The 68,450-nt window shown below is 56.0% G+C and overlaps 3 protein-coding genes across 8 annotated transcripts in view; all 3 read right to left on the bottom strand.

Moving 5' to 3' along the window:
* Nucleotides 1-18,868: 18,868 nt before the first annotated feature.
* Nucleotides 18,869-25,958, bottom strand: ARRDC2 (arrestin domain containing 2). Of its 3 annotated transcripts, none has more exons than XM_065874596.1 (8): nt 22,587-22,920; nt 22,429-22,495; nt 22,048-22,195; nt 21,416-21,518; nt 21,071-21,327; nt 20,760-20,922; nt 20,334-20,491; nt 18,869-20,047 (listed from the first exon to the last, which is right to left on the bottom strand). In XM_065874596.1, exons 1-8 carry the CDS (start codon nt 22,858-22,860, stop codon nt 19,994-19,996), a joined length of 1,224 nt encoding a protein of 407 aa, XP_065730668.1. In that variant the 5' UTR covers nt 22,861-22,920; the 3' UTR covers nt 18,869-19,993. The 3 variants fall into 3 exon arrangements, with proteins under 3 accessions (XP_065730668.1, XP_065730670.1, XP_065730669.1); XM_065874598.1 differs by lacking the exon at nt 22,587-22,920 and adding an exon at nt 25,700-25,958 and having other exon boundaries at nt 19,994-20,047; XM_065874597.1 differs by having other exon boundaries at nt 19,994-20,044; nt 22,587-22,860.
* Nucleotides 25,959-27,627: 1,669 nt separating this feature from the next.
* Nucleotides 27,628-51,876, bottom strand: KCNN1 (potassium calcium-activated channel subfamily N member 1). 4 transcript variants are annotated; one of them, XR_010655730.1, is made up of 11 exons: nt 51,690-51,876; nt 46,806-47,288; nt 46,019-46,114; nt 43,346-43,764; nt 42,854-42,862; nt 40,267-40,408; nt 36,234-36,344; nt 35,562-35,664; nt 31,259-31,267; nt 30,949-31,018; nt 27,628-28,233 (listed from the first exon to the last, which is right to left on the bottom strand). XR_010655730.1 is itself a non-coding variant. In XM_065873473.1 (10 exons), the coding sequence occupies exons 1-10, from the start codon at nt 47,205-47,207 to the stop codon at nt 27,979-27,981; spliced, it is 1,641 nt and encodes a 546-aa protein (XP_065729545.1). The 4 variants fall into 4 exon arrangements, 3 of the variants coding, with proteins under 3 accessions (XP_065729545.1, XP_065729548.1, XP_065729546.1); XM_065873473.1 differs by lacking the exon at nt 51,690-51,876 and having other exon boundaries at nt 27,979-28,233; nt 35,537-35,664; nt 46,806-47,207; XM_065873476.1 differs by lacking the exons at nt 42,854-42,862; nt 51,690-51,876 and having other exon boundaries at nt 27,979-28,233; nt 35,537-35,664; nt 46,806-47,249.
* Nucleotides 51,877-66,140: 14,264 nt separating this feature from the next.
* Nucleotides 66,141-68,450, bottom strand: part of CCDC124 (coiled-coil domain containing 124) — a 9,429-nt gene continuing 7,119 nt past the window's right edge. Inside the window, exons 3-5 of the mRNA XM_065874991.1 lie at nt 67,372-67,561; nt 66,710-66,824; nt 66,141-66,593 (exon numbers count right to left, since the gene is read on the bottom strand). Of these exons, the coding sequence (XP_065731063.1) occupies nt 66,386-66,593; nt 66,710-66,824; nt 67,372-67,561 (513 nt within the window). The 3' untranslated portion in view covers nt 66,141-66,385. The remainder of the gene's footprint in view (nt 66,594-66,709; nt 66,825-67,371; nt 67,562-68,450) is intronic.

Genomic DNA, 68,450 nt, shown 5'->3' with positions numbered 1-68,450 from the left:
GGTACCCCAGCCCTGAGAGGGCAGTGCCTACCCCCAGGGCACTCTGGCCAGGGGTAGGGAGGCATGTCTTTCTCTTTTGGGGATTTCAGGGGTTTGTGGGTTGTGGACTCTGATATGCTCAAAAACTCCAGATGCTTTTCTAAAGTGTTGGAAAGTCTGAGTTTCTCATGAATATGTGACTTGGGAAACACTGGTTTTGTTGGATTTTGTAGCTCTTGTCAATCAAATGGCATCTCACTTGTGTTTTGATTTACATCTTCCTTATCTCCAGTCGATTCTGAACATCTTGCCACATGGGTTTCCTCCTTGGTTCTTTATATATGTTCAATACTATTCCTCTGTCAGTCGAGTATACTGCAAATATCTTCCTCTTGTTTGTAATTTGTCTCTTTAATTTCTTCAAGGTACTTTGATTAACAAAGAGTTTTAATCTTAATATATACAAATTGGTCAATATTTTCTCATGTAGTATACAATGACTGTTGGCTCTTTTGGGGGAAGTCTTTCCTTAGTGAAGATCAACTATATCTTCTTTCTTTCTTCTTTTTTTTAAACATTTATTTGGTTTCTCCGGGTGTTAGTTGCAACTCATGGATTCCTTAGTTGCGGCACATTAATTCTTAGGTACGGCATGTGGGATCTGACCAGAGATTGAACCCAGGCCCCCTGCATTGGGAGCACAGAGTCTTATCTACTGCGCCACTAGGGAAGTCCTGCTCACCTATATTTTCTACCAAGACATTTAAGCTTTATTCAAGCTGTTTTTTGTTTGTTTTTTTGCACGTAACCCCTTCACCCACATGGAATTGAGTTTTGTGTGATGTAGGGGTTCAATGTAATGGTTTTTAGCATGGACTCTTACTTCCCAGATCCTTTTATGAGATAGTCTCCCCTCCTCACTGCTGGGACAGACCCTCTCTATTTTGGAGCAAAATTCCTGACCTGCATTGGGTGTCTGTAGGCATTTAAATCCAATCCATTGGTTAATGTGTCTCTCCCTGTGCCAACACCCCTCTGACTCAGTTACAGGTTTTGTAATGGATCCCAGTATCTGTTAGAACAGGTAACAGCGCCCTGTTCTTCTGCAGAAACATCCTGCTTATTCACAACCCTCGGCTTATCCAGATAAAAATTTGATTCATCTTAAAGTTCCCGGGGAAAAAATCCTGCTGTGACTTTGGTTGGGGTGTGTTAATACGTCAGATGAGGGGCTTCCCTGGTGGTGCAGTGGTTAAGAATCCACCTGCCAATGTAGGGGACACGGGTTCGAGCCCTGGTCCGGGAAGATCCCACGTGCCATGGAGCAACTAAGCCCGTGTGCCACAACTACTGATCCTGCGTTCTAGAGCCCACGAGCCACAACGACTGAAGCCCACGTGCCACAACTACTGAAGCCCGCGCACCTAGAGCCCGTGGAATCCGCAACAAGAGAAGACACCACGATGAGAAGCCCACACACCGCAATGAAGAGTAGCCCCCGCTCGCCGCAACTAGAGAAAGCCCGCATGCAGCAACGAAGACCCAATGCAGCTATAAATAAATAAATAAAACTTTAGATGGAAAGAATCAGTGTCTTTTGAGCCTCAGCCTCCCTGTCCGTGAATATGGTACATCCACTATCCCCATTGCTTCCTTAGTATTTCTTTCTTCCTTTTTTTTTTTCTTTTTCTTTGTGGTACACGGGCCTCTCATTGTTGTGGCCCCTCCCATTGCGGAGAACAGGCTCCAGAGGCTCAGGCTCAGCGCCACGGCTCACGGGCCCAGCCACTCCATGGCATGTGGGATCTTCCCGGACCGGGGCACGAACCCGTGTCCGCTGCATCGGCAGGCGGACTCTCAACCACTGTGCCACCAGGAAAGCCCACACCGCTGCATTCTTGATTACTATGAGGTGTTTTTCTTACCTGGTATTTCTGATTTCTGCCTGGTTCTTTTCTGCATTTTGTTTTGTTTTGTTTTGCTTTGTTCTGTTCAGATGGACCCACTTTCACGTGGCCGGCATATTCCCCTGCCTGCTTTGGGATGCACGTCAAGCTCATTTTACGCTCCTGGCCTCTCTGTCCTCCTGTTCTCACTCCTGGTGGAAGCCACGGTTCAGAGATTTTTCCTGGTGAAATAATGGGTTTCTCCAGATCTGGTCATTTTGATTCCAGCCCATTTCCTCAAGAACATCAAAGATAAGGCCAGCCCCAGTTCCCTAGTCTCAGGGAATGAGATGAGTCCCCAAGTCCCCTAAAACCTCAGGCCATTACTTCTCACTTCCCCTCCCTCCCCGAGTCCCGGCTTCCAGCAGCATCTCCCAGGGAGGCAGCTTGTGGCAGGAGTAGGTGGGTGTCACTCTATTCCAAGTGTCCTCCTAGGGGCGAGGAGGAGTAGTCCCTGCTTGGGTCTTTCTTCTGGCAGGTGCACCGAGTGCTCCTGCAGTGGCGGGGGCCAGGGGGAGGGGCGGAGGATGCCAGGAGCAGAATTCCCAGCCGCCCCCTCGAGGCTCTCTGGCGCCTCCATCTCAGGCCCAGGTCATTCTCAAAATTTTCTCGGCATCCCCACGCTGGCGCCTCTGGGCCAGTCTCCAGGAAGAGCTGAGGTTTTCCTCAGTCCTGCCCATCAGCCCTGGGATCGGCCTCAGAAGCCCAGAGGTCATTTCAAAATGCTCTGTGTCATGGAAACTTTCAAACACTCCCTGCAGTCGAGAACACACAGTGACCTGTGGGCCATCCCCAGATTCACAGTGACCCAGGCCACACTCACCACATGTCCACGGCCCCCCACCCTCCTCGACCTTTATTAGGTCCGTGCTAATCCCAAGGTCATGGTCCTCACCCAAGAGGTGGAATTCTTCTTACTGGACAAACCTGGCTCTGAAAGCAAAATCACCCCTGAAACCCACCAGGAACTAGGGCCCTTTCATTTCTTGCCCCCCAGCCTTTGGAGTCCTACCTGCACCTCTCCCTCCTGAGGGTCCTGGCCTATGTCACAGCCTTGGAGCTGCAGGTTGAGAGCTTGGGACCTTGGTTTCCCCATCTGTATGTCCAAGGGGTGCCAGTCTGGTTGGCGTTGGGGAGAGGTCCACGGGCCAGACCTGGGGGGTGGAATTAATGGCCCAAGAGCTCTCTCTGTCTCTCCCCAACCCCGTCTCTCCTACTGTCTCCCTGTCTCTCTATTTCTCTCTCCCTCTCTGTGTCTGTTTTCTCTGTCTCTCCACTGTCTTCCCCCACCCCCGCCATCTTCTTCTCTCTCTCTCTGTTTCTGTCTCTCTGTCTCTCCCTCTTTCTCTCTCCCTCCCTCCTTGTCTCTGTTTCCTCATCTCTCTGTCTCTCCTTGTCTCTCTCTGTCTCTCTTTCCCAGTCTCTCATCCATATCTCTCTTCCTGTGTCTCTCTCTCATCCTGTCTCTCCCTATCTCTCTCTCTGTGTGTCTCTCCCTGTCTCTCACTAACTCTGTCTCTCTATTTGTGTCTCTCTCTGTCTCTCTCTCTCCCTATCTCTCTGTATGTCTCTCCCTGTATCTCCAACTCTCTCCTGTCTCTGTGTCTCCCCCTCTCTCCCACCGTCTGTCTGTCTGTCTCACAGGTGTATTGGGTCCGCTGTCTGACTTCCCTGCAACCCTTGCATCTACTCTTGTTGAACCTCCAGTGAATGGCTGATGGGCTGGACTTTCCAATGAGGCCAGAATTGCACACCCTGGGCCCAACCCGGCTATGGCCACCTTGCCCTGACCCTGTACATCTCCCCACCCTGGAGGCCACATTGCTGGGTCCCCAAAGCAGCCTCCCCAGGTCCCCTTGCCAGCTCATGAGCTCCCTCACTGGTCACCCTGAGTCCAACTTCCTGGTTATCCCGGGACACCAGAGTCTCAGGATACCGGCCTGGGCTCCTCACCACCCCCAAGACTGTTCCAGAATAGAAGCTGCCCCAGGACTGGACCTTGTCAAGGGACAGCTGTGCAGTGGCGCGTGGCTGGGACTGTGCTGCTGCCTCAACGGGGTGGCCCTGGCCACGCAGGGAAGGCTCCTGCCTTGTAGGTTATCAACCCGAGAATTTGGACAATGGTGAGATGTGCCATCTAGCCTTTTGTTGACTTTCATTAGCATAAAACAAATAAATGCAGCAGAGAGAGCAGAAGATACTCAATCCAACCAAAGATTTATTTATCCTACCCTGACGGTACCTACAGCATCACCCCCAACCTACCCAGTCCCCAGTACAGACCCACACAGCGTGTGGGGGTATCATTACCCCCATAGTACAGATGAGGAAACTGAGACAGCATCTCTGTACAGCTGTGACAGCTGTAATATCTCCATTTCCAAACAACTGCTTTTTAACCTTTTTTCTGCGTTTATATAATGGTATGCTCACATATCTTTCACAAATACTTCATGTATAGCATGTTGATATTGATACAACTTAAAATACAGTTGTGTTTTGTTTTTTAATTTTTTTTTTTTTCGGTACGCGGGCCTCTCACTGTTGTGGCCTCTCCCGTTGCAGAACACAGGCTCTGGACACGCAGGCTCAGTGGCCATGGCTCACGGGCCCAGCCACTCCGCGGCATGTGGGATCTTCCCGGACCGGGGCACGAACCCGTGTCCCCTGCATTGGCAGGCGGACTCTCAACCACTGCGCCACCAGGGAAGCCCCAGATGTGTTTTATTTTGAAGGGAGAAAAAGAATATTCACTGGCACGCCTGGACAGCTAGAGTATATAGTAAGATATTGAGTACAAATGCAGGTTATTGGAAATGCCTTTGAAATTAAGAGACCAGCAACTTAAAACAATCATGTAGGGCTTCCCTGGTGGCGCAGTGGTTGAGGGTCCGCCTGCCGATGCAGGGGACACAGGTTCGTGCCCCGGTCCGGGAGGATCCCCCATGCCGCGGAGCGGCTGGGCCCGTGAGCCATGGCCACTGAGCCTGCGTGTCCAGAGCCTCTGCTCCGCAGCGGGAGAGAGGCCACAACGGTGAGAGGCCCACGTACTGAAAAAAAAAAAATCATGTATATATATATAGACTGCTGTATCAAAATCACATGGCAACTGCAAATGAAAAAATCTAGAATAGATTTGCACACAAAAAAGGAAAAAGAAGCCAAACACAACACGAAAGATAGTCATCAAATCACAAGAGAAAACAATGATGAAAGAGGAAAGGAAGAAAAAAGACCTACAAAAACAAATCCAAAACATTTAACAAAATGGCAATAAGAACATACATATCAATAATTACCTTAAATGTAAATGGATTAAATGCTCCAACCAAAAGACACAGACTGGCAAAATAGATACAAAAACAAGACCTGTATATATGCTGTCTACAAGAGACCCACTTCAGATCTAGAGACACATACAGACTGAAAGTGAGAGGATGGATAAAGGTATTCCGTGCAAATGGAAATCAAAAGAAAGCTGGAGTAGCAATACTCATATCAGACAAAATAGACTTTAACATAAAGACTGTTACAAAAGATATAATTAAGATTTCACTTTTCTTCCTTGCACGAGTTTCCAAAACAGGGGACTTTGTATAATGCATTTAGATTTTGTTCTTATTTGCCTTTTCCCTGCAATCTTGAAATAAAATATCATATACCTATTTTTAAGGTCAGCTTGGTTAGGTTATAATTCACATACAATAGATTACAGTTGGATGAGTTTTAACAAATGCATAGTCTTGGAACTGTCAATCTGGATATAATATTTCCATCACCCCAAAAATTCCATCAGGCCCCCTTTACAGCCATTCCCTCCCGACTGCAGGTATACAGTTAATGATAAGTACTGAGTGAGTACATTTGTTTTTTCCCACTGGGTACAGTAAGTTAGAGAGAGTTACAGATTCAACTGGAGGGGAGATGGGGGTTCCTCCTGCCACAATCCCAATCCCCTTGAGCTGAGCCCAGAGTGGGCCCAGGGCCTGGCGTGAAGGGTCTACCTGTGGACATCCACAGTTGGCCAAAGTCCCATTTTACAGCCAGTACTACTGAGGCTAGAGACAAATGGCCCAGTGGGTCCAGTGGCTTCAATTTTGGTCCTGGATGCTGGGCTTTCATCTCCTCACCTCAAAAGTGAGGATTAAAAGGGAAGCTGGGGGACTTCCCTGGTGGCACAGTGGTTGAGAGTCCACCTGCCGATGCAGGGACACGGGTTCGTGCCCTGGTCCGGGAAGATTCCACGTGCCGCGGAGCGGCTGGGCCCGTGAGCCATGGCCGCTGGGCCTGCGCGTCCGGAGCCTGTGCTCCGCAACGGGAGAGGCCACAACAGTGAGAGGACCGCGTACTGCAAAAAAAAAAAAAAAAAAAAAAAAAAAAAAAGAGAAGCTGAGTGTTGCTATAGACTGAATGTTTGTGTTCCCCCAAAATTCATAAACTGAAATCCCGATCCCCAGTGTGATGGTTTTAGAAGATGTAGTGTTTGGGAGGTGATCAGCTCATGAGGCTGGAGCCCCCATTGATGGGATTAGTGCCCTTATAAAAAGAGACATGAGAGAGCCTCTTTCATCTCTCTGTTCTCTGCCACATGAGGACATAGCAAGAAGGCAGCCAACCAGGAGGTGGGATCTCACCAGACTCCAAATCTGCTGGCACCTTGATCTTGGACTTCTCAGCCTCTCAAACTGTGAGAAACAAAGTTCTGCTGTTAAAGCTCCCCAGCCTTTAGTATTTCTGTCATAGCAACCGAAACTGAGACCTGCTGCATCCTGGGGTCTCTACAAGTCCTCAGCCAGCAGCTTCTTCCTCCGGACCTTGTTTTTCTGTGTGTAAAATGGGGATAGTTATGGAACCAGCCTGGAGGGACTTTTTTTTTTTTTTGAAGTATAGTTGCTTTACAATATTTTGTTAGTTTCAGGTGTACAGCAAAGTGATTCAGTTATATATATGTATTTTTTCAGATTATTTTCCATTATAAGTTATTGCAAGATATTGAGTATAGTTCCTTGTGCTATACGGTAAATCCTTGTTTCTTACCTATTTTACATAGAGTAGTTTGTATCATAAAATCCCATACTCCTAATTTACCCCTCCCACCTTCCCTTTCCCCTTTGGTAACCGTAAGTTTGTTTTCTATGTCTGTGAGTCTGATTTCATTTTTTAATAAATTAATTAATTAATTTGGCTGTACCGGGTCCTAGTTGTGGCATGTGGGCTCTTAGTTGTGGTATGCGTGATCTAGTTTCCTAGTTTTCCAGGGATCAAACCCAGGCCCCCTGCATTGGGAGCACAGAGTCTTAAACTGCTGGACCACCAGAGAGGTCCCTGATTTGTATACAGATTCATTTGTGTTAGTTTTTAGATTCCACATGTAAGTGATGTTATATGATGTTTGCCTTTCTCTGTCTGACTTTCTTCACTAAGTACAATATTCTCTAGGTCCATCCATGTTGCTGCAAATGGTAATATTTCATTCTTTTTTATGGCTGAGTAATAGTCCACTGTGTATATATATCTTAAACCAATCGTCTGTTGATGGTCATTTAGGATGTTTCCATGTCTTGGTTATTGTAAACAGTGCTGTTATGAACATTAGGGTGCATGTGTCTTTTCAAATTAGTTTTCATCTTTTCTGGATATATACCCAGGAGTGGGTTGCTGGATCACATGGTAGCTCTATGTTTTGCTTTGTTTTGTTTTGTTTTAAGGAACCTCCATACTGTTTTCCACAGTGGCTGCACCAATTTACATTCCTGGTGGGGTTTTTGTGGCTTTTAAATGAGGTCTGTCTCAGCAAGGCCTGGCTGGGCACTCATAGGTGTTAGCTGCTACTATTACTATTATCGTGGTTGCTATTGTTGCCACCCCAGCCCTGGTTCTTGACCTTGAGACTTCCCAGCTGGGCATACTGAAGCTCTTCTCTCTGCCTCCTGACCCCACCCAGCAGCCTGTGGCCCTGTCCCATTCCTCCCGAGCCTGTCTCCTGAGGTGGCCAGGGCATCATGGGAGAGGACTGTATACCTGGGGTACCTGGGAGGCAGGCGACTCTGGAAATCCCAGGGCAGAGACGTTGCTGGGTGCTGTTTGTCTCACCCCTGCCAGGGCTGAGGATGTGCTGGGGCTTTCATCCTTCTCTGTGTGGGCGATTCAGGACACAATGTCCTATCCTGTCCTGTCCTGTCCTGCCCTGCATCATAAACATAGCTTTACCAACTATCCAGTTTACAGTCGGAGGCTGTAAATTGTCAAGAGGAGCTGGGCCTGGCATGAAAACAGCTCTTGTTCCCTCCCACCCTGGGACCTTTGCACATGCTGTACCCTCTGCCTGGAACTTTCTGTCCTCTGTTTACACTTACAGATCTCCCCCTCCAGGTCTCCATCACATCTTCCAGTAAGCCCTCCTGGACTCCATGCTAGGGGTCCAAGCACTGGGGGGCGGGTCTTCCTTTGGCAGGTCCTGTCCAAGTTATAATTTTGCATTTATGGTGATGACTGGGTTAATATCCATCTCCTTCGCTGATGGGGAGTCCTGGGCAGGCAAGAATTGGGGTGCCTGGCATACAGTAAGTATTCAATAAAGAGTGATGGGATCAATCACTGAATTCAATAACTACTTATTGAATCTCATCTGCCATTCACTCAGTAACTCTTTACCGAGCCCTGCAGGGCACCGGGCCAGACTCTGGGTTCTGGGGACACACTGTGCGTGAAGAAACTCAGACCCCCTGCCCTCCTGTGGAACCCCTGTTGTCCCAGGCCTCTTGCTAATGGTTCTAGTGAAAACTCTTGAATAAGGGCACTATTCTTGTAACCCAGGCTCTGGTCCTCAGAGACAGATGATGTATTTATGAGCCAATTGTCAGAACTTACCCATCCCCATGAGCTCCTGGGAGAGACAAGGATGGGGAACCGTCAGTGGTACCACTTTCTCTGTGCCTGGGATCCCCTCAGGATCTTCACAATCTCCTGTGGTTGAGGCTTCATCAAAGTGGGGTCAGGGAATTCCCTGGCGGTCCAGTGGTTAGGACTCAGCGCTTTCGCTGCCAGGGCCCTGTGTTCAATCACTGGTTGGGGAACAAAGATCCCACAAGCCATGTGGCACAGTCAAAAAAAAAAAAAGGGTGTGCGTGTCAGATTTAGCAAGTAAACATCTAGGCACCCAGTTAACTTCAAATTTCAGATAAGCAACCAATACATTTTTTAGCATAAGTATATCCCCAAATGATACATGGTCTAAATTTATACCAAAAAAATTTTTTTTATTGTTTATCAGAAAGTCAAAGTTAACTGGACACACTGTATTTTGTCTGGCAACCCTGATCCATCATTGTGCCCATTTTACTGATAAGGAAGCGGAGGCCCAGAGAGGTTAATTGATGTCCCTGAAGTGGCACAGCCAGGGATGGGGCAGATGGAGAATCCAACTGATACCATGGGACCCACTGCCTTCAGTGCTCAATTCCTGCCTCCAAAGATCCCAGCCTGAATAAGCAAAAGCCCCACCTCGCCTGGGTCAGGGGCACTTTCCTCACTCTCACTCCTGGTGCTGGAAGCAGCTGAAGGAAAGGGGTCCCCAGAACCAGGGCCCTCTGCAAGCAGGAGGAACCCATCCCACCATCTGGATTCCGGCATCCGGAAGTAGGGTGGCTGGTCTCCTGTAAACAGCCAGTCTCATGTCACTGTAAACAGCTGGTGTCTAGAGTTGTCACAGTGCCCGAGTCTCAGTGTGACTGCCCTGTGACTCGATACCCTGCCGCCAGCCCCGTCACTGGATACTTGGTAAACAGGGTTCTGAGAATGGGTAGCAGCGCCCCATCTGGTCAGTACGGTGCTGGGGCCAGTGGCTGAGTCCGACTTAAACCCAGATCCTGACACCCATTAGCCATCCCCGCTGCTTTGTACTGACACTTTGTAAATATCCAGTCCTGATACCCGTTAACTTGTCAATGGTCAGACACTGTTAGTCATCAAGGTGCCCTAATATTTCTTAGCTGGAGATCTGGAAGCACTTTAAACAGAGTTCTGATACTTTGTAAACAATGAATCCTGATACTTTGTTAACCGTCTAGCGCCTCATCAAGATGCTGGCAAACGGCAGCTCTGGCCAGACCTAGAAATGGCTTCCACACTTTTCCATGATTGAAAACATATACCAAAAGAAGACCATGTTGTGACCCGTGAAAACTACATGAAATTCAAATTTTAGTGTCCACAAATAAAGTTTTATTGGGTTACAGTCATGCTCACTCATTTGAGCATTGTTTGTGGCTGCTTTCAAGTGAGCTGAATTGACTAGTTGCAACACACGCTGTATGGCCCGCAGAGCTGAGAATATTTATAATCCGGCCACTTATAGAAAAAGCTTGTTGACTCCTGATCTAAGCTCTCAGGCAGTGGCTGTTCCTTATGCTATGCTTAGTATCCTGTTAGTAGTCAGTGGTCCATGGTGTTCATGTACTGGGCCAACAACGAGTTCAATAGTTCCTGTTGTTCATATACTGTGCAAACAGCGAGTTCAACGGTCCGCGATGTTTGTATACCGTGCAAAGCATCCCTTTACTTTGTACGAGTCACATTAAGCGTGATGTGATGACACTCTGGGTGCGGTGACTATTTGGTCTCTGACAGCAGTTAATGTGTCCCGAGACTGTGTCAACAGTCAGTACTGGGAAATGCAACCAAGGTGAGACCAAAAGGGCGACTGAGAATCAGGCAAAGGAAAAAGGAAGGATCGTGGCACACTCGGGCAGGACCTTGAACCCTGCACCGAGGAGCTGGACTTCCTCTGGAAGGTGATGGTAAGGTATGGCCAGACTATGAGTAGAGGAGGGGCGCTCTCAGCCTGGACGTAGGGGCGGAACTTCTCCTGACCTTGGATTTCCCACTCGTGCTATGGGGCTGAGGAGGTCAAAATGAGGGCCTTTCTAGGCTTGGAGTCTGGAAGGAAAGGGGGCTCCAGATCACGGTGGGGAGGGTTTTATGAGAGGCCAGTGTGTGAATAACTGAGCAGGACCTTCTGCTCCACTCCCCCCCACCGCCGCAAACACCAAGCAGGCTCTGCGGGAGGGCAGCAACAAGGATCTGGAGGCCAGGGGTGAGGCTGGGGACTCTCCTTTAGGAGGACATGCTCTAGGTTCCTGCATTCTCCTTTGTTACTGCGTGTCCACTGGACACTCACTGCATGCTGCAGCCCTGCCCTCTCAGAGCTCCCATTACAGAGGGGAGGCGGAAGACGACCATGAACTCACCAATACGTCATAATTATGAATTGTCGAAGCACAAGGCAAGGGCTGAGAGAGGGAATGAGGCAGCGCAGCTTCGGTCAGGGAGGCCGAGGGACCTGCGAGAAAGGGGTGTTTGAACTTAGACCTGGAGGAGGTGAGCGTCTTGGGAGGAGTGAGGGAAGGGCTCTCTGTATAGAAGGAACAGCAAGTGCAAAGGCCTTGAGGTGGGACTGAATCTGTTGTGATGGAAGCTGTGGGGGCTGGGCCACATGGGACGTCACAGGCTTTGGGGAGGGTGTAGAAGGGACAGGATCTGAGCCTTGTTTCATAGCCCCCGTGGCTGCCCTGGGGCTGGGGCACTGAGACACCAGCAAGAAACCCCCACTGCACTAATGTCTCGGGTCCATTTCACAGATAAATCAGCCTGGCGTGGAGCTGATGTGAGCCAAGGCCAGGGGGGTTGAAGGCCTGGGCAAGGGAGTTTCCAGAACACAGGGGCCTCTGGGTGGAATGGAAAAATCTTGCCTGCCCTTCTAAACCAGAGTTTGGCAGGTCCTGAGAGTGATAAGCCAGCAGGAGGCCCCTCCTGGGAATCAGGCATGGCAGGGGGGGCCTGAGCCAGCTCCAGGAAGTTGGCATGTGAGAAACATGGTCCTGCATACCTGTCTGGGTGATGCTAGGCTCCTGAGAGTCCTCAGCCCTGACCTGTCTGGAGGAGATAGGCATGGCCAGATGTAAATGCCCTCAGCCTGTGAGGTCAGAACTGGGTTAGAGAAAAGGGGCATTGGAGATGGGGTTTTGAAGGATGAGTAGAAGTTTGAGAGCAAGAAAAAGGCATCCCAGGAACGTGACCTGCAGGAGGCCCCAGTTTGGCCCCATTTGGTCCCTGTGGCTGAGTAACCCTAGACTGTCCTGGACCCTCGGTTGTCTCTCACTTAATATGGGAAAGGACAAAGCCTCTTAGATCAGGCTAGCCCAGGTTTGAATCCAGGCTTTTCCACTTTCCCGGTGACTCTGGGTGAGTGAGGCCACACCAAGATTGGCCCCAGGTTACAGGAAAATAAACTGAGGCTTATAGAGTGAGGCCACTCATCCATCCTAAGATGCAGAGAGAAGTGGCCAAAGCTGGGGCCTGTGGTCAGGACTTAGGGGAGGAGAGGAAGACAGTTGCAACAGAATCAGGAGAGGGGTGTCTTGCCCCAGGCCAGTGTCCTGAGGCCTGAGAGATGGAGAGGAGGGGAAGGAAGAGCAGGTTGGCAGTTGGCATAGCAGGTGCAAAGGCCCTGAGGCAGGAACATATTTGACAGTCTCCAGGAACAGCAAGGAGGCAGGTGAGCCAGGAGCTGACGACGTGTGAGGGGCAGATGAAAGGAAAGGAGGGCGGAGCAGTCTCAGGGGCTCTGCAGGGCCTTGGGGACCAGGAGGAGCCATAGTGGGTTTGGAGCAGGGAAGAGATGGAACCCGGAGTGACCACTGGCAGCTGAATCAGGGCTTACCTGGGGATTCAGAGTCCTGGGGAGTGTCACATAGGCTCCTATCTGTCAGCCCGTATTGGCACAATCCAGTATATTCCAGTACAAGTTAGCACTTACCAGGGCACACCAGTACCCACTGCTGACAGACACCCAGCCTAACACCTGGACCCAGACTTGCAGAGGCACCAATCAGCCCGCATCTGCTTCCTGAATTGACTGAGATGCGTACCACATTCAAGTACATAACACTTGTGTGCATGGGCCTCTGGGCAACTCTGCAGACAAGGCAGACACACAAACACACGCACACACTGGTGGTTCCACCTATTTCCAGGCCGTCTGCAAACACACATGTGCGTGAGCACACCCCCCAGACTGAGTCACTAGGAGGTTCAGGAAGCACTGCTGGGGGCTCCCTTGAGAGCTGGCTTCCTGTTTTCAAAGAGGCTGGGAACTGCTGGTGGAATGTTCTGGACAGGCCCAGCCCTTCCCTTACTGCCTCAACACCCCTCCCCCCATCTAGCTCCACAGATCCTGCACCCCCTCTGTACCCCAGTACTGACCCTGTCCTACAGTGAGGTCAGACTCCAGATCAGGAAACTGAGGTTCAGAGAGGTACAGCCACTAGCCCAAGTTCACACAGGAAGGAAGAGGTGGTGCCTGGAGTCCAGACCCTGAGCTCTAGCCTGCCTCCCTCTGGAGCACCATTCCCGGGGTCCAGGATTCACAGATAGAGAATTGCCCCTTTCTGCCTGGACTGTGGCCCAGCTCCTCCTGGCTCCTGGGGCCATGCCCATGCAACCGCAGGCTCTCCTGCCCCCTGAATCCAATCCCCCCATTCACCACCCACTCTACCCATCCCATCCTCTGTGTCTCCAAAAGGAGGGCCACCTACGTCACAAACATTAATGAAGCTTCAGCAGCTAACGAAGCAGAACTGGTCTCACCCTCTAGGGGTTGGTGAAGGTGGGGGAGGACCCAGCCCAGGAGCAAATAAACAAACATCTGTAGCTGTCCCCTCTATGCTCCAGCCCCACAGAGCCACTGGGATGACTGAGGACATGCTTGGCTCTCTTTTGTCTGCTGCGTTGCACAGGCTGTTCCCTCTGCCTGGAATGCTCTTCTCTAGTTCCCCAGTGAACTCTTCTTCATCCATCAAAGCCCCAACTCCAGTGTCCTCTCCTCCTGCAAGCCCTCCCAGGACCCTCCAGCCCTCATCCTTCCCTCTGGCCCCACCCTGACTTCACAGGGTGTGGGGGGCGGTATTTGTGGACTCCACCATAATGCCTCCGGACTCTGTTCTGCTGTCCTCGTCATGGTGGCAAAGATGGTCACTAACATCACCTCCAGGGAGTCCCCAAACTCCCACAGTGATCGGCCCAGCCAGAGTCACATGCCCATCCCTGAACCAGTCCCTGGTTCTGTGGTAAGAAAAAGCTCTAATTGGCCAGACCTGGTCACATGTCCACATCTGGAAGCAGGAAGTGGACCTGGCTCCTTTTCTTTTCTTTTATGTATTTATTTATTTTTGGCTGTGTTGGGTCTTCGTTGCTGTGTGCAGGCTTTCTCTAGTTGCAGCGAGTGGGGGCTACTCTTCATTGTGGTGCACGGGCTTCTCACTGCGGTGGCTTCTCTTGTTGTGGAGCGCGGGCTCTAGGCACATGGGCTTCTGTAGTTGTGGCTCATGGGCTTAGTTGCTCCGCGGCATGTGGGATCCTCCCTGACCAGGGATCGAACCCGTGTCCCCTGCATTGGCAGGTGGATTCCTAACCACTGGCCACTGGGGAAGTCCAACCCGGTCCCTTTTGCCCACCAAAAGGTGTTCGGGGAGAGTAGGTGCCCTCAAGACCCTTTTACCAAGGACTTAGGGGTCCCCTGCCCGCTCAATCCTGGCTGGGGGGCCTTGGGCCAAATCACCTGCTCTCTTTGCCTCAGTTTCCCCACCTGTGAATCGGGCTCAGCATGGCTGAGGTGTTGGAGCACAGAGGGGCCACCCAGGCACTCCCCAACCCCCACCCCGCCACCATTCAGAGGTCCAGTTTACCATGCACCTCCTTCCCCATCTTTTCATGTTGCTCTCTGTGATTCCCCCCCGAGACGGGGCAGCACAACGTGGCAGGCACTGATGGCCACCAGTTGAGTCACCACTTCCTCCTGGCCCCTTGCCCAGCCTGATGCTTTCTGGGGGCTTTCCTGGCCTTACCCGAACATCAAAAACAAGGTTGGGGATGACTCCCGGGTTGGGGAAGCGAGGGCAGAAGCGCGTGTGGACAAGACTGCATACACCTTGGCATGGGTTCAAATCCCATGTTCTGTCCCCACCTGTAAAGAGGCCATAACCTCCTCAGAGTTGGGGGACTCCACACGTGAACACCCCACAGACCCTCAAGCCATGGGCGCCCAGCACTGGGACGAGCATGGTCATAGCTGTCGTACCTGTTTGGACAGGTGTTAGAGGGCATGTGGGTCTGTTAGCGGTTTCTGGGTTGCGTGTGCCCGAGTTTGCGGGCCCGTGTGTGTGCATCATGGCTGGCCCTGTGTGTACAGCCCCGCGGGCTTAAAAGACAGACCCAGCCCCTTGCTGAGAAAAAGGTGCATCTGGTGGTGCAGGGAACTCCCTGGGCAAAGGTGGGAGGGCTGGGAGATTCCTGGTACGGGGGAGAGGGCGTGGGAAACAGCAGTGGGGGCGGCAGGGTCAGAAGGAGGCAGAGGCTGGGGTAGATCAGGCAGGCTGAGGGGTTGGGGAGCCGTGTGTGTGAGCCTGGGAGGCTCTGGCAGTCTTCAATTCTAAAATAGTCACCAAGCACCTACTGCGTGTGCCCAGTGCTGCGGATATAGTGGGGCCCTGGGGTAACAGACACGTAAATCAAACATATAAATATGGGACTTCCCTGCTGGTTCAGTGGTTAAGACTCCACAAGCTTCCACTGCAGGGGGCACGGGTTTGATCCCTGGTCGGGGAACTAAGATCCAACTGAGGAGACTCTCTGATCTAGGGACAGGGAGGTCTACAAGGGAGATGTCCTGGGGAGAGGAGCTCCAGGTGGAAGCCTCAGCAGGTGCAAAGTTCCTGAGGTGGGGATGAGCTGGCAGAGGGTCCCATTCAGGAAGATCTAAGCCCAGAGAAAGGAGGGGAGGCGGCAGGCGGCAGCGCTGGTGGGGAGCAGGGTCACCGGGACGGGCTGTCCTGTAACTGGAGCTGGGCAGGAACACATCTGCCCGCCCGCCCGCCCGCCCGGCCCCAGCGCTCCCTGCTCAGGACAGAATGTGCTGGGAGGAGAGGCTGGTGGTGGCTGAGCCTGGTGGCTGAAGCAGGGCGGCTGGAGGATTCCTGAACAGCAGCCCGGCTGGGCTTGCTGCCAGTGAGGGTAGAAAACAAGCAGCAGGCGCCCTGCCTGCCTGTCACCCCATGCCCCAGGCTTGGCCCAGCCAGGGCAGGAGACAGAGACGGTGAAAGAGTCAGAGACTGAGAGAGATGGAGAGATGGTGACCAAGAGAGATGGTGAGCGAGGGACACAGAGATGCAGAGATGGTAGTCAGAGACAGGAGGAGACAGAGGATACGAGAGAGACAGTGACAGAGAAACAGCCAAAGAGACAGTGAGAGAGCAACATGAGGCGGAGATGGGGGAGGCAAAGATGGTGAGACAGAAAGACAGTAGTGAGAGACAGAGAACTGGCATTGACTCTGAACGGGTGACAGGTCTGATTCTAGGGGGTCCTGGGAAACAGCGTGAGGCAGTGACACTCCCACCCCCGTCAGAGTCTTTGTTCACACCAGAGTAGATGGGAAGTCCCCTCCAGTCACTCATACGTGCTGTGTGCTGGGTCCAGGGACACAGCCCTGACCCAGCCCCACCCTCAAGGTCTCAGACAAACAAGTGAATATCTAAATACGAATTTCAGAGACTGATGAAGGCTATGAAAACAATAGGACAGGGGGATGGGGGAGGGAGTGATGAGGGGTGGTGACTTTAGGTTGGGGTATCCCTGACAAGATAAGGCTGGTGGGAGAAGAGGAGCCAGCTACAGGGAAGAGCCTTTCAGCAGAGGGAACCGCATGTGCGAAGGCCCTGAGGTGGGAACCAGCTTGGGGTGTTTGAGTAGCAGCCAGGCATGGAGGGGGAGCTGGAGGGAGAGGTGGGTGGGTGGTCTTAGGGGACCAAGGAGGGGAGGGATTTTATCTTAGAAGAACATTTGGCCACCCTTCTTTACACTCTGTGGGCCCCTCTCTATGTTCAGGGAGTTCCCCAAATTCTGGGCTGCCTGGGCCAGCTCCATCCTGGTTGTCATTTATCTGAACCAGAAAATCTGCCTCCTTTAGGGATCAGGTTCCAGACAGTTGCAGACGCAGGAGTCCTGGGGTCATGAGGTGGCTTGTCCTCCCAAGCCCCCCAGGGGAACCCTTCATAGAACTGTACCCACACCCGCTAATGCAATAAACACCTAAGACTCTTCTTAGTTTGGGAACATGGATCTGGAAACTGGGATCTGCGTCTCCCACAATCCAGCTGAGGGGAAACTCAGCCCCTCCTGAGGCTGCCATCTTGGCTCTGGGTGACTGTGTTAAGGGAACATGCTGCCTCTCTGCTGCCAGGCCCCAAGGAACTCCAAGTCTGACAAGCTCCAAGCTTGATGGCAGACCAGCGGCCCAGGGTGGATGCTGCTGGACTAGGAGGGCTGGGTGAACCCCACGACTAGGAATCACTGGGAATCAGCACCCAAATTTAGACTGGTGGAGAGGAGGTGCTCCAGAGTCTCAGATGGAGAAACTGAGGCTCAGAAACAAGTGACCGGCCCATCATCACACAGAGAGCAAAGCCTGACCCCAGAGCTCCCAGTGTCCACCCCTTGTCCCTTCCCATCAGCCCTGCCCATGGCCACTCTGGGCTGCTAGCTAATTTTCACTACCTTGGGCAGGCTGGTGGGCACAGCCAGGGCTATCAGAGGGTGGTCTAATTGGGCCCCGCCCATATGGGGTGTGGCCTAGGGTCTGGGGTGGAGCCCAGGCTGTCAGGGAGTGTCACGTGGGTGTCACATGGCCTGTAGGGTTTGGATTCCAGAGTTCCAGGGGCAGTTTTTTGTTGTTGTTTTCTTGCGGTATGCGGGCGTCTCACTGTTGTGGCCTCTCCCGTTGCGGAGCACAGGCTCCGGACGCTCAGGCTCAGCGGCCATGGCTCACGGGCCCAGCCGCCCCGCGGCACGCGGGATCCTCCCAGACCGGGACACGAACCCGCGTCCCCTGCATCGGCAGGCGGACTCTCAACCACTGCGCCACCAGGGAAGCCCCAGGGGCAGTTTTGAGTGGCAGCTCCATCAGTCCTTACTGTGAGACCCTGGGCGAGTTACCTCATTCCGTTGGACTCACTTTCCCCACCTGCAACTCCAGAAAAATGACAACCTCCACACCGCTAGGGCCGCCTTAAAGTGCTGTGAGTATTCAAACCAACCCTCGTACAAGCACGACCACAGCAGCGTGAGCCACAACCGCTAGGAGGTGGGAACGACCCAAATGTCCATCAACAGGGTGTGAGTGGATAAACAAAATGTGGTTCATCTACACAATGGAATATTATTTGGCCATAAAAAGGATTGAAGCACTGCGTCACGCTGCAACAAAAGGGGCTGAACCTCTAAATATGCTAAGCGAAAGAAGCCAGACGCAAAAGGCCGCGTGCCCTATGATACCATCTACACGAAATGTCCAGAACAGGCAAATCCAGAGACAGAAAGCCGATTAGTGGCTGCCTGGCGCTAAGGGAGGGGGAATAGGGGCTGCTCATGGGGACAGGATCTCCTTAGCAGCTGAAGAAAATGTTCTAGAACTAGCTAGAGGTGATGGTGGCCCAACACTGGAAAGGGATGCTAAGGAATTGTACACTTTCCAATGGTATATGTTGAACCACAGTAAAAGCAAAACCAGCCCAGACTGCCTAGATAGGCAGGCTCCTCCTGCCTTTGGCACCCCTCTGCCCCCTCATCTCCATTCTGTGGGGACAGATGAGGCCTCTGCCTGCCCTCCACCGTCCACGGTCCCAGCCTCTGCTACTGCACGAGGTGAAAGCATCCGGCGCCAGCCCGAGCTGTCTCCCTATGTGTCCCCGGGTCTCACCTTCACCTTCTGGACAATGGGCCCCTCAACCCTCCTCAGCCTGGAATTCCATCTGAGATCCAGACTCAAGATGGTGGACAAGGCCACCCCAGGTTCCTTGGCACCTGAGGGCAATAAACCACTAAGCACAGTCTCTTCCTCCGTGCTTTTATTTTTAAAAAATAATTGTACAAAAGAGAACAAGTTAAGGCTTAACGGAAATGCAGAGTCCCAGGCGAGGGTCCTGCCTCAGCCTGGGCTGGGACTCTGCACTTGGGGGCTTGTCCAGCTGCCCCATTATGTTTTGTCCCTCCAGGACACAGGGGGTGCCCAGAAGAAGCACACTGGCCCTGCTGTGTCACCCCAGGCTGACCTCTGTCCCCGCAGCCTGGTTTAATGCTCTGCTGTCCCCTTCTTGAAATTCTGAATTCTAGAACAAGGGGCCCCACATCTTCATTTTGCAAGTGATGGAGCTGGTCTTGTCTGTCCCACTCTGAACCTGGGTTTCTCGGGCGATACAATACCCAGACAGCTGTCACGTCCTGGAGTGTGTGGAGGGGCCCCCAGGAAGCCTAGCCTGGGCCAGGAATCTCTGGCTTTCAAAGGTTTCAAAGGCTGGAGTCGCTGCCCTTGTTGCCCTGTTGCCCCACACAGCTCTGATAACCTGCTTCCCTGAATGCCTCATTCCTGGGCCCTCTCGCCTGCCGGACCTTGCAGTGTGGCCTCGACAGAGGCACTTGCTCTCTGAGCCCCAGTTCTAAGATGAAGGGGGCAGTCTCCACACATCACTCGGCTCTGACCTTCTTCGACTTTTCTTTCCCCTTGCTTGCCTGCCCTCTGAGCTCTTATTCATGCACCAAAGCCTCAGCTAAAATGCCCTTTCCTCCAGGAAGCCTTCCTGCTCCCCCTTGGGACTCTCCCAGCTCTTGGTCCCTTCCTCTGGTCCTGTGGGCCTGGAAGTATTTATGTCTGGCTCTGTCTCTCCCAGACTGGAGGCTTCTGGGGGACCACAGGCTGGCAAAGACAGGTTGAACAGTCTCTCAGATCTTATGGTGGGCATTTGATACCTTATGAGAACCAGTCCAGATATGTCAGACTCCAGACTGGCTCTTCCTCTGCTCTGTGTGATGCTGGAATGGCCCTGCCCCATTCTGAGACTCGGTTTCCTCAACTTCAGTGCAGTCGGGCTGGTCTGTTCTTGACCCAGCCACTCCTCACTCATGTCCACGCTGATGGAAGCATGTGTACAACCTCATCCCTTGAAGTTTCCACTTGCCACTCAGCAGGTCATGCAGCGGGGCCTCGTGGCCTCTGAGGGTGGGTTTGGATCCTCCTGCCGGGGGTGGGGGGGGGGGGAGGAAATGATCCCATCAAGTCTCAGGAGGCCCTGGAGGCTCAGAAACACCCCTCCCCACCCTCCTCATCTCCACTCCCACACTTGGCCCGGGGGGTGACACCCAGGAACAGACTAAGGTGCAAGGCGGGTTCAGGCCCTTGCACCTGTATGGGGATGTATAGGAGTTCCATCATTACTTAAAACTCATCTGTGGCTCTCTACCCTCATCTTGGCTCCCAGGGTCTGGAGAGCCACAGGGGCTTCTTGAACCCCCCAAGCTCACCTCAGAGTACAGGGGTGGCGGGCGGTAGCGGAACTCCTGGATGTAGGCAAAGAAGGGGCCTTCAGCACCCATGTCAGGGTCCTGCAGTAGTCGGAAGGGGCTCTGCTCCACGGCCGCCACCTCCTCATCGGCCACCACATCCGAATACTCGGGAGGTGCTGGAATCGAGAGACAGGGTGGGTGAGGCTGGTAGAGGAGGCGGGCAGCCCCAGAATTGGGGACAATGGCTGGGAGCTGGCTTGTGCCAGTTCTGGGGCTGCTGAGCTGTGTGCCCTTGGATTGGGATTCTGGGGGAATTCATACTCCCAACATGACTGTTACTGAGCACTTTTACAGATGGGGCCGTCGAGGCTGGGGGAGGGAGAGTCAGCCAGGCACCTGCCTCTCTACCCACCCATGCCCCTCACAGCAGGATGGAGAGCTCACCTTCAGGTCGCTCTGGCAGGACGCCCAGTCCCCAGTCCAGCAGGAAGCTGGCATGGCTGCCCACGCTGGACGAGCGGCTGCCGAAAGGATGCAGAGGAATGGTGCCGATGACCAGCGGCAGCTCCAGGAGCAGCTTGGATGAGCCCGGGATGTCCACGCAGACCTGGAGGAAGGAGCCATGATAGAGGGTGCCCAGGCAGCCTCGGTCACACCCTCCTTCTATAGCAGGAGACCTTGGTGGGGGGGCGGGGGGAACCCCAGCCTGGAGGACAGAGCAGACGCAGCCACCCCAGCCCCCGAGGATACTCTACCTTGAGGGTGTACTCCACGTGTAGCACACGGCAGTGCAGAATAGAAGGACCCACAGGAGGGATCCGCAGCGCCCGGCCCTGCCACAGTGCCCGCCGCCCAGGGCCCACAGGCTCCCCTGAGAGACTAGCCACCACTGCTCGTTTCTGTTTGCGGGCACCTCGCGCCATGAAGGTCTGTGTCTGGACCACGGCCGCCCGTGGCAGCACTGGGCGCGTGGAGCCGTTGTCGATCTCGGCAAAGACGGGGATCACCTCACCTGTAGGGTGGGACAGCAGGGCCTCAGTTTCCCCACCTGCAACCCTGACACGGACCTTCTTCCCAATCCAGCCCCTCCCACCTGCTACCTGGTGTATAGCCCTTGCGGTCGATCTTGGCTGAGAGGGAGACAAGGCCACGGTTACTGTACCAGGATCGGGCGATCTTCTCCCGAGCTCCCGCTTGAGGGGCCTGGTGGGGTGGAAGGAAAGGACATGAAATGCATCCCATTGTGCCAACCACAGACCCCCTGAAGCCTCTAAACCACCCTCAGCTGAAGGAGGATTTGGGGCAGGGCCTAGTATCCTGGTTTCCTTTTAACAATCTAGAAACTATTTGTAAAATGGATCCAGGAATATGACTCATCTCGTTAAACTGAAAACGAAGTGAACAAGCCAAGCACTTAGTGCGTAATGAGTGCTTAGTAAGCCATTATTATTGCAAGCTCTGACTGAGTCCCATTTCATGGAGGAGGCACAGGAGGCTCAGAGAAGGTGAGACACTCATCCAGAAACACACAGCCAACTGGTGCTCCTGGGACTTGCACCTGGCTCCACCGGACTCCACAGGCATTCCCATGCCTACCTCCCCCACTGCCTCCCTCCCTGCCAGGGCTCAGCTGTGACTCCCACTTTGAGAAGGGAGTGAGGAGCCAGTCACCAAATAGCCAGGACCCTGCCTGTGATGCTCCCATCCTACCTCCCCAAGGGCAGCAACTCACCAGCAGAGCTGGTGTGTTGATGTCCACAGGCTCGATAACAGTAAACACCTTCCTTGCCCGGCGGGCAGGGACCCAGGGCCGGTGCAGGGTGGCTTTGATGCAGTATCGGACACTGCCATGCTTGCCTTCAAATGAAGTCACTAGCGTCCTGGGGGTGGAGGGAAGGGGCTTCAGTGGGTGAGATCCACAGACTCCCGGGTGGGAGATTCCCAAAGACTTACGGGGATGAGAGACACGAGGCACTCCTGTGCTCCCCCCCGCCCCCCCGGGAGACAATCTTGCGGCTCGGGGGTCCCCAGATACTGAGCAGTGGAGTCCCAAACCTGGAAGGGGCTGCAGACTTAGGGACTCCCCTGCAATCCTCCACCCCATTTGACTTACGGTGGCAGCTGGAAGCTGAATGGGAACTCATGGCGTCCAGGAGGCAGCGTTGTGATCCCTCTGGTGTCTGCAGGTAGGAGCAAGAAGGGGAGGCTCAGTGGCTGTGAGGGGCTCCCGGAGCGCGCAGCACGCGCCGTGCAGGGGTCCCCAGGTGGTACCTGGCGCGAGTAGTGTGGCATGGTGGCTCACAACCTCCACGCGCTCGCTGTAGCTCTGCGTGTACGCGGTGCTCGAGCCCGCGCTGCGCGACTCGGTCCAGTGTACGTGGGCGCGACCCCGCGCGCGCAGCTTCAGGGCACCCACGCGCGCCGGGCCCGCCAGCTCCAGCAGCACCCGGCCGGCCACCGCCTGGCCGCCGCTGAACACGGGCTCGGCGCCTGCGTTCGCACCATCCAGTTGCACCATGAAGGCCTTCACCTTGTCGAACAGCATCGCGGCTGGGATACGAACTCGCGGCGCGCGGTCCCTGGCTTCGAACCCGCGACGCGGAGGCGCGAGATGCGGACGCTGCAGCCTGAGAACGCAAACCCACCAGGCGAGCGCAGGCGCACTCGCTGATCGGGCCAGAAACTCCTCACTGCCTGCGCCGGCGCCGCATTTATACGGCAGGGAGGGGCGGAGCGAGACGCAGGTCCCGCCCCCGGAGAGGAATACACCAATGGCGCGGCGAAAGGCGTGGCCCCGCCCACGCGTGGAGCAAAATAACAAAAGCCCCGGCTCGCGACCCGCTGCCCTCTACCCTAGTGGACCCTGGGGTGAGGCTGAAGCACTGCGGGACAGAGCAAGTATCTCTCAGACTCCGGGGGTCAAGAGGAAGAACTGAGGCCTGGAGGACTCGGGCCTGAGGTCACCCAGCAAGATCTAACTGTCGTCGGTTTAATCATCAACCGGCCGCCACTTGCAGACGTGACTCGATGCACGTCCAGCCCGATCTGGAGGGGTGTGTTAACAGCCAGGCCCCAATCGAGGCCCTGAAAGCCTAGGACTAACTACCTCGGGTCTCAGTCTCCCCCGCTCTGTGCAATGCGGGAGGGAGGAAGAAGTGGATGGGGCCTCCCTCCACTCGGGCGCCTACTGCCCCCTCCTCTGATTTGAAACCCGCTCAGCTGGCTGACCCGGGCTAGTGACAACCACTTGGAACCTGAGTTTCCACGTTTGTAGAGCCAGAAGAAAATCATTCCCGAGCTCAGAGGGTTGTGCATGAATCACGGTGTAGCCCCTACTCGACCCCTCCCAGAGCCTCTCTCCCGAGTCATTAGCCCGCTCCTGACACACTGCCTGCCACTCGGCTGCGCCTCAGCGCTTTTGCCCCGACGTTCCTTTCCAAACTTTCAGCACCTGCCCTCCCTCCTCCGCCTCCGCAAACTCCTACTTGTCCTCTAGGCCTAGCTCTTCCCCTCACAGACAGAGCCGAGTACCGGGGAAGCTCACGGAATCCCCTGATTCAAGGCTGCGGTGTGCCTTTGGGGCGGTAACCCGTCTCTGGACCTCAGTCTCCTCGGAGAAGAACCACATACACGGTTTCCTAGTTGGGAGCTGACTGATCGCGATTTGCGGAGCGCCTGCGCCCTCTGGTGACAGAGGGATGCACTGCTGCTTGAACCCACCCCCTAGTTTGGCCATCCCCTTTGAGTCCGGTTCAGGCCACACCGGGACCCCCTGAGGCCAAGGCACACCCAGCGGGCCGGCGGCCATAAACGGACACAACCAATCAGTGATAGGGGTAAGGGCAGGCCGGAAGAGACGGGTAGAGGCTGTCCACTCAGTGATCACCCTGGGGGGGGGGGGGTTACCCGGAGGAGGGGGCTCTGGGTCTGAAATAAGGGGCCGGGACCTTCTCCCAGGGCCAAATAGAGCCTAGAAAGAGGACAAGAGGCTATAAGCCCAGGAGGAGGTGGGGAATGGAGTGACCCTGAGGGGATGGGAAGGCTCTTTCTTTTGGGTTTTTTGTTTGGTTTGGTTTTTTTTTTTTTTTGGCCACACCGCACTCAGCTCGAGGGATCTTAGTTCCCCAACCAGGGGTGGAACCCGCGCCCCCTGCAGTGGAAGCCCAGAGTCTTAACCACTGGACGGCCAGGGTAGTCCCAGGAAGGCTCATTCTGAGCCAGTGCCCTCAGTCCGCTTCACAGATGGGTCCCCAGAGGCCCAGAGAGGGGCAGGGCCTCACTAGAGGTCACACAGCAACTCCACAAGCTTCACTCTTCCAGTATCTTAAGGAAGCTACCAGTGAGTGGGACCAGGAGGACTGTAGGGTGAGACCAGCCCCAATTTCCCTCGAGTCACAGGGAAAGGGAAGTGACTACAGGGCCCCTTCCTGCCTCACCCCTTGCCGGCTATGCCTCGGTTTCCACAGCTGCTCAGGCAAGAGTCCCCACACCTGGGGGCCGTTGGGACAAGTTTGCAAGCCTGTAGGCAAAGCATCTAGTGTGTGCACTGCTGGAAAAAAAGGGGGCTGCGGGTGGGGAGCCAGGTTCGAGCTGCTTCCTGCTTCCGCCCATCTTGCAGATGGGTATGGTGAGGTCTGCCTTCCCCAAGAGGAGGTGGCCAGGGCAGCCCAGAGAGGCCAACACCCTCCTCAGCCACATAGCACGGTGCTGGGGCACAGACTTACTCTTTCTGTTGGCCCTGTTCTGCTCCCGACTGGCTGTATGGCCTGAGGGTGGGGGACTGAGGTTCAGAGCAAGGTAGGGACATGCCCAACACCTAAGACTCCCAGCCTGATGTGACCCCACCCCAAGTCTTCTCCCTGCCTGGGATGCAGTCCCGCCCGCTCACCTGCAAACACCACCAGAACCCCCAACCCAGCGAACAACCCTTCCTGTAAAAACTGGTAAGGGGCATTGGCAGGGCGTGAGACAGGGGCCTTCTCTGGGAATCAGAGACACCAGGCCTGAGGCTAACGTGGCATCCTAGGGTCCAGAGAGGAGGAACTCCCAGTTCCACCAAGGGATTCTCCCAGACTCCATATGGGGGGGTCTCCCCACAGCATAGCCTCTAGGTCGACGGCGTCCCGGCTCTGGAGGTGGGGGGGGGGGCGCCCAGACCCTAGGAGGAGTTCCTGGAAAAGAGGGTTTTGGAGGGGGGTAGGTAGGTGGGTGTCCCACCCTGTAGGAGGGTCCACAACCTGAGGAGGAGGTCTCCACATCTTGAGGAGGGTCACCCGACCACACAGCCTCTAAGTCGAAAGGCTGGCTTTGGAGAGGGGCGCCCAGACCTGGGTAGAGGGTCCCGGGGGATCCTGGCTCGGGGTGGGGGGGGATGAGCGGCTCACCTAGGAGCAGCAGCTGCCGCCGCCGCAGGTATGTCTCGGCGGCCGCGTAGTCGCTGGACACCGCATTTACACCCACGCTTCGGCCCTCGAGCCAGTGGGTGACCGCCCCGCCGCGCGCCGCCACCTCGAGAGCTGTCACCCGCAGCGGTGACGCTGCCTCCAGCAGCACCCGGCCGCACAGGCGCTCCCCGCCGCGGTACGCGCCGCCCGGGTCCCGCGCCAGCTCCAGCGCGAAGCTGCGCACGCCCCCTGGGCGCATGGCTCGGGCCGGGACGCACGGCGGGGCTACCGCACCCGGCGCGGGCCCGCCGGGCACCCGGCGACCAGGCGCACAGCTGGGGCGCGTCTGCAGACCTCCCTGGTCTCAGCGTTGGTCTTCGCCGCACCGGGCGTCCCCCCGATCGTTCTCTTGCTTCTGCGAACTTTGTGCGGGCGCCGCCGTACCCTGCCGGCGCGTAGTTGGCGGACTTCCTGGTCCTCCGCCTCGGCCCCCGTGACGCGCTCGGGCCTCCGGGGACGTGCCGCCCGCGTGTCCGTGCGGCTGACTTTGCTACCCCCAGGGCGGGGCGGGCCCTGTTTTTTTGAGTCAGAGGCGGGCGGGGGCGGCTGTGGCTGGCGCGGAGCGGAGGCAGCCACCGGGCTCTGTGTTGTGGACTCATTCGTCCCCTACACGGCACCTTTGGACCGGGCGCCGCCCCAGCCTCCATCTGGTTGTTCCGCAAACACACCAAACTCGGGTCTTGCTTCTTAGCCTTTGCACTGGCTGTCGCTGCTAGGAACGCCCTTCCCCAGATCTGCTCTCCACCCACCCACGCCCAAATGTCACTAGAGTCATGCTCTGGACTTATTTCTTTACGGCTCTGGTCGCTGTGTTTGTGACCGCTGTGTGTTTACTGTGCCTCCTCTGTCAGACTGGGTGCTCCCAACGGTGAACACTGCCCTATTTTCGGCATCCAATCTTACAGAAGAGGAAACTGAGGCCCCCAGAGGGGCAGCCACTGCCTAGAGGCATCCACCGGTGTCAGAGTCAGGACTCGAACTCACATCTGACCACAGCCCACTGACACCTCCCCAGACCCTTCCTGCTCTTGTGCCCCACCTATCACTTCCAGCCAGGTGGCCCATGGCCTTATCGGAGGCTGCCAGAGCCTGGGCTCTCAGCTGGACCCAGATTAGCCTCCCTCTCCACCCAGGGCCCAGCATCTGCCTGCCTCCCCCACCTGACTCTAGCACTCCGAGCCCAAAGCCTGGAGGGACCCTTTGATTCTACTTATGTCTAGAACCTTCCCCTCCATCCTGCCCCAGAGGGGCCCCTCAAACCCCAGGATCACACCACTCCCCTCCCCATGGAGTGCCTTCCACCAAGTCCATTCTTCCCTTTGGCCTATGGACCCCTGAGTTTAAATCCTGGCTCACCCCTCCCTCCTCACTCTGTAGCCCCAGGCAGGTGGCTTGACTCCTCTGAGTCTCCCCATCCTACCCTGGTCAGGTTCTGGTGAAGAGTCAGTGTGATAATTTACATTACATTGCCTGCATACAGCAGGTGCTCAATCCATGTCCACCGAAGACTGAGTGGCCCTCCTCACCCATGTCACTTCCCCCACTGGACCATGACCCACAGCTCTGCTGGCCCCTAGTGGGTGCTCCAGCAAAACCAGCTGGAAGGAAGTCCTGACTTTCTGCTGCCTCCTGTAGGCCAGGGCTGGGCCATGCTCTCTGCAGGGTCCCTCAGTCGGTGTCAGGTGGGACCAGCGCAGATGTCCTCAGGGAGGTGTCTCTGAGCTCAGGCCCGGGAGACAACCTGCCTAGGATGGGGATGGGGATGGGCTCACCTTGACCCCACATCTGGTCTGGAACCCCAGGGCCGGGTATCTACTCCCCACGTTGTGATTATGAGTGTCCCCCAGCCACGCACAACAGGCAGCAAGTGGGTGGGTCCTGCTTTATTTGGAACTGGCAAGGACCCCTCTCCTGGCTGCTCCGCACCCACCGGGAGCCTGGGGAGAGCCGGGGGTTGGGGGTGGCAGAGGACCAGAGGAAGCTCCAGGCTCTCCCAGCTCCAATCAGGGAGGAAGCCAGTGGTGGCCCACCCCTGCCCTTGCCTGCCGTATGGCCCTGCCCTCTGCCCGGACAGTCTGGCGGGCCCCAGTCCAATCAGCCCAACTCGGTTTCAGCTCCTTGAACTCCAAGAGGCGCCACTGTACAGGGCTTCTTGGCTGGCGTGGAGGTGGCGGCCACACGATGGCCAAGATGGAGGAGTCTGGTGGCAGGCAGAGCCGTCACCCACAGTCTGAAGGGGCCGTGGGTGGCCGCCGGTGTGGGGGACTCCGAGCCACCTGGTCCAGTGGGCCGGAGCCAGGCCGGGGAGGCAGGGGTGGTGGAGGCGGGCGTATGGCTTGGGCGATGAGGCCCGGCAAGGCCTGCAGGGAGACACCCAATGCATCCAGGCGGCTTTCAAGGGCAGCCAGGCGGGCCTCAAGCTCCTCGTGCTGGGCGTGCAGCTCGGACGTGAGGTTGTACATGACATTCTGGGTCTGTCAGAGACAGGGAGGGTGGGAGAGAGAGAGGGAGGGGTGGTTGCAGAGAGATGGCAGACCAGCCCCGGTTGGGTGGCGGCCCAAGTGAGGAGCAACTGTGAGCACACCCCCAAACCAGCCAAAGGCATCTTGCTGGGCCCCAGGGAGCGGTGGGAGAATAGGCGAGGGGAGCGGAGACACAGGTCTTGAGTGCCAGGCTCGGAGCCAGCAGACCAGGGGAAGGTCAAGGGAGGTCTTGGGGCCCAGCGGATGTGACCAGAGTTGCCATGAGGGGATGAACTAGCTGCATGGCCCGTAAAGCCAGAGGGTGGTCTTGGGTGATTCTGGACTGGTGTTGCTCCAGGCTGGGGACACGGTCGAGGGGGAGGAGGCTCGGTTGTGAGCTATCCCCTGCTTCCCACATTCGACTGGGGAGGGGATAGAAGTCTGGCGGGGGAGAGGTGACCACCCCAAGAATCTGACCCTATCACAGACCGGGCAACACGACAGCCACAACAATTATATTACAGCAGGTGGTGGGGCATCCCTGCCACCTCGACTGCTCCCCACAACCCAGCAAGCAGGGGCTGGTTCTGCCACAGTCCAGATGGGCCCGGGAGTGTCAGTGGGTAGGCGGGACACGCAGAACAGCCCTAGTTGCAAATGCCGCTCTAACCACCAGGTGGCGCTAGACCACCGTTCCGAGTCTCAGCCCAGCTCCGCGCAGTCTAGACCCCCAGACGGACCGCAGCTCACCGCCCGTCCTGGGCCTCAGATGCGAGGGCTGAAGTGTCTGTGCCACACCCTACCCCACCCCAACCTCTCGATCTGTGGCAGGGAGGCATGTCATCCACCCCACAGCTCCTTCTTTCCGCACTGTACTTGCAGCCTCTCCCTTCCGGTCCGAAAGCCTTTACCTGAGCCCTGCCTTCCACCCTTTCCTGTTACTGGTAGGCCAACCCCATCCAAGGATGAACAAAATGCCTCTGCCCGCTTCCCCCCACCCCACCCCCGCAGGGCTGCAGACCCTCACCCCAGCCTGCCTCAAGGGGTCACACAGTCCCCCGGGGCCAGAGAGTAACATCTGGAGGCATCCAGCCCTTGGATGGTTCTTTTTTGGCTCTCTCTGAGGTTTAAACTTTTATTAGAATATACATTTTGTTTTTGTTGGAGAGATACAAATTAAATCAGCAACCTTGGAAAGCATTAAAATTTAATATTGGAAAACATTTTAACCTCGTTAAATTAAAAAAAATTAGAAACCCTATAATCCAATCCAGTGAAAGGCTTATTTCGAAGCCTTCATTAAATGTATTTTGAGAGGAGTATACTGCTGTAATTATAAGGTTTAAATAACTTTTATAAATTCACATTTTAATCATCTGTACTAATGAAGGAAGTGTGATATGGATAATCCAAACTATAATATCTAGTACCTGAATTTTTCAAAGGCATTCGATATGTATTTGGAGCTGTAATCTCATATGACATCAAATTAGTTGGCCAAGGATTTCTACATGCTCTTAGGATTATGTTCTTTCTACTACCGATTGAATTATTTCTTCAGGCTTCTAGAATATGTTTTTTCCTCTGTAATGTTCCCTTTCAAATTAAGTTTATGTGGGTTAGTATTAAATTATTATTATTTTTTTAATTTTTTGGCCACTCTGTGCAGCATGAGGGATCTCAGTTCCCCAACCAGGGACTGAACCCCTGCCCCCTGCAGTGGAAGCGCAGAGTCCTAACCACTGTACCTCCAGGGAAGTCCCCCGTTAGTATTTAATTAAATTGCATTGGAGCCAATTTGCAAAGTTCACACATGAACTATTTATGAAAGGGCAAAAGGGAGTTCAGAAGAGTGTGACAAATATTCTGAGAGCTTGCCCAACTGAAGTTGAGTCAGTTGACATATCTTCTAATGGATGAATAAAAAGCGGGAAACTGGATGGGACCTGACATTAGAACCAACAAATAGATCCATTTATAACACACACCGATCTTACAGAGCTCTTGCAATCAACTTTAATTTCCTGAAAGATGTTTAATTGCTATACAAATAAGCTTTCTCCTGATGCTATAATCTGAATTTATAACCCTAGCAAAAGAAATTTGTTTTTCTCTTAGATATTAGAGCTTGTATATAGATGACATTTCTAAATACGAAAGTACCGCTTCACCAATTTAGCCCACTAATTACATATTCTTATTAAAACTTTTTATTAGCTATTAATTAAAAATGTAAAATAGCTGCCAAAAAAAAAAAAAGGCTGACAAAAATTGGGACTTCCCTGGTGGTCCAGTGGTTAAGACTCCACACTTCCACTGCAGGGGACGTGTGTTCGAACCCTGGTCAGGGAACTAAGATCCCACGTGCCGCATGGTGTGGCCAAGAAATTAAAAAAAATAAAACGGCTGATAAAACAGCTGCCAATGTTAAAAAGTAAAGATTTTACACACAGATGTAGATTTCTGGCATCACTCTAACAACTGGAGCCTCTGGTCACAGTGGACCCCTGCAGACAGGGCTCTTATTCCCTGGTGGCTGGTCCCTGCCTGCCCTGCATCACTTGCCTGGGTCACCTGTCTATACCATGGGCACCAGCCCTGTCCCTCCCTCCCTGGCAGGAGCTGGGCCTTGTCCTTTACTGAACATCCCTCATCCTCCTCTGAGGGAGGGCCTGACCAACTCCTTCTGGACCAGGGGGCTGCCCCACCTCACCCTGCCCTGCTCACCTTGGCCAGGTCTGCGAGCGTGTTGGTCTGGTCATTCAGCTTCCCTTGCTCAATCTTCACACTCCGGAGCCTGTGGGACAGGTCGGAAGGTGGGGTTGTGCAGAGGCTGCAGTGCGGTCAGGGTTCCTCCATGCAACCACCCCACCCAGAGTCACCTTGTGGGATATGCAGTGGGGGGTGAGGGGCAAGTTGGAGGTTAGCCCCCTTGCAGCCCGTTCCCTCCTGGCATGCAGGGGGCAGCAGGGCCTGGAGGGCGGTTCAGCTACCACCCACAGTGCCCACATGCACTAGCCCCCAGGAAGAGACTTACTTCTGAGCTCTGGCAGGACCCGGCGGAGCAGGGAGAAACCACAAGGCAATTTTAATCTCAGCACACCTGGGCAGCCCATGGCCAACCCTCCCACGTGCGCCACCCCAGGGCCAGGCTGGGGGCCCTGGACGGCGGAGGGGCTGCTGCCCTTGCTCTGGGGAGAGGTCCAGCCTCTGAGGGGGTGGTACCAGCCCTCAGGGATGCATCCTCCCTCTGCCCCCTCCCTCCAGCAGTGCCTCACAGCAAATGCAGCTGCCTCCAGCCCTGCAGCCCCACTGTGTGCCTGCCTGTGCCAAGCTCCTGGCCCTGGAGGTGACATTTAGTCCAGAAAACTATGCCCATACCATTTCCCAAAGGGGAAGTCAAGGCTCAGAGGGGCAAAGCCAGTGCCCACTGGCATCCTAGCAGGATTTGCACCTGAGTCTGCCACTCAGCCTCTGAGACCTTGGCCCCCTGGACAAGCTGCCTATGGGGCTGGTGGAGGCGGGGGTTGTCCTCACCCCTTCTCTCCACCCCTTCTGTAGCTAAACCAGCCCAGGGAGACCTTTCCAGGTAGGACTCTCCTTTCCTCCTCACTAGTCCAAACTCAACCCTTGCACACCCACATGTGATAGATGCTCGGAGAGGCCCCTTGGGGCCCACCCATGCTGGGTGTTGCCAGGACCCCTGAGAGGACCCAGCCCTCGGTCTGGAGAAGTGGAGGTGGATACAGACACCCCTAGCCCTGGAAGTTGGCGGAGACTTGCTAAGGAGCCACTGACATGCCTGCCCTGGGCAAGTCATTCTTGGCATCTCTGGAACCTTCCTGTTACAGGTTGAATGGTGTCCCCCCAGAAGATATATTGAAGTCCTAACCCCCAGAACCTCAGAACGTGACCTTCTTTGGAAATAGGGTCTTTCCAAATTTAACTAGGTTAAGATAACTGGTGTCCTTATAAAAAGGGGGAAATTTGGACAGACACATACAGAGGGAGGACAATGTGAAGATACAGGGAGAACATCATATGAAGATGGGGGACTGGAGCAATGCTTCTATAAGCCAAGGAGCATCTGAGGCTACCAAAAGCTAGGAGAGAGGCCTGGAACAGATCTTCCCCTAATGCCTTCAGAGGGAGAACGGCCCTGCCGACACCTTGATTTTGGACTTCTGGCCTCCAGAGCAGTGAGATCATAAATTCTGTTTTAAACCACCCAGTCTGTGGTACTTTTGTTAAAGTAGCCCTAGGAAATGTGTACGCTTCCCAAACCTATGCTGTGTTCCTCAATTTGTCCTCTCCAAGACCACTGTTTCCTTTTCACTGGCTGCTTATACTGCATTCCCATCATGGGGACTCTCCAGCTCAAGAAGATGCCGTGGCTCCCTCATACCTGCAGGTGGTACCTCTGGTCTCCCTGGCACTGTGCTCATTCCCACCTCCCCACCTTTGCCCAAACTGTGCACACTCCCTGGTATGCCTGCCCACCTCTCGGTTTCCTACCCAAATCCCATCCACCCTTCAGGCCCTAGTTCAAACTTGCTTGATTTCATCAGCTGTCCTCATAAGGCCACTGTTTTTTTGGAGGTGTTCAGGGGGACCTAAGGGTGAGCGAGGTAGTCCTTCCCCAGAACAAAGGGACACAGGTCACTCACAGAGCAGGTGCCTTCTCCACAGACCTAACTCTCCTCAATTCCTACCCTCCAACTTCTCCCAAAGAACCTTCTGGGACATCCCTTGGGGCAAGGTCTAGAGCAGAACCATGTCTGTGTCCCCCATGCCTGGCACACCAGCTGGTGCAGGAAATGTTTGTGGAATGACCAAACGAACATATCGAGGGTGGTAATAACAACAACAACAACAGTTCCCGTTTTCAGAAAATACTGTGTGACAGGCAGGTGCAGACAAATCATCTGGTCACCCCAATTGTTTGATCCACACTCCATTCCTGGAGAAGAGGCATGTCACCATTGTCTCCACTTTACAGATAAGAAAACGAAGCTTGGACTACTGTAGTCACCTGCTTAGGCCCCACAGTTAGGTGGCAGAGACTAGATTGGGACCCAGTGGTCAGTAAACAACTGTTGAAGGGTCAACAAGGAGGGCCTTGGGGTCTTATGAGGAAATAGGACTAACACCTGGGCACAGTGAAGTCAAGCAGGTGGGGCACCAACTCCTCTCCCTGCTTCATAGGTGATAGGTGAAGCAGAGGTTGGGGGTACCATGTGTTACTGACTGCTTGCTCTATGCCAGGAACTATGCCAGGCATTTCTGCACATTACTCCATTTAGACCTCCCCACAGTCCCATGAAATAGGGACTGTTATCATGAGAAATTAATCCAATCATAACAGTAAACACAATAAATGTAAATGGACTAAACTCTCTAGCTAAAAGACACGGATGCTAGGGGCTCAAGGAGACTTTTAGAGTGATGAATCTGCTCATTATCTTGACTGTGGGGCTAGTTTCATGGATGTATACATATGTTAACACTGATCAGACTGTACACTCTAAATAGCTGCAGTTGACTGTATGTCGATTATACCTTAATAAAGCTGTTCTTTTAAAAGAGGCAAAATTATTAAATAGGATTAAAGTCAAGCTGACTGAGCTTCCTCTCCCATGGCCTGATCTCGCTATGGTCACACTCCATTACCCTCTTGTGCCCCAGGAGCTGACCGTCCCAGCCACACCCTGGGGTCTCCCCACAATAAGCTTCCTGGCTCTACCGCTCACACCAGGGTTCTCTGTGCTGCCTCTCATCTCTGTTCCCTATGGGTGACTTGGTTGCCTTCCTGTTGTACTAGTTCAGACCCTAACATTGTTTGCCTTGCTTTCTGGTTCATCAGCCCCTGAGTCTGGCCTGAGAGTTCTTGGGGCAGGGATCCATCTGATTTTCCTAGGGAAGCCCAATTGTGAATGAGGTTTTCCAGGATGTAAGAGCTGGGAATGCATGGGCCCATTCTGAAAAGTGCTTAAAAACACATTTTTTTTCTATTTTAAATCAGCTACTATGTGACTCAACTGTAATTTATATGTGAGTGCCCAATCCCACAAGATTTGGAACTGTTTAAATTCTAGACTGTGTACTGTCCCATACATCCTATATGTAGCTACTGAGCATTGAAATGTGGCTGGTCTGAATAAAAACAGGCTGTAAGTGTAAAATACATACCGGACTGCAAAGATTTAGTATAAAAAACTTTCTAAAATATCTAATTAATGATTTTTATATTAATCACATATTAAAATGATAACATTTTGGATATATTAGATTGAATAAATATATTAAAATTAATTTCAACTTTTAAATTATGTATGTGGTTCACATATTTCTCGTGGACAGTGATTGGCATACTATGGTCTATAGGCCAAATCTGGACAGCTGTTTGCTTTGGAAAATAAAGCTTTATCAGGGCATAATTACACCCATTCATCCTTGCTGTCTTCCTGCTACAACAGCAGAGTTGAGTAGCTGTGACAGAGACATTTTGGCCCACAAAGACTGAAATAATTAACATCTGGCCCTTTACAGAAAAAGTCTGCCAACTTTGGCTGCACATCGGACTCACCTGAGGAACTTAAACTCGAGCTCAGGCTGTATCCCAGACTCTACTGTAACCGGTGTTGGGTATGGCCTGTGGGATTTTATTTTTTAAAAATTTTCAGCCACGCTGTGAGGCTTCTGAGATCTTAGTTCCCCAACCAGGAATCAAACCAGCACCCTCAGCAGTGAAAGCGTGGAGTCCTAACCACTGGACCACCAGGGAATTCCCAGCCTGTGGGATTTTAAAAAGCACCCCCACGTGACTCCAATGAGCAGCCAAGATGAGAACCACTTGATTAAATAATTCTCAGGAAAAAGGGACAACAGAGAAAATTAAGTAATCTCTAATTATCCCACATGATCACATGAATCAGGCCACAGATTTAATTCTGAGCTTCCTGGAAGCCAAAGCAAAAAGGGGAAATTGCTTCAGTGTCCAAGGGGAGAGTCGTTTTGGCTATTCCAGAGAATAAAATATGCTACCTGCCACTATGTTGGGGGGTTTGCATGATTTATCAGAGGTGACTGTTCTGGACAAGTGCTGGGTCCATCACCTGCCTCCCTCCAACCAACCCACTATCCCACCCAGCACAGAAGCTGCAGGCCCCAACCAACTGACCACCTGGCATGGGAACGGCCATGATGTGGCCATGACAAGCTGTCTGGCCTAGTCTGCAGCCTCCTCCCCGGGGGCCAGGGCTGCCTCCGTGCCAGGTGGACACAGAAATGCAAGTGGGAAAGGTGTTGGACTTACTGATGGATGGCTTGGAGGAACTTACGCTGGTGTTTCCGAACCCGGGCGTGGTCTGGCTTTTTCACCAGCCTGGTGTGTTTGTAGATGAGCCACGTCTCCCTGAGAACGTTAGCAGCGGCGTTTTTTACCTGAGGCCAGAGAAAGAACAGTTCCTTAGAGTAGCACGAAACTATGGAAGGCTCTGGAAACCTCCAGAAACTCCTGGAAATGCCCCTCTGGGGTCCTGGGACTGTAGGTCAGGACCATGTTTACACATCCACATCTGTGCTGTGTGTGTGCACGCGTGTGTCTGCCTAACACACACCACTCACCATGGGCCAGACCCTTTCTACACAACTTGCAAATGTTAACTCAGTGGATCTACACACGCCAGTATCTCTCTCATTTTATATGTCAGGAAACAGAGGCACAGAGAAGCTGACCTGCTGAGTTCATCCGGCTTATAAATTGCATCTGGTTGCCTCACCACGAATCCCTGACTCTTGCTGAGGGGCCCGTGACTGGGCTGTGACTGGGCACAGAAGTGGGCACCTGTGCACAGCTTAAGGGTGTTCACATGGTGGTACAGCCCAGGGCAGTCTGGGCACACACAGGCAGCGCGGCATGACCCGTGGGCACGTGTGCAGAAGTAAGGTGAGGAGGGTCTGCCCTTGAGGACCAGAAGGCGAAGTGGCTGTGATGGGGCTGGCGTCCTTACCCGCTTGGTGAGCTGAGTGTCCATCATGAAGTTGTGCACGTGTTTCTCTGCCTTGGTGAGCTCCAGCTTCCGGGCCACCACGGCCACCACGAGCGCCGTGCAGCCAGCCCCCTGCATGAAGAAGGCGAGGGGGCATGTCAGGGTCCACCTCGCATGGGTTCCAAGTAGGATACCCTCCTTCCTCCAGGAAGCCCTCCTGGTTCCTCCCCCTCACATTTGCCCTCCAAACCTGCAGTGTTGGCAAATCCCATTTTCTGAGTTCACTGACTCCCAACCCCACTAGCTTAATATCCATCAAACGTCCAGGGAGCCTGTGCCATAAATTAGTTCATTTGACCCCCAACAACCGCGGGAGGTAGGACCGCTCTTATCCCCATTGGGCAGAGGGGGAAAGTGAGGCTCGGAGATAAGAAAAAGCACAAGAAACAGGCAGGATCTGCATGTACATTTGGGGCTGAGGCCCACGGAGGTGGGAGGATTTGGAAGCATTTCCATCCAGGCTTTGGGGTCTGGATGATGGGGACAGAGACCCGGCTGACATGTTGCTGACCAGTAATGGGGGTGGATTCTGCTGGTAGGGTCAGAAGGGTGGTGAGAAAGAAGGGTCAGGCCAGCTGCCTGCGGTGGGGGCATCTGCAGGAGGAAAGAGGCAAAGTATTGGTCCCAGGATGCGGGGAAGTAAAGGGAGGGGACATCTCCCCCGTCATGGGCTCCCTGCTCTAGCAACCACCCTCCCCAGTATGTTCTGAATGGCAGCCAGTCCCCCGGCTAGGGAAAGAGGCCAGAGAGGACTTGCTTGTCCACTTGGGGGCCACTTGAGAGACAGAAGGGCGGGAGTGAGGACCCGAGGGGGAGGGCAAGGCTGAGAGGTAGGGGTGGGAGGCAGTGAAAAGTGATGCAGAAGGAGGGCGGGAAGGGGGACCTTCTGCCACTGAGAATCAGGAGACGGGGAGCCCAGGACATCCAGGTGTCATCAGCCCCAGGAGTGGTGTGGAGCAGGTGGCAGGGGCCGATGAGGGGGGCCAGAAGGTGGCTCCCCACCTGCGCTGGAGGCTGTCTTTGGCACCGCATCCACCAGCTGCTTCCTCCTGCAGCTACTGCATACAGGATGGAAGGAAGGAAGAGACCTGGGCTTAGCCTCTGAGGGCCAGGGGAGTGGCTAGTTTTTCTTCCGGATGGAAGGAAACATTTATGGGGAAGGGTGGGCACAAAGTCGCCCCCTGAGGAGACCCCATCATGCATTCCTGGCCAGGACGAAGGTCTTGGTAAGACTCAGGAGTCTGTGTTCAAGAAAAGCCCTGTCAACTGGGGCAAAGAAACATACTGGAAACCTCCATGTGGAATGCTATGCCCCCAGGAAAAGGATCAGCCAATGACTCCGCACAACAGCATGGATGCCACGTCCGGCAAAAGACACTGAGTTCAGAGGAGGCCATGCTGGGATGCCTTTAAGTTCAAGAATGAGCAAATGTGTGCTTTATAAGCTATTGGAAGGGGGTGAGTCCGTGGGGCAGAGACTGGGAGGGGACACACTTGGGCAAGGGTAGAAGAGGAGAGGTCTAACAGAAGAATTTGAAGGTGGCTTAAAAGACCAATGTGTGGGGAATTCCCTGGTGGTCCAGTGGTTACCTCTGCGCTGTCACTGCCAAGGGCCCGGGTTCGACCCTTGGTCAGGGAACTAAGATGCCACAAGCCATGCGGTGTGGCCAAAAAGAGAGAGAGAGAGAGAGAGAGAGAGAGAAAGACCAATGTGTGGCTTCGTGTGATACCTGGGTGTGTGGTGACAGAGAAAAGCAAAAAACATCCCTGGGTGTAAACATTCCTGCACGTGCCGGGGGCGAGGGCCTGGAATGAGCCACAGGGTAAACACGGAACTAATTTTCTGGAAGGAGCCTCATCCCAGAGAAGAGAACATGGTTTTTCTGTTTCTCGCTGCGGGTTTTCTGGGTTTAAAGCCATCATCTTATCTGAGAGCTCTTTTTTTTTCGTTTGTAAAGTTCATTTGCCGGGGATGGGGGTAGGGGAGTGGATTGTGGCCGATCTTTAGTTTTTTTCCCTTCCAATCTCACAAAATAACGTAAGCAAACAGGCATAATGCCTTTTAACTGAGAGAGTGTCTAGGTCAGCTTGTCCAGGAGAAGCAAGGCCCCAGTGGGGGCCAGAGGAGGACGTGGACCCCCAGCTTGTGTCCAAAGAGGAGGGGACAAGAGGTGAAGAGGGGAGAGAGCCACGGGCCTCGGGAGATGGTGACAACAGGGTCAGTCTACATTCAGTGAAGGGGGCTGGGAGGAGCCAATGGAAAGACAGCGCTTCCCTCTGCAGGAGGAAAGGAAACCATGGTGGGGATGGCCTAGTACTTTTCTTTCTTTTTTTTTGCGGTACGTAGGCCTCTCACTGTTGCAGCCTCTACCGTTGCGGAGCACAGGCTCCGGACGCGCAGGCTCAGCGGCCATGGCTCGCGGGCCCAGCCGCTCCGCGGCATGTGGGATCCTCCCAGACCGGGGCACGAACCTATGTCCCCTGCGTGGGCAGGCGGACTCTCAACCACTGCGCCACCAGGGAAGCCCAGCATAGTACTTTTGCAAGGACAAAAGCATCTCTCTATGAAGAAAAGGAAGTGGCCTGGGACGGACGCTGGGGGGAATCGGGTTGGTTGACCTCCTTTGGCTTGTGGGTGTTCATTGATTTTTTTTCACAAATTGAAACCGAGCAGGGGCTCCTGGGCAACAGAAGCCTTTGGAACAGTTGCTAATCAGAGAAGGGAGGGGAAGGGATGCAGAGACAAGGAAGGAGCAGCCAAGAAACCATAGTGCAGCCTTGGGGCAGGTCCTGGCTCCACCTTAAAGGATGCATGTAAGAGTATCTTTGAGGTCTTCTGCAGAACTAAGGCCCCCAGCAAATGGAAGATGAACTATTTGATGAACCAGTCTTCATTCCAGAGAGAAGGTCATAAGTTTGATAACCTCAAGAACCACAGAAGCTCATCAGATCACCTGAGGCCAGATTAAAGGAATGCAGGCCCTGCACACGCTCTGAACCTTAGCAGCTCCGTCCATGAACCATCATATAAAACTCCTCACCAAATCCTCCCAGGTTGGGACACACAGTTTTGAGGGGCATGAGCCTGCTGTGTCCCCCTTTGCCTGGCAAAGCAATACAGCTCCTTTTTCCTACTTCACCCCAAACTCTGACTCCAAGATTTGATTCAGCACCAGTGCCCAGAGGCTGAGTTTTCGGCATCAAAATGAACATGCTAACTGGGGGCTGGGGAGAGGGGTTCCCTACTGCACGTCGAACAGTTCATAATTCAAAACATGGAAAAGCACTTGTGGAGATGCAAGAAACCTGGAGAGAAAGAAGGTTCCAGAAGGAGAGGATGGGCAGGGAACCTAATGATCAAATCAGGGTAAAGGGAAGGCACCAGACGCCAAAGTTTGCCCATACAAGCAGGCGGACTTGAGAAGTCTTTAGGGAAGAAGCGGTGCTGCCTGGGCCCACAGGAGTCACAAGAGATAAACCTTACACCCAGGGGCTCAGTGGGGTGCTCAGGACAACCCGGTAGTCAGGGAATGATGGAGAATTGGGCTGTGATGGCAGGGCTCAGAGGGTATTGACTGGGTATCCGAGGCATTCATGACTCTAGGCATTTCCTATAAATGAACGGACTCAGTCCTTGCAACAAGCAGAGGGAGTGGCGGAAACCGAGGCACAGAAGCATCAAGCCTGTTGCCCTGGATCCAAGGGCTGTGAATTAAGCGGGCTGCGGAGCATAAAGGGGCAAAAATGACTCTTGGTTCAGAGTGGACCACAGCATCTGGACTGGAGAATACAGTGGAAGCTACATATCTAGGGCTGGAAGAACCCAAGAGGAGATGTCCCCGGGGAAGCCTGAGGGTGTCTTCTGTGTCACATCAGAGGGAAGGAGCAGGGTGGCAGAGGGGTGGGCTGACACAGGGAGGATCTCTGAACAGGTCCACCTTGAGACGGCGTGGGCTCCCCATCAGTGGGGATGTGCAAGGGCCCTCGCCCTTACCATGATGCCAGTGAGCAGGCACACGCCCTTCCCGCAGTAAGTGTGGGGCACCATGTCGCCGTAGCCGATGGAGAGGAAGGTGATGGAGATGAGCCACATGGCCCCCAGGAAGTTGCTGGTCACTTCCTGCTTGTCGTGATACCTGGGGATTGGGGGGAGCCAGGGAGGGCCCAGTCAATCCACACTGGTCCCTCTGCTTTCATCACACCCCCAGGAAGGCAGGGCCCTGGGTCTACCTGGCTGCATGGGGGCCTTGACTGCAGGGAGCTGATCACTCTGGAGGCTCAAAGTGTCCAGGGCACCACAATAGGGCAGGGTGGGGGGATGGTTAGTGCCAGGGGCAGCCCTGTGGTCCTCCTGAGGGTACCACAGGGCAGAGGGCAACCACTCCTTCCCAGCATCCCTTCCAACCTTCTTTCACCTGACCCCCAAGCTGCTGGTTATTGGGCAGAGAGGGGTCCACATGTGGGTGACGTACATGAGCGTGCGCACATGAGGGGGCATGCACATGTGTTCACGCATGTGCACACAATCCCCCTCCCAAAGACAGACACACAGAGGCGAACACGGGTGGCCACGGGCACCAGAAGCGGCAGGAAGTAGAGGCGAGGATTCAGGTCAGACACTAGGAAGAACTTCCCCAGCCAGCAAGGTCCCAAGGAGGGAGGAGGACCCTACGGGGAGACAGGACCACACCCTGGGGCTTGGGAGTATTAGGAAAGTCAGTCTGCGGAGGGCAGTTGCCCCAACCTCGGGCCTGGGGTTCTCCTGGCAGTCAGGAGGGAAGGGTCAGCTTGCATGGCACTGGGGAGAGGCCCGGGACTCAACTTTTGTTATTCAGGGGGACAGACCCCAAGGCTTTGCAAGGACATGGTTTTGTCCCAATCCCAGGCTGTGTGGCCTGGGACCCTGGCCACACAGGCTATGAACTGGTTCTACCTATGGTTAGCCCAGGCTAGGGGACTAAGGGATTGGTTCTCTGGGTCTGGGGATGGCTCAAGGTTCTGCTCCAGCTCAGCCCCCTACCTGCAAAGCCCCTCCAGCTCTGGGAGGTCAGGAAGCCCTTTCCAGCTGACCCCCTCCTTCCTAGGCCACAGGGGCAGGGCAGGGGGAGCTGGCGGGTAGAGCTGTTCCAGGCAGATGGGGCTGGGGTCAGGGGCTCAAGATAAGGAGATGGAAGCCCAAAAGGTGGGAAGGAGGGTTGGAGGCCTTCCCAGCAGGTCTGGGCTTTGAGAGTCCCTGCCCCACTGGAGGGTCGGGTGCCATTCCAGGCCCCTTCAGCCTGGACTTCCAGGCTGCTTGCTGGACAAGGGGGACCAGGGACTGAACCCCATCTTTCACTGAGGTATGTGAGCCCCAAGCTGCACCAGCTTCCACCTCTCAGGAGACCAGGGCTCCACGCCCAGGAGGCAGGAGGAGTGGGGAACCCATCAGCCATCGGGGGAGGCTCCAGGCCCAGCTGGAGCTATGGTGGGTGCTACAGGACCACCCAGGACCAGGGAGTGGGGGTCATGCAGGAGGTGGGGTGGGACAGAGCCACAGGGGTGGAGCGAGGCAGGCGAGAGGGCGTCAAGCGGTGTCAGAGGGCTCAGAATTTAGGATTGGCTGCCCCCCCGGGCCCTGCCCTATTCCCCACCCGTACCAGGCACCCCTGCAGTGACCCAGCCTGGACCCCAGGAATGCCTGATGCAAGGCACCCTCTCCCACTCCCCAGATCTCAGTCCTGAGGTCTGTGGGAACTGGCACGGGGGCACATTAGGGGTCCAAGGAGCCCCTGTGTGATCCTCAGACAGTAAACCTTGATGACAGAAAGAGCTAGGCCCTCACCCCCATCAGCCCGACATCAGGCTGAGGCAGGGGTCATGGAGGGGGCGCTTGAAGGGGTGAGGACTGGGGATCTGGGGGCAGGTCCAGCCCAGGAACCTCCCAGGAAGCCCAGTCCCAGCCCCAGCTAGGCACAAGGCAGGAGAGACCCCTTCCCAGACAAGGCACCCCCATGCCCTGAGAGGTCCAGTGGGGCCCCTCCTTCTCCTGGAACCACTGGGGGTTTCTGGAGACAATCAGGAACTAGGCCCTCAGGGATGTCCCTTTGCCCCTCAGAGCCTCAGTGTCCTCATATATAAGTCGGGTAGATGGCCCTGCACCTTCCAAGGCTGTTCAGAACAGACCCCTTACGGGGCTCTTAAAAGCTTAGATGGGTTTCTCGTTCACCCCAGACCCACTTAACTCTCCGAAGGAGCTGTCTGAACCCCTGGGGCCAGCTGCCCCGACAAGGCACCAGAGCTAAGTAAGCTCTTCTCCCCTCTTCTCCCCACCACTGCCCCGCCTTGGTGACAAAGACCCGAGGGATGCCATGTGCACATAGCCCAAGAGTGGCTTGCCTCCCGCTATCCTGGGCTTGACCCCAGACCCACCTGCCTGGCGGCACTGGGACAGTCTCTCCGCAGGGCCCTGTGGGCTCGGGGCAGGTCCCAGCCACTTGCCTCACCTCCCCACTCCCTCCCCTGGTGGCAGCTGATCTTAAATTCCTGGTGGGCAGGGCAGCTGGCAGCTCTGCACACATAGCTCGGCTGAGGGTAGGACTCACATGTTTTCCCTACAGTCCGGTGGGGCGGGCAGAGGGGAGAAGGAGAGCAGGTTAAATTGTGGGGGGGATAGGTGGATGGGGGGAGGTCCCTGTTCCTGCTGCCTCCGCCACCCTGGGCCAGAGGTTGGGCCAGTGGAGGGGCCCCTGGGGGAGGGGGAGGAGGAAGAGGGATGGGGTCCTAGAGGGGTGCGGGGTAGGGGCTGGAGGGGAGTGGGGATACAGGGCTGGAGTCCCAGGGATGAGGGAGCTGCACTTGAGGGACTGACACTGAGGCCAGGAACTGGGTATGGCGGGGGGGTCGGTCACCAGGGTCAGAATCATGGGGATGGAGTGACGGCTGCGGGGAGGCCTTGGATGTCTGAAGTCGTGGGTAGGCATGGGGTTCACCAGGGTCAGAAGTCATGGGGACAGAGTGATGGCTGGGAGAGCCCTGGGGTCACTAAAGTCGTGGGTGGGCATGAGGGTCAGTGGGATCAGGGGTCTGGGGCGCACCTCTCACAGACCCGCACGGTCCAGGCGGCGATGATCCAGGAGGAGATGCTGAAGACGAGGAGCACGGTGCCCGGGCAGATGGTCATGAGTGTCTTCATGACGAAGCGCGTGTTGAAGGTGATCTTGTTGAGGGCGCCGATGCTGCGGCTGGAGGCGTCCGTGAAGATCCTGCTGTGCAGCAACATGACACGGCCCAGCAGGTAGAGACGCAGGAACATGGGCACAGACAGCAGCACGTCCACGTCGGCCTCGGCTGCTGCCGGCGCGTACGTGAAGGCTAGCCGCGCTGTCCACGTGAAGCGGTAGTGGCCGGGCACCGGGTGGATGGCGCACACGGCCAGCTCCAGGGAGATGAGGAAGACGCGCTCGCACGTCATGGCGATGCGCCAGTCGTCTGCCCCGTTGTCCACCATGAACAGCTGCGGAGGTCAGGCGGGCGGGATGAGGTGGGCCTCGGACACGAGGCCAGGCCCCGGAGCAAGATCCCAGCGGAAAACCCCGTCGGCTTTTACAAGAAACACGGCCTCAAAAGCAAAACTCCCTAGTTCTCAGGGTCGGCCACAATTCAAGCTAAATGTGGCACAGATGTTTCCCCAAAAGTCAAACACAGAGTTACCAATGACCCAGCCATCTCATATAGGCGAGAGAGATGAAAATGGTCGTTCAAACACGTCCTTGTGTGCACGCAATCATAGCAGCACTATTCACAGGCACCCAAAGTGGAAACAACCCAAGTGTCCATCAATGGATGAATGGATAAACAAAATGTGGTCCTTCCACACAATGCAACATTACTCAGCCATAAAGAGGAATGAAGCATTGACACATGCTACAATGTGGATGAACCTTGAAAACATTAAGCTGAGTGAAAGAAGGCAGTCACAAAAGGCCACCACTCGGGAACAACGAGGCAATGTTGCCACCACAGTGGGCCTTGAAGGTGGGGCATTGAGCCAAGGAAGACCATACTCCAGCCTTCAAATCTAACGGAATTTGCGTGGCTAGGTCTGAGAGAAGTGTAGGACCTGCCACCCCTTTCTTCTTTCATATTTCTCCCTTCTGGAACGGGAATGTCTATCCTATGCTTATTCCACCATTGTATTTTGGAAGCACACAACTTGTCTAGTCACAGTTGGAGGAAAATTTTGTCTCAGGAAGAACAGTACCTCGAATCTCACCCATGTCTGATTTAGATGATATTTAAATGAGCCTCTGGACTTAGAGTTGACGCTGGAATGAGTTAAGACTTTGGGGGCTGTTGGGATGGGATGAGTGCATTTTGCATGGGAGAAGGACAAAGATTTGCAAGGTGGGCCAGAGGGTGGAGTGTTATGGACTGAACTTTGTCCCCTCAAAATTCATCCGTTGAAGCCCTAGCCCCCAGTATGACTGTATTTGGAAACAGGGCCTTTAAAGACATGATTAAGATTAAATGAGGTCATAGGAGTGGGGTCCCAATCCTACAGGACTGGTGTCATTTTATAAGAAGAGGAAGAGATACCAGGGATGTGTGAGCACAGAGCAAAGGCCGTGTGAGGACACAATGAGAAGGTGGCCGTCTGCAAGCCAAGGAGAGAGCCTCAGGAGAAACCAACCCTGCCAGCACCTGATCTTGGACTTCCAGCCTCCAGAACTGTGAGAGAATACATTTCTGTTGTTTAAGCCACTCAGTGGCGGTGCTACAAACACACAGTGCTTCATTCTTTTTTCATTTGGCTGAATAGTATTCCATTGTACGGATGGACCACATTCTGTTTATCCATACATCAGTCAGTGGACATTTGGGTTGTTTCCACTTTTTGGCGATTGTGAATAACGCTGCTATGAACATATGTGTACAAGTTTTTGTGTGGATGTAGGTTGTTGTGTCTCTTGGGTGTGTAACTAGGAGGGGAATTGCTGGGCCATAGGGTAACTCCATGTTTGTCTGTTTAAGGAACTGCCAGACTGTTGTCCACAGCTGTATCTTCAGAACTGCTTCCTTTAGTTCAGGGGTCACTGTCCCCCTCCCCCCAACCCCCAGCCAGATCAGGGACCCCTCCTGTGTGCCAGACCCTGGGTGCCCCCCGACAGGTCTACATACAGTGCAATGCAGGTAGGATTTTCCTACACCCATCTCCTGCCATACTGTGGCTCCTTGAGGTCAGGGGTCAAAGGCCAGACTCAAGAGCCACATCTGACACCTTTTGGTGTCCCCAGGCCTTGGTGCCAGCCTGCTGTGGTAACGCCTGCCTGACAAGCCCTGAACTGGGCTCTCCAGGAGCCTGACCAGGTTTTGATCAACCCCCTGAAACAGGAGAATAAACTCTCTGGCACAAGATAAATCTTTCAAAAACAGGGTCCGATGGACTAGGAAAAGGAGCCTGGTGCTACAAACACTGGACCCCCATGGCTGCAAAACCTCAGAAGACCCAGGGCTGTGAAAACAACCCACGTGCAGAACCCCAGCCCACCTCCTGCTCCCCCACTGTTGGTGTTCTTTACCAAAGAGTCAATGAAAATTAAAATGAAGATATGCATTCCAAGGAAATTTAGTGATCTAAACAGTGTGTCTCCACAGAAGTCCTTTTTTTTTTTACTATAAAGAGGCTACTGATACTTTTATGTCTTAGAGGGCTGGGGTCCCAGGTGGCTGGGGGAAGGGGAGCTGCCCCAACCCCACTGGGCACTGACCTGGATCTCCCGGGCGTGGTAGAGGACGACCAGGCCCAGCAGGATGACGGTGGAGAGGCTGATGAGACATTTGAGTGCAAATGAGTACAGGGACTCCTGGACAAAGAGAGAGGGCGGGACAGACACTGTCAGGGCAGGCAGCCCTCCTGACCCCCCACCTGGTCGCTTCACTCAGAAAGTGAAGCTCCGGTCCTTACTCCTCAGGCCTGGGCTGAGAGCAAGGTGGGCCCAGCACTTCGGCTTATAAGGCCTGGCTTCACATGGGTACAGCACTCTACAGTTTACAAAAACTGACCTCCTGCAGACGTAGCGCTTCCCAGTTTACAGGCTGACATGGCTCTCACCTCCCTCTGTCCTCACATCCACTTGGGGACCCATGCATGTAACCTGGTCCTGACCGCTCTTGAAAAAGGGAAAGCTCTTTCCCTGCTCCTCGTGCAGCCCTTCTCTGGGGCTCCCCCATCCCCCCGCCCCCCCCCTCCCCAGCTTGACCTTGGGAGGCAGCCCCATCCCCACCTTCAGCCAAGGTGCAGCCCCTTGTTGCAGGGCAGAGGGAAGGGGCTGGAGGCTTCTGGGCCCACCTGCAGCCTTCCTGCTGCCCCCACGGGGTGGACACAACAGGAGGCCCAGAGGCCCCCACCTTCCCACCTCCAGGGACCCCTCAGCATCCCCCACCCCCCTCTCCTAGGGCTGATGTGGCCCCCCACCCCGTGCCCAAGGGGTCTCAGGGAGCCCAGTGGGACCAGCAGGGCCTCCCTGGGGTGCCAGGGGGAAGGGCCACACCTACCTTGCTGTAGACCCCCCAGGACAGCTCCGTCTCCGTCACCATGACAACAATGCCGAACATGCCAAAGATGAGAGCGTAGTCACTGAGACGCTTCCGCTTCTCAAAGAGCGCCCGCCGGTGGCCCAGACGGTGGCCAACGCTGGGGGGCTTTCCTGAGCCCCTCTGCCTACCCGCCTCATCCTCCTCATCATCTTCCTCTTCTTCCTGGTCCTGGGGCTGCCCCCGGGGGCTGCCGGGCGAGGGCTGGGCCGGCTCACTCTTGGCTACCACCACCTGGATGCCTGGGCCATTTGGAGGCTGAGGCGGGTGGCCGGCCTCGGGGTCCGGAGGGTCTCGGCCCAGGGCACCCAGCCCGCCACCCAGTGGCCGTCCCCCAAAGCCATTGTGTCTGTGGCTGTTCATGACTATGTGGGTGCTGGGGTTGGGCTTGCTGCCGGCCACCCGGGGCCCGGCATGGCTCAGCAACTGGGCTCCCGCGCTGACCTGCAGGGCATGAGGGACACGGTCGTGTCAGGGCCTCAGCAACGGACCAGAGGGCTACGGACCCCACCCCAGCACATTCTGAGGCTGGAGAGGCCAGGAACCGACTGCGGCTGACACGTGGATTGGCCACTCCAGAAACCTGCCTATGTCCCTCGTCTGCTCCAAACCTCCCCATGGCTCTCCAGTGCCATTGTAGAAAAACTCAACTTCTCACTGTGTCCAGGAGGCCTCTGTGGTCTGGCTCCCACCCACTTTATCCTTCTCACTTTCCCCAGAGTCACTCCCTTCCAGCCACAGTGGCCTACCCATTACCCGGCAAGCTTGGTCCTGCCTCAGGGCCTTTGCACCTGCTGTGCCCTCTGCCTGGAACACCCTCCTACCAGACCTTTGCCCACTGACTTTTCTGTGTCTCCGGGTACCTAGAACAATGCCTAGCACACAGATGGCATTCAATAAACACTTCTGAATGCCTCAAGGTGGAATCTGCTGGCTGGTTTGCCTGGGAGGACTAGAGGCCGTGTAAATGAGCAGCTGGGAGGTGGTTCCAATCCAGGCTTGTCTCCTTCTGACCTTCAGGCTCTTGGACAAGTTAATCTCACTCTACTCCAGTTCCTCCCGTAGAGCCGTCCAAAGGCCTGAACACACTTACATAGTCACGGGATACGGTCAGGGGAAAACTGGGGACCACGGCCATGGCTATGAGACCCTCAGCTCCCTCCTGTTTAGATGGAGGGAGGTCTGTGATCTCCAAACACATTCCAGGACCAAAACAGCAATCCAGGATTTAACTCTAAGATCCCAGAATTGATGCTACAGGGTCTTGGGAGACGTGCTTGGCCCGGTCCTGTGACCTCGGGCCAGACTCAGTTTCCCCACCAAGGAAACTGGCTACCAAGGAGGAGACTGTCTGATCTGCCCCCTGCTCCTGCACAGGGCAGTGTCCCCTGGCGTCACATGTAAGAGCAAGGACCTTGAAGACGATGACACGCACATGATGAGGCCGCCTGGAGTCCAATCTCCTGGGTCCCAACTTGCCAGATCCTCCCCTGCCACCCCCACCCCCAGCCCACTCTCTCACTCCCCACCCCTGCAGGCACCCCCTGCTGCCACCACAGCCTGCGTTTACTGAACACCTACTACACGCCAGGCTCTGTCCTTTGCACAGATTTTTCTCCTTAATCCTCACAACACCCCCAAGAAGAGGGTCCTGGGATTTGGCCAGTTGTACAGATGAGGAAACTGAGGTACCATGTGGTGAAGGGACCACCTTCTTACAAGGCAGATTCTGAACCAGGCTGCCTTGTGGGATTCTCCCAAGAAGCCACGCAGTGGTGGGCTGTGGGCCAAGTGTTGTCCCCTTGGAAAAGGCCAAGCTGGCATGTGCTGGGGGCCCAGGAAAGGGGGCTGCGTGCACAGAGAGGACACCTCCCTGGCCCTGAAGCCATGTTCCTGGGGGTGACAGGCTCAGAAAGTGTCACATCAGGACCTGCCAAGATGAGCCATGTTGCCAGGCGGGACAGGGGTGACCTTGGCCAGGGCACTACCGCATGCATTGCAGAACCACCTGTGCCTGTGTCCGTGCCCCGCCCCAGGCAGTATCTGTCCCACTCACTACATGTCCCCAGACGAGGGTGCCAGCACACAGTAGGAACACAAGAAACATGAGTCTTAGAATGTGTCCCACTTCCATCCATGTCACCTGTGACTTGACGCGTCACAGTTTATAAGAGCTGGCCCCATGTGGTCCCAGGACGTCACAGATTATATGGGCTGATCTCCTGCAGGGCCAGCACTTCACAGTTTATAAGGCTGACCTTGGCCCTGATCTCTCTCTTCGTTCTCACAAGCACTCAGGTGCCGCTCTCCTCTGGGCTAGAGCCCCTGCTTGCCACCTGAAGGGCTGTCAGCTGCTAGGCAGGGCTAAGAGCTTGCCACCAGGACACACACAGCGGCCCCAGACCCTGCCCTCGCCCAAGACACAAGGAAACCTCAGGCACCCCTCCCATCTTCCCTCCTGAAAGTGCAGAAGGCTCCTGCCCAGGGCTTGGGGAGCAAAGGCAGGAGAGGTGGTGGCCTGGCAGTCAGGACCGGAAGCGGGTGGGAGCGGTGCAAACGACCTTCCAAAATGCACCGATGAAGATGCAATTTGGGGATGTGACTCAGCCGCCCAACACACAGGCCAAATTCGGCCGTGTTTCCGCCATGCTCCTCCTTGCCTGGCAGCCGTGTCCTAACGTGTCCTGGGCAGGGAGGGGGTGGGGTAGGGCATGTGAACAGGCGGCAGGTGCCTTCTGGGAGGGCCTTCTTAGTGCCCATGTTGTTAGTGCGGACCTATTGCTTATTGCGGGCCAAGACCTTGATGAGAATTACCACGTTTAATCCCTATTGCCACTCAGCAAGGCAGGTGGCATTCTTACTCCCATTCTACAGAGGGGAGACAAGGCTCAGAGAGGTTCAGCACTTTGCCCAAGGTCACACAGCCAGGAAAGGCAGGGACTAAGTTAGTGCAGTCTGGGGGCAGTGGATGGCAGGATCTGCCTGGGTCCCTCTTGATGAGCGGCTGTTTGGAAAGGGAGCCAGCCTGGCCCTGTCCTTGAGGGGCCACAGAGCTCAGAACACAGGCATGGTGACTGTTCCACCCCTCCCACGACCTCATAGGAAATGGAAGGACAGAGTGGCCTGCCTGCGATCCCACAGGAGAAGGGGGCAGCCCGTTTCTAAAGACTGGGTGGGACCCTAGGGCCCTGGGGACAAGAGACCCCACCCCTCCCCAGATTCACCTTCCCCTCCCTCAATGCAATCTGGGCCTAAAGCTAGGGTCCCCGGGACCCTCAGAGATTTCCCAAAGAACCAGAAATCCCTGTGAAACCCCAGCCAAGGTTTGGATGTCCATGAAAGGGTGTGTTTTTCTGGGTGAAGGCCCTGGGTTCTCCAAGGAGTTCCTCTAAAAAGCAACAAACATCCTATGGGCTGCATTTGGTTTTGAGGGTTCCTGGAATTCCCCAAATTGTCTAACATGTCTGGGGCACAAGACCTCTGTTCCTTGAATGCTGGGGTGAGGGGATGAGCAAAACCCCGCCTTCGTGTCCCATCCCACGAGATGCTGTGGGAAACCTGTAGGCCGAGCAGGGCCGGGGGGACCCAGGAGGGCTCTTGAGGAGCGGGCGAAGGTGTGCAGAGAGCAGGGAGCAAGGAGGCCGACTCCTCTGAACTGTCCCACCCAACAGGAAGAGAAAGAAAATGGCCAGACCCGAAAGGCCCTCGAGTGAACTCTTTTACAAATGATGGGTTGATTGCAGAGGGACCTTTGGGTGTCCCGGCCAGGACGAAGTCACTGCCACTTCCTCATTTACCTCTTTAGTAAAGGGGCGTCTCGGTGCCATCCCAGCAGGGTCAGTGGCCACAATGGAGTGAGATCTCATGTGGAAAATGCTTAGCATTCAGCCATGGGTACGCCTGTTGTGGTGACACTACCGAACACTGTGATCTGTCCTTCAGAGCTGGACCAGGAGAACGTGACCCCTGCCCATCAGTCTCCAAGGCAGAGCCTCCTTGGGGCAAATGCCCACCCCATTGCTCCCAGGAATCATGGCCAGAGCAGCACGTGGTAGAACCTTCCAGGATATGTGGGTGAATTGTGGGCTGTGTGTCCCTGCGGAGGGTGGGGTAGGACCCCAGGACACACCTCCACCAGCACTCTTGGGGCCATAGCTCTGCAGGGTGGACAGGATCTGTTCGTCCTTCCAACCCCATGGGCTGCCCGACAGTGGGTGCAGCAAGTCGTTGGCTGACTGCCCCATCCCTTAGGCATTCCCCCCATCACCACCCGTCAGGAACCTGCCAGCAGCCAACAGGGTGCAATTAGCCTGCCCTAGCCTGCTGTCCCCAGTGCCCTCCACTCTGATGCATCTCCATTAGCATCTCTGGCTCACCCCCAGCCTTCAGCACTCACATTTGTGGCCCCACCCTCCAGGACAGCCCAAGCAGTGCACTGTGCTGGGTACCCAACCTCTGTCCAGGGAGAGCTGGGGGACCCGGCTTTCCGACCCCTGCCGTGCTGCCCCTAATGGCTGGATACAGGGGCCAGTGGTCAGGGTCTCCTTCCTCCCATTACCATCTCAGTCCTGGGTCACTGCCTCCACCCCGAGAGCTCCCCCACCGTATCTATGGAGTCTAGAGACTCACTGCTCTGCCCCCGCCAAAGTGAACCCAGTACCCTCCCCCTCCAGGATGGGGGTCCGTGAATCTTTACTCACTCGGGCAGTGCACATACACACATTCCCCCCGTCGCCGTATCCCCTGGGTTGCGGACCCCACGGAAACCCTCCTAGTCCCTGCCCAAAACCGCATCTCACTCCGGGACATGCCGCCCTGGGTGCCCCTGCCCATCCCACTCAGTACCTGCGGGACTCGTCTTGGGCAGGCGGACGAGGCTGGAGGGGAGAGGGTCCCGCGCGGCCGCGGACCCCCAGGCAGGGGCCGGGGACGGGGTCGCGGGCGGGGCGGGCAGCAGCGGGCGGGCGGGAGGCCCCGGGGCGGTGGGGCCGGGGGCGGTGGCAGCGTGCGCATCCCCCGCCGCCCTGCCCACGGGCCCGGCCGGGGGTCGAGCGCCCGCCCGGGCAGGGAGAGGAGGGGGCGGTGCGACGCCGGCGGCGCAGCCGATTGGCCGAGCCCGGGTTGGCACCGCCCCCGGCGACCCCGCAAGCCCCGCCTCTATTTAAAGATCCCTCATTTCCCCACTTCCCCCTTCGCTCCCCAGCGAGCTGCTGCTCCTCAAACTCACCCTTGCCCCGCGCCGTGGAGAGGACCTTAGCGAAGCGAAAACTCCCGACCTCGACAGCCTTTGAGAACTAACCACTCCTTTTCCAGAATCAGGTCCCCAAACTCCAGCCACCTCTCAACATTTGCGCGCCTGGGGGCTGATCACACCACGCACTTGCTGAGGGGACAACTTTGCAAAGTGACTGGACATCTCCCTCCTGAAATGACCTCATCAAAGTCCTCTCCGTGTGGGGGAGTCTTGGGGTGGGAAGCAGGATGTTGGCAAGTAGAAGATGCCTCGGAGTTGGGTATGGGGGCTTCCAGGGGTGGAGGGGGGTGTCTGCTGGGGCAAAGGTAATCTTCTTTGGAAGGAGAGAGCCCACTCAGACTTAGCCCCCTCCCCCAGTCCTAACTCCCCAAACCAATGCCAGGATGGCAGAACAGCAGGAGACTATTTTGGGGGTCCCGCAAATGGTGTCCCTTTCCCCTGGCACTGAGGATGGCCTTGGGCAACATTCATTCAATGTCAATGGCAGCTCAGAGGAGCCGTGGGGACTGGAAGGTGGGGAGCCCTCACCTCCTCCTTTTCCAGGCAGCCTCACTACCTCAGCCTCACCCTGTCCCCACCCTGTCACCTGGGTGACTGAGTCTGGCTCTGTCCTCCCCGGCCCAGGGGCTCCTGGGGGCAGCAGCTTCCCCCCATCTCTCTCCCAGCCCCCCATCTGTTTTATTCCTGGCCCTGAGCTTTGGACCAGGTCAGGAACATCTGATTGCTCATCACTGCCTGAGGGCAGCTGATCTGTTTTGTTTCTTCTGCCGTACCCAGAAAATAGCTGAGCTGAATGAATAAATGAGCGGACAGCTGCTTGGGCAGGGGGTAGTGTCCTGGGGCACTGAGCACAGCCAGGTGATGGCCAGGGGTCAGCAGATGGGACTCCTGTTCCCTCCTCTCGAAAGCCTGTTCTTTAGCCCAGGCTGTCGGGGACACCCTGAAGAAGGCCTAGCCATGGTGACAGTGCACAGGTCTGTAATAGGTGGGAAGTAGAGGCCTGGGGACCACCCATACCCTGCTGTATCCACAGGGGCTCCAGGAGTGGGGTTGTGGGAACCCTAAAGGGATGCATTCTCAACCATGCTCCATCCTGCATCCCACTCATCCACTCACCAGCCCCCCATCCCAGGCCTCCTCCGACTCCCCTCAGCTCATTCCAGGCCTTTGCACTTGCTGTTCCCTTGCCTGAGCCACTGGGGGCTCTTTCTAAAGCACAACAGTGATGGAGCCACCCACATCTCTCTCAGGGTCTGGCACACATCCTTGTGCCGCATTCAATGCCCTGTCCCCCGACAGCCTGAGCCTGCCCCCGTAGGGGTTCCTGCCCCACGAGAAGCATTCTCACCGTGCCTACGGGTGTCCCTGCAGCATCTGATGCTTTCTGAATTCAAGTCCAACAGGTAAACATCCAGGAATTCACAAAAGCATCGGCCACAGCCCCCAGAGGCTTCTCCAGCCCTCCCACCCTGCCCAGGCCCTGTAGGCTCTGCATCTACCTTCTCTCTCTGGAAACATCCCTATTTCCCTTTTGGGCTCACCTGCCCTGAGGAATCAGGGACCTTCTTCAAGGAGCTGACGGTCACTCTGGTGACCGTCACCTCCTGCCCAAGTTGGCCATGCTATCTGCTTGAATCTCACCCCTCTGAGACAAGGCTGGCATTGGTGGACAAAGGTAGGGGGTGGATGAAAGTGAAGCTCTGGGTGGGATGTACCTGAGTCTCCATTCCAGACAGCCTCTCAACAGCCCACAGTCGGCTGGAAGGGACCTGAGGAACATGCAAATGAACTTCAGCTGGGAGGCCCTCAGGACTCAGCCCCAGAAAATGACCTACAGACTGGTGAGGGGGTGGAGGCTAAACACAGAGCCCCTCCTCCAGGGGCCCAAGGGCTGGGCCACAAGTTCAGGGCAGTTGCCATGGGTCTGGGTGCAGGAGACCTGGGAGAACCTCCCAGGAACTGAAGGACCCAGAGGCAGTGGCCTGAGGAGGGGCAGACTGGCCACCTCCCCCCTCACCCCCAAGCTGCGCATTCACAGAAATCTCAGACCCATCCTGGGTCTAACCAATGACTGCCTGGAAGGAGGCAGGACCCTGAGTCCCCTGTGAGTGTGGGGATAGCAGAGTGGGGAAGGTATTCACTCACTCTCTCATTCATTCATTCATTCATTCATCCACCCATTCATTCACATACCCACTGAGCTCCTTCTCTAAGTCTGGTGCTGGGGATGCAGAGTCTGAGACAGATACAAACCTGCTCCTCTTTGAGCTGATCTTCTAGAGGAAGGGAACAAACCTCTCCATGTAAAGGACTACTAAGGCTTCCACACAAAAGCATTGGAAAAGGATCCCATGAAGTTGAGAAAAATAGGAATGGGGATGGGGAGCCTTTAACTACAATGGTCAGGGAAGGCCTCTCGGAAAAGAGAACATTTGAAAGGGGCCAAGGGGCCACCCCGGAAGAGCTGGAAAAGGGTACACCTGGCAGAGGGCACTGCAAGGGCAAAGGTACTGAGGTGAGACAGAGGAGGGTGTGCTGGAGGAAGAGAAGGGAGACCAGTGGGGCTGGAGAGAAGGAGTAAACAGGGTGGGGCGAGTCCCAGAGGCGGGCAGGGGTCCCACTCACAGGGCTGTGTGTGGGAGGGCTCTGAGCAGAGTGGAACTCCTGGAGGGTTAAGCCCCCTAGTGTCCTGTGAACTATGAGGGCAGGAAGGAGACAGGAAGGTCGGGGGGTGGGGCGGGGGCAGCTGGGGCAGGCATCACAGAGGGCTTGTTCCTGGGTTCTCCAGTACAGGGACCTGGAGAAGCTTCATTTATTCTATCAGCATTTATTGAGCACCTCCTGTAGGCAGGGTTTGCACCCCAAGCGGGGGATACTTGTGGACAAAGTCACACAAAATCCCCCAAACTCACGGTTTCGGGCCAGTGGGCAAGATAAGACCTTGAATCAATAAATATATACAACTGGCCCTTGCAGATGGTTCACAGCAGAAATGAGGCCAGGGAGGGGTGGAAAGGGACTGTGCCTGGCATCCCCTGGTCCTCGCCGCGGGCAGCCCAGTGAGGAGCCCTCAGTCCCTACTCTGAAGGAGGAGGTGGGAGCCTGGGGGTGACACGCAGGCAGGGAATCGGCTTTGTCATTAGCACGGAGTTCCCACAAGCAGCCGAGGTCTGGAAGACCCCGCCACATCCACCAGGGGACCTGCCCTGGGGCTGTCTCGTTCATTCAGCTGGCAGCGGCATCGCTGCTCCAGACACTTAACTTCTCCTCCCTCCCTCCTCACTCTTGATCTGGAAGGCTCCAGACTAACTCTTCCCCACCAGAGTCCCCCACATCCAATGGGACCCCAGGCCTGTCCACCTAAATTCGCTCCAGGCCATCCCTCTGTCCCCATCCCTACAGCCCCTGCCTCGGCATAAGCCCTGGGGCAAAGGCTCGATCGTCAAGCACAGCGCCCTGCTGCATGGCTGTTCTGGTTTGAACAGTATCTCTCCCAGATTCCAGTTCATCCAGGACCTCAAAATGTGACCTTATTTCGCCACGTTATTGGTCTTTGAAAGATGTAGTTAAATTAAGGCGAGGTCATACTGGATTAGGGTGGGTGCTAATCCGATGACTGGTGTTCTTATAAGAAGACCACATGAGAAGACACAGACACACACACAGGGCCGAAGACCACATGAAGACAGAGGCAGAGACTGGAGTGATGCAGCCACAATCCAAGGAACTTCTGGTGCCACCAGAGGCTGGAAGAGGCTTCTCCCAGAGCCTTCAGAGGGGGTGTGGCCCCACCAACACCTGGATTTCAAACTGCTGGCCTCCGAAATGTGAGAGAATATATTCCTGCTGTCTTAAGCCACCCAGGTTGTAGTCATTTATTACAGCAGCCCCTGGAAACTCATACAGTGGTCATGGACAACAGACTGTCCCTCTCTGAGACTCAGTTTCCTCAGCAGGGCAAGGAGGACCCTCCAAGGGCAGGGGGAGGGGCTAGGGAGCTAATCCCCATTAAACGTGCCAGGCATACTGTGATGGCTGACTGGATGCTCCCAGTTGCTACTGGCCTGATCATGACCTGGACCATTTCAAAAGCTCCTTCCTGACCGCTCGGGCTCCAGTCCAGTCTCTGCTAGGCCCCCACAGGGATCTTTCCTTGCTAAAACATGATCATGTTGCTGCTAATTCCTAGTGCTCAGTGGCTCCCCGTGGCCTGCACGGCATCTGTATGGATAGATCCCGGGCATGGCTCCAATTGGCCACTGGCAAACTCCTATTCACCCTTCAAGACCCAGCTCAAAGAGCAAGAACACCTCCTCCAGTATGCCTTCCTAGATTTCCCCAGGCACAGTGAATCCCTCCTTCCCTCCCCATGGTCCCTCAGCATGAGGCAGAAACCTGGCCACAAACAGTTCATCCTCCATGGCCAGCTCAGTCCCAGAATCTGCCCACTCTTCTCTATCCCTGAGACCCCACCCTGGTCCTGGCCCAGCTGACTACTCAGATGCCCTTTTGGCCTCCCCTCTGGCCTTCTGTCACTTCCACTCCTGCCCCCAATAGTCCCTGTTCTCCACGGAAGCCACAGGGGCTTTTGAGAATCATAAATCAGACTATGTCTCTCCCCTGCTCACACACCCTCCATGGCTCCCCAGTGTTTTGCATTCCACTCCTTCACCTCAGCCCCTGCCTGCAGACACCCCTGCCCTCACTTTCCTCCTTGCTCATTCTGTTCCAGCCACACCAGCCTCCTCACTGTTCCTCAGACATGCCAAGCTTCTTTCCACCTCAGGACCTTTGCACATGCTGTTCCCTCTGCCTGGTATGCCACTCTCCCAGCTCTTGCCTGGCTGGCTACTCCTCCTCTTTCAGGTCTTAGCTCATGGTCAGCTCCCTGGAGAGGTCCCTCTGCCCAACTACAGGAGCCTCCCCTATGCCCCAGTCATTCTCTAATACACCTCCATGTTTTATTTTCCTCCCAGCACATATCACAAGGGCATATTTGGCCCTGCTTTAGTCCTTGCTGTGCTCCCAGTGCCCAGTCCCGGGCCCGGCATACCATAACTGCTTAGTCTTTGTTGCTTGACTAAATGATCCCACACATCTGGGACTGGCACTTCTGTCCTCTTCACATAGGCAGCTCATTGCCGACGCCAGAATGTCCATCAACATTTGCAGGAGAAAGAAGCAGCAAAGGAGCTGCTCCCCAAGGGTTGTCCCCAGGGAGTGAGGCCACGGGATCTGGGGGGTGGGGACCGTGGGGGTTAGGGTCCCTCCAACCCAGTTCAACTCCCTCCTTCTGGCTGTGTGACTCTGGGTGGATCACTGAGACTCTCTGAGCAGGTTCCCCACCACCAGTGATCAAAGAAAGTGGACAGTGATTCTCCAGGGGGCTCTAGAATGCATAGTCATAATAATAATTATTAAATTACTAGTATTGTTTCAAAGGTTGGCACTTTCTTCTTACGTCACCAGTTTTTCTATCCAACTCCTGACCCCCTGCCCCCGACCCCGAAATGTGACCTGAGTTTGCGATTCACTCACCCTCCCTCGGGTGCAGGGGTCTTCCTGATGAGGCACCACCAAACGGCCTGTCCCCTTCAGTCCCGCTGGGCTACCACTTGGTGGTAGGGGGTTGTGGCCGCTTTTCTTTCCCCCTTGACCTGTAAGGACCAGACATGGGTTGTGGGGTGGAGCAGGGCCCCAGGAGGGCAGGGGACGGACACCTCCCAGATGGCCATGGTCTTTAGAACAGATCTACACTCTGACAAGCTGGGTTACCTTGTAAGTTTTAGGGAAACTCAGGATCAGTGGCGTTGTCTGTCCAGTGGAGCCCTGTTTCCTCCCGCATGCCCCTTGGTGAACCCCGGCTGATACATTCCCCCCAGGCCCCCTCCCTGGAGGGGCCCCCCTCCTTCCCCTGACACTGAACGCTCTATCTGCCTTTCCTCATGCAGCTCCCCGTCTTCTTCCTCTCCCCCCCCTCGCCCCCACCAATTCCTTCACCACAGGGAGAGCTGGGTGGGTGAGGCTAGGATGGGCTGGTGTGAGGATAAAGGAGTCAGGAACCTCTGGCTTGCCTGGCTCTATTCTTGGCCGCCCCTAAGTCCTCCCCTTTCTGCAGCTGCCCTGGGAACTGTAGCTCCCTCACAGTATTCGCTGTCTATACAGGGCTGTCTCCAGAATCCCCATATGACCACAGTGCCCGTCTCGCCCTGGAGGAGAGGGCAGAAGGGGACACAGGGCAGCCCCATGGTGCAGAGGGGTGGGGGAGACCCCTGAATGGGACTGAAGGCAAAACTCAGCTGGCTGTGAACATCACAGCTGTCCTTTCTTTTGCCAGTGTCTGGGGTGGGAGCCAATGGCCGCCTGCATGGCTCAGGGGCTGCCTGTTCTAGCCAGGGGGACTTTGGAGTTGACTCTGGCCCTGGTAGGGCAGGGGGATGGTAGAAGGTCAACCAGCAGATGGGTGAATCAGACTGGACATTATTCTCCGGGCTCACAATGCTCGGCCTGCCCATCTGGAATCCCCCCCACGTCCCAGGGATTTCCTTCGAGGTCTTGGGCAGGCTTGGGGAGAGGGGTTAGGGGGCACGAGGGACCTCGGAGCCAAAAGGAGGGAGCCAGGTGGTGGTGGTGGGGCTTCTCCATTCACTCCTGTCTGGGCCTCTAGCAGGGCGGAGAGACTTGGGGAGAGTGAGAGAAACCCTCCTCCAGTTCCAGGGTCCCCAGACAGGGCCCTCACACCTGTGGTTAAATGCAGGGAGCGGAGGACCCTAGAGCTGACACCATCCGCTGGGTTCTGAGGTTAGTGAGCCACAAACCCGGCTCTGCTCCTGCCCAGCTGCATGACCTTGGCTAAGTGCTAACCCTCCCTGGGCCTCTCTCCCTGTCAATGGGGGTGAGGGTAGGAGAAGCAGCTTAGGGAAGAGAGAAGAGCGTGAGCTCCAAAGGGCAGGCGCTCAAACGCACAGTAGGCTGGCAGGAGGGGGTTCCCTTCCACTCTGCAGCAAGGCCGGCCGGGGGAATCCCTGCCACACACTGGGAGAGAAAGGCCTGGGGGGGAGGGGGAGGTAATGGGGAGGGGCAGTGGGACCAGTTCCTCCCCCCTCCCCACACACACACACTGAGGGCGGTGCGGGAGGGTGCCCATGTCTCCACCCTCTCCTCCGTGGGAGGATGTCTCCGCATCCCAAATTCCGGGAGCGGGAGCCCCCTTCTCCAGGGGTTGAGGGCCCTGGAGCTGACGCGGGGCTTGGTGTTGGGGGAGAATGGAAGGGGTTTCCTTCCCTCCCGCAGCTCCCCCTTTGAATTCCCCGAGTCGGGCAAACCCAGACCTATACTCCCACCGAGAAGAAGGGGAGCGCCGCTGAGACCTCCACCCTGTAAACCCACCCCCCTACTGCCTACTCACCGGCCGGAGTCGGCCGCAGCAGCTGGAGCCCCCGCGCCTGGCCCGAGCGCGAAGACAAGTGCACCGCCGGGCAAGGGCGTGTGAGCCGGGAGGGTGTGCTCGCGCCGCCGCAGAGCTGACCCCCTCCCCGCCGTTCTGGGCCCCGCCCTGCCGCCCGGGGAGGGGGCGCCGACCGCGCAGAGGGAGAGGCAGCCGGAGGCTGCCACCGCGCGACCCCCTCCCCCGCCACGCTGCTCTAGAAGTGGGGGGCGGGAATCCCCGTTCTGGTCTCGCGCAAGCCCCCTCCTCGCAGGGGCGTGCCAGCAAATCTCCTAGGATGCTCAAAGAGCTGGGAGGACCCTCTGCCGCCGCTACCCCGCGGCGCTCATTTCATAGATGGGGAAACTGAGACCCAGACCGGCCAAGGCCCAGAGACCCAGCAGCACAGAATACGGCTGCCCCCCTCACTCTGGGGGCCTCTCCCAGGGTCCGGGGAAGGAGCAGAGGCCAGGGAGACAGAAGAAGGCAATTAACCTCCCCCTACACACATACCCTGAGTGGGCCTGGAGTTACAGGGGGAACCCGGGGGTTTCGAGCAGCTGGTGATATTGCCCGGACTGAAAGGTCCCAGTGAGGGAGGAGGGACCCGGGGTGGTCAGAAAGCAAAACCACAGAAAACTTCTCCGTGTTATTGTTGCATAGTGATATCCTGATATCCGCCCTCTTCCCGCACGATTCCGGGACCCCGCCGAACATGAACCGCAGAGGCCTGGATGGCAGGGTTTGTGAAGGTCACTCTGCCAAATTAGAACAATGCGGCTCCCGAGGTCTGGGTCACTAGGGGATGGGAGACTGAGTCTAGGGCTCAGCCCTCCAGTGACCTTGGCTCTGCCCAGGCCCCTCTCCGAGTCTGTTTCTCGGAGTGTCTGGATTAGACAGCGCCCACCTCTGGGGTCCCTACAGCTCTCGGGAGTCTGTAGGGCTGCCGGCTACGTCTTCCTGGTCTCCTCCAGCTCTCCCCCTTACCTCCAAGAAGCGCGGCGCCCTCTCAGACCACTGTCTTCTCCCTCTTCGCCTTCTGCCCCCGTTGCTCCGCCCGCCCCGTCTCTGAAACAGCCCCCACCCCCTTCTGCCTTGGCCTGGGGTGAGGGGGCTTTCATCTTGGGAGCCAGAAGGCTTCTACAAGCCTCCATCCTTTTTTTGTTGTTGTTGTTGTTTTCCCCTCTTTTCTTCCATTCATTCTAAAAATAGCCCTCCCCCTTCCCCACCCCTAGCATCTCGTGAAAGGTAATGCTCTCCCGGGCGGGGTCCTGAGGCGGGGATTCCGCGATGCGGGCTGGGCTGGGGGAGGCGGACCGCGGGGCGGATGCGGGGGCGACTGGGAACGCTTTCTCCCCCCCTCCCATTATGTGTGTAAGCCGCGCTCAGAGGGAGCCGCCAGCGTGACCGTGACCATGTGTGGAGGGAAGGAGAACAAAGCGGCAGGGGCCCTCTGGGGTCTGCATTGTGGCGGCAGAGAGGGGGAGGGCTGCGGGAACAGCGGGGACTCGACAGAGGAGGGGCCTCACCCAACACCTCCCTGGGGGTGGCTTCCAGCCCTTGGTGGGAGGCTGAGGCCCGTGTGAGGGAGAGTCGCGAGCCAGTGGTGGCAGGGCACGCATCATTTAGGGTGTCCCCCGCCCTCGAACACCCACAATTGCCCCGTGGGTCCCCCAGAACGTCCCCTCCCAGTCCCGCAGCTCATGTGTCCCCAGTGTCTCCCCACAGTCCCTTCTCTGTGATGCAGCCACAGAATTCCATCCTCACCCATGTGACTGACTGGTCATGTCCTGCCCCACATTACAGGCAATCTCCTGCTTGAACCAAGAGGAGGATCCTGACTCACCCCGCTCCTGAAAAGGCCACGTGGTCCGGCCCCCAGGTGGGGGCCCTTTACCCCAGCCTTTCAGCTGTCACCCTGTCCAGCCTCGGGGGCGTTTGCATCTGCTGTTCCTTCTTCCAGGATCACCCTTTCCTGGCTCTCCTCACCTCTTATTGTCTTTCAGAAGCCCGGTCCAATGTCACCTCCTGCCTAGAGTCGTTCCTTATCTGGCAGTATCATCCTAGGTTGCTGTCCTCATTCCTGGTGGGAGCGGGTCTGTTCACTTATTCACCTTCTGTTTCCCCCAGGGGAATGGGGGCCCCCGGTGCAACTTGGGCCTGGCTGATGAGAGGAGGGGGCCAACTCTGATCCAGCACCACCCCAGGAGCTACCCACCTTCAAATAAAGGGATGGCATCACCCTCTGTCCAGTGAGCTGCCCCAGAAAGCACCCCTAGGACATGGCACAAAAGATGCAGGGCCTGATTCTGCAGGGGCATCGCCTAGGACATTGAAACTAAAAGCACAATCAGGGGCTCAAATGTTCCCCATCTGAGGACTGCTTAGCCCATTACCAGAATAACATGCCCCTGGGAAAAATGATCCATGGGGCCAAGTTTCTGGCCTGTTAAGCAGAAGCCAGGCGGGAGGTGCGGTGGGAAATAAATATGAAGAGCAAAGATGACAAGTGGGGAGAAGGGGAGGCAGTGAGGGGCAGCCCAGCTCCAGGGGCTCTCAGGGGCTGAGCTTTCCCCATTATTAGCTTTCCCATAATGTTTTATGATCTTATACTTTTTGAAACCAAAGGGGAGGATAAAAGGAAAATTGCTTTGCTGCTGGAGGGTACAAAAGCTCGGAGAGGGTGTGTGGCCCTAAGGGATGGAAAATGCAGCTGTCTGTGTTGAAAAATCAAGTACTCCCCCCAGTACTTGCCTCCATAAAATTACCCTCCAATGTTTTCCCGAGTATCTACTATATGCTTATGTGCCCAGAGATTGAGGGGGAGTCTGAAGTAGGAGCTTCTTGGGTCGCAGGCTGAGAGTAAGGAGCCCAGGAAGTTCAGGGAGAAGGAGGTGATGGCACCTGGCATGGGCGGGGACATTATGTCACCTCAGCAGGGCCAGGCCCCAAGGCAGAGCGTTTGGAGGGGCTATGGGGGGCGGGGGGGGGGGGGAGAAAGAGAGAGAGAGAGCACTAGCGCCCGCAGGAGAACCTGAAGGTGCTGTGGGAGACGTGCCTTTGAGCATTTCACTGCCTGGCCAGGACTCCACCTCAAGGTGGTGTTCGAAGCCAGGAGGATGGGAGACGGCATGGGAGGGCACCAGTATGCAGGGCTGTGGGGCACCAGGGAGGTGAGAGACAAAGGCATCATCTGAGAGGTCCCAGTGGCTTTCAGAAAGGCTCAAGGGACAGGCTGGGGGGGGGCGGGGGAGGGCAGTGAAGAGAGGGAAGTGGTCCGACCAAGATTAGGGCTGCCAGTAAAAGTGCACGGAATGAGACATACTTAAAAATTTTTCATTGTTTAACTGAAAGTCAAGTTTAACTGGTGTGTCCTGTACCTTTTTTTTTTTTTCTAAATCTGGAAATCTTAGACTTGGATTTCCTGGCTCAGCAAACCTGGGGTTTGCTTTGTCCTGAAGGTGTCCGTCCTCTCCCCCAGTCACCTCTACACCCCACCGTGTTCCCTTCAATAAGCTTCTCTTTGTTTCCCTCATACTGTCCGTGTCCTTTAACTGCTCCCCAACTTCCTCCTCCGTTCCTTCCTTTTCCTCTATTGTCCCCCTCCCTCTACTCTCTCTCTCATTACCCCCTCCTCCGATCTCCTCCGGTACCCCTCTCCCCACCACCCCCACCCTTTCCCGTTTCCCCCTACCTTCTTGGGCACCCACTCCGCCTCCTCTTTCCACCACAATCCTCCCCTATCCCACAGCCCCTCCCTCCGCGCTCACCCCCTTCCCTAGCGCCCACCTTCTCCAGTCCTACCCACACACCGCCCCCAGCATCGATCCCTCAGGCGCACGAAGGGAAACCCCAGCCGCAGGCGCGGAGCCCCACGCAGGCGCAGAGCCGCCCGGCTTCCCCGAGGCTGCCACCGCCCCCGCACTGCGGCGGGCGCGCCCGGTTGCCAAGGCGACGGCGAGGGCCGGAGCTGGAACCTGGGGAAGACCCCGCGCTCGCTCCCTCCCCAACCCAAGCCTCAGCGAAACCCACTCCAGTTTGAGCCAGTTTCCCCGCCCCGCCCCCAGTGCGCACTGCGGCAGGTGAGGATTCCCTGGCCCTCAGGGCGGGGGTCGGGAGAGGGTCCACGCATGCGTGCCGGGCGCGGCTTTCCCGCCCCGACTCGCGCACGACGGGAAAGCCCTGGCGCCTTTGAGACAACCCCCGCGCAGGCGCAGTGAGTGTCCGGCGTCCCCGCGGCACCGCCTGGTCGTCAAGGCAACGCGCGCGGGGAGAGCTAGGAGCGCACGGAACTCCCGTCTCACGCCCCCTCCCGCGCACTGCGGCGAAGCCGGGGATTCCCTGCTGCCTGCACGCATGCGCGAGCCTGGGATTCCGCGGGGATGAGGCCAGAAGGCGACAGAAGAGGATTTTCTTTGAAACAGAACAGTCGTTATTACCGTCGTCTTTATGTGTGAGGAATGAAGGCGGCCCTCTCAGCACCTGTCCTGAGTTTTACCTTCATTCTCTGGCCTACCAGCCGTCCCCCTACAAGTCCCCAGCAGAGCTTGCCACGCGCAGCTCCGGTGCTCTTCCTACTCTCTGCTCACACACCTGCCATGGCTCCCCGTCGCCCTGGGGCGAAGTCCCATTCATCGCCCCATTCTTCAGCGTGGTGGCCAAGGCCCTGCACGCTCTGCTGGCTTCTTCCCTCCAGTTAATCACCATTGGTCCCCGATCTTCCCTAATCGCCGGCCACAAATACCCCAACGTGGCCATGCAGGAGGTTCCTTTGCCAAGCTCTTCTTCAGTATCTGCCCTTCCTAGGCACCATCTCATTGATGCTCGAGATGGCCTAGGATTAGATACTGTTTCAGTCTTGTTTTATATAGGCAGAAACAGGCTCAGACCCATTAAGGCCCTGGCCTAAGGCCCCCAGAGGTAAGAGGGGGAGCTCAAATGGCTCCACTTGTGGGGAGCCATCTGGGCTCCTCCACCCGTTATTCGGCTGACACCCCAAGCCCCAATTCCGGGCCCCACCTCCGCCCCGCTGGCTCACCAACAGTCTGGGTGCTTCCTGGCTATGTGACACAGGCAGATGACTTAGTTTTCCCATCTAGAAAGAAGATCAATGTAACACAGGGCTGTCCCCGGGGCTCAGTTAAATGACATTACCATGTACTAGGCCAGGGCCCAGCATCCAGTGGATGCTTCTCACAGCATCTCACAGTGGATTCTTCTCACAGTCCTCTCTGGTGAGGATTCAGCTCATTGGCACCCCCTGTAGGGCTCCTTCTGTCTGTCCCACTTCCCTCAACCCCCACGGGGTCTTCCTGGGGTCCATCCTAGATCCCTCACATGCCCCCTAGTCCTTGTCTCAGAGTTGGTTCCTGGGGAAATCCCCAAACTAAGCCAGTGCTCAATATATGTTGGTTAGTTTTTATGTCAGCTACCATTGTTTCAGGTACCTGCCATACTGCACTTCAGCTGTACCAAATTATTAATGGCACCCCCCCGCACCCCGGCCCGCCCGCCCTTTAACAGGAGTTGTGACCTCCAGGCCTTTGCATGTGTGGTTCCTTCAGCCTTTTCTGTCCCTTGTCTGTGTGGAGAACTCCCATCCTTCAAGGCCCTCCCTCCATGAAGACTTTTACCTCCCTGCTTCTGGGCAGAGCCTGGCTCCCTTAGGCTCAGCCATGATCCCACAGAGTTGGGGACATCTGTGAGGATCTGCCTCCGAGACTTGACACCTGGGAGAATAGAGTTCTTGGCATAGGCCTGAGAGGGAACAAGTCTGCTGTGTTGGAGAAGTTGGGAACAAGGAGATAGTGGGGACAGAGCTGGGGGGCTGGTGGAGAGTGAGGGGGATAGGGGCCAGAGGTGCAGGGGCAGGCTTGTGAGTGCAGGGAGGGTGTCACTTGGATGGGAGCCCATAGCAGTGACCTGGTAAATGAGTGGACCCCGCCCCAGACACTTGGGCCCATCTCCCAGCTACCCTTCCTCCCTACTGACTCTCTGAGGCCAACTAAGCTGTAGGAAGCCAGAACTAAGTTGAGCTCTCACCCAGCCCTTCCCAGATATTCGGCCTCGATGGGATACTCCTTTCTACCCGGATCCACCTGCCCACTCCAGCCTCCAGGCCCTTGCCTGCCCAGTGCCCTGCCTCTGCGATGGAAACTGACTCATCTTCCACTAAGGCCTGGTCTAAAGAAATCCTCCACCAGGAAGCCTGCCCTGTTATTCCAGATGCCTCTCGTGTTGGAATAACAGCAGAACAGCCTGCATCTCCTGACCCCAAGCACAGTATGTGACCTTGCTGCTGACTCTGAACCAGAATCTCAGGGTGCCAACAACTCGCCTCCAGCTCTCCTCTGGTCCCGCCTCTGAAGTGCTGTGTGACCTGGAGCCAGTGCCTCAGCCTCTCTGTGCTACCCCCAGCAAGGCTTCCAGGGGATGATGGTACAGATCTCTCACTGGATAACTGGCGCAGCCGGGAGCCGAGCACAGCTCTCAGCTAGCCTGCTAGGACAGGAGCGCGGTGGGGGGCCCCTGTCTTCTCTGGCTGTGGCCTGTGCATTCCACCTCATTCCAGCCCGTCTTTCCCACCACCCACCCAGTCACGTAGACTTCAAGTGCACACTCTGCCTCACCGACTGCCTTTATTGGGCACTCAGCCCCAGGGCACTGGCGCGTGCGGGAAGGGCGAGGGGTGTCACTGGAGCAGGGACCCTCGGGTGGGAGGTGTGGCCAGTGATGCCTCCTGGCCCCCAGGACACGTGCCGTGGCCCCCAGACATCTCTGTAACCCTCGGAGCTGACCCAGCGGAAGGGCGCGTGGGGTCGTGACCCTGGCCGCCACGGGGCGTCTCCCCCAGTTCCAGGCTCACTTGGGGGTGTTGAAGGGCACGGCGCGCTGATTCATGGGGTTGTCCGGCGAACGCAGCCACTCCTTCTTGAGCATCTGCTTCAGCTGTGACAGCCGCATGTTGGGGTTTTCTTGCTTGAGCCGCGGCAGCTGCGCCTCCTCGAAGGCAGTGAATGCCGCCCGCATTCTGCGCTCAGGGTGCCTGTCTGCCGCCTCCTCCGCCACGCTGGTAAAGGCGCAGGCGTCAAGGGGGTCTGGGGCGTGGCCCGCCCCGCCCCCAGAGTCTCAAGCTCCCCTCTGGGCCCCAAGCCCCACCCCAAAGACCTAGGCCCTGCCCCGTACCTGAGCACTGCGATGGCATCCTCGATGGTGCGCGCCTCCACGCTGCCCTCCTCCAGCAAGCGGCGGTTCACATTCTCCTCCAACGGCACTTCCAAGTGGCTCTTGGCTTTCTCGGCTGGGGGCGGTAGCGACCGGGGGACAGAGACATACCAGAAACAGAGAGAAATAAGCAGAGACGCAGAGTTCCATGGAGATGAGAGACACCATAGGGGAAGAAGTAGGGGAGAAAGGGAGGGAGGCAGGCAGGCAGAGAAGGATGCGGGAGAATGGAAACACAACTTGAGCTCCCTGCCCAGTCCTACCTTCGGGACGGGCCAGTCCTGCCCGCCCAGTCCCCAAACTAACTTCCCTGCAGCCCACCACTCAGGAGGCACCTCATACGTGGCTGCTGTCTCCTCACCTCGGGGCACCACATCAGCTGTGGGGACCCCGGGGAGCACAAGCCAGGGTCAGGTGCAGAGTAATTACACACCTGTGTGCCTATGGCGTCCGTGCTCAGAGCCAGGCCTGCCAAGACACTGCCCACCCACCCTTCACCTTGCACAGCCCAGGCAGCTTCTCTGGAGGTGGGGAGTGGGGCCTGGACTCAGTCCAGGGGGTAGGCCCACTGCCTACTGTTTATCAGGTAAAAGGGCAGCTCCAGAGTGGGCCGAGGCCCTCACCTGGGTCCGGGGCTTCCTTGTGCTGATGGTCTCGGCGGAGCGTCTCCTCAATCTGGGTGCGGGTGACTTTGCTGGAGGTGGCCACTCGCAGGGCCTTGCTGCCCTTAAGCCTTGAGTCCTCCTCCTCCAGCAGCCGCTGTGCCTCCTTCTTGCGCTCCAGCTGCTCCAGGCGCCGCTTCTCCTTCTCCTCCTGGGGGATTGGGAGTCAGGAGTGGACCCCATCCCACTGGCATGGGGTCCAGTTTCCATCTCAACCAGTCTGGATGGAGGCCTTGCTGTGTGCTAGACCCCATGATGGGCGTAGGGGACGTGGATGGGAGCACGATGAGCCTACCTGGGGGCTCCCATCCGGTATGACTAGGGAACCACAGGGAACCTTGGCCAAGGCAGTCGGTGGGTGGCTCCTGAAGAAAAAGTGACACCTGGGCTGGAGGAGGAGCCAGCCAGGAAAAGAGCTGGGGAAGAGGAGAGTCCTTAGTGGTGGGAATGGTGGGTGCAAATGTCCTGAGGCAGGAACCACCTAGCATGACAGAGGAACAGCACAGAGGCTGGTGCGGCTGGAGGGAAGAGGGGAAGTGTGGAGGACGAAGACGTGGGGAGGGCAGAGGTGGTACCATGGGGAGCCTCAAGGGCATGGGGAGGGGTTTGTACTGGATTCCAAAGGCGACAGGAGCCACTGGGGTCTGGACCCATTTGCCAGCTGGGACAGCACTTCTGGCTTTATAGCCAGGAGACCTTGGGAGGCACCATCGAAGTGTTCCCAGCTGAGCGTCACAGGGGCTGGGACTGATCCCACCTTGGCTCCCCAGGTAGGCCTGGATGCCAGCTGGTCGAGGGGACATGTGGCCTGTAGGACTTGTCCTTGGCCGCTGCCCCTGCACTACTACAGGGACAGAGCGAGGTTCTGGTTCCTTTGTAGTGCAGTGTGGCTGTGTGGCCGTAGGCTTGGAATATTCTGCCGCCTCCCGCCCAGCACTTCCAAAGGGCCCTGTACTGCAGGCACTCCCACCCGCCCACTCACTGCCTGCAACTCTGCCATCTGCCCGCCAGGCCTCAGGGACAGTCCCTATGCCTGCAGT

Source organism: Phocoena phocoena, chromosome 3 (genome assembly GCF_963924675.1).
Source record: "Phocoena phocoena chromosome 3, mPhoPho1.1, whole genome shotgun sequence".
Taxonomy (NCBI): Eukaryota; Metazoa; Chordata; class Mammalia; order Artiodactyla; family Phocoenidae; genus Phocoena; species Phocoena phocoena.
The sequence above is the reverse complement of the archived record's forward strand: the minus strand, read 5'-3'. Positions and strand labels throughout refer to the sequence as shown.

What these genes read in the sequence shown, in the direction of transcription:
- ARRDC2 (XM_065874596.1), bottom strand. Translation starts at nt 22,860, where the DNA reads ATGCTGTTCGACAAGGTGAAGGCCTTCATGGTGCAACTGGATGGTGCG. An exon ending in TTCAGCTTCCAGCTGCCACC is followed by an intron (nt 22,196 to 22,428) that starts GTAAGTCAAATG and finishes CTCCACCCCCAG; the next exon opens with GACGCTAGTGACTTCATTTG. An exon ending in CCTGCCAGAGCGACCTGAAG is followed by an intron (nt 20,492 to 20,759) that starts GTGAGCTCTCCA and finishes TCTCGATTCCAG; the next exon opens with CACCTCCCGAGTATTCGGAT.
- KCNN1 (XM_065873473.1), bottom strand. Translation starts at nt 47,207, where the DNA reads ATGAACAGCCACAGACACAATGGCTTTGGGGGACGGCCACTGGGTGGC. An exon ending in CCTGGGGGGTCTACAGCAAG is followed by an intron (nt 46,115 to 46,805) that starts GTAGGTGTGGCC and finishes CTCTTTGTCCAG; the next exon opens with GAGTCCCTGTACTCATTTGC. An exon ending in GCCTGCTCACTGGCATCATG is followed by an intron (nt 36,345 to 40,266) that starts GTAAGGGCGAGG and finishes TTCTTCATGCAG; the next exon opens with GGGGCTGGCTGCACGGCGCT.